Genomic DNA, 72,089 nt, shown 5'->3' with positions numbered 1-72,089 from the left:
GCTAAACGGAGCCGCTCTCATGTCCGGCCCTGATATAGACTGTAGTATTGGTCGAATGATATAGGCTACCTGCCCTACACCACATTGATGTGAAAGTTAGTAATTCAAGTGGAGGTAAAATGATGAAGAAAGGAATAAAGTCAATGGGAAGATAAAATATTAATGATTGTTTAAAACAACACACATCATAACCGTCTCACAGTATGTACCGCCCTACACTCAAAGGCTAAGTATATTTCTTGATTGAAGCAGAACTGGAATTGAAGGAAGAAATTTTTTTTTTTTCAAATATAAGCAATGTGAATGTAAAAATAGTTAATGTTTTAGATGAAAATGCCAAGTATATAGACTTTGGCTCAATTTTATTTATAAATAAAAAATATTATTATAGGAATCCAATGCTAACGCGAGGACTAACCAGAATCTACATAAATAAATTCTCTCGTTTTTTAGGTTACAATAAAATAGAATAAATCTGGACATATGCCAACAAAAACTTCATAATTTCAAAGGACGATTTCAAATCGTTTCATGTTTACAGTAGACACCCTTATTTCATCATGAGATTATTTTTTAATTAAAAAGGCAATTTCAAACCCCTCGTAAGGATTATGAACGCATGCATCGTATACTATTGAGAGCTCAATATAGCAAGCATTTGATATCTAAATACAAGTGCCCAGAGAAATATAGTAGCAAAGTGATCTCACTCACTCACTCACTCACTCACTCACTCACTCACTCACTCACTCACTCACTCACTCACTCACTCACTCACTCACTCACTCACTCACTCACTCACTCACTCACTCACTCACTCACTCACTCACTCACTCACTCACTCACTCACTCACTCACTCACTCACTCATCTCTATTGCGTGCAAATTGATAGTTCTCGCTCTACTGATATGAATATTCGAAACTATCAATGCTATTCTCTTTCAGGGGGAGCTAAAGTTTCTCTGCATATTTTATAATTTATGTTACATATTAGCAAAATAATAAATAAATAAATAATGTTGGTGAATAGCATAAAAAAGTGGCTAGTAGAGGAAAAGGATGGCGAAAAGTACATAGTTGTTTTGATTGAATAAAGAAAGGGACGAGAAGGAAAAAAAAAACGTGATTTATAAAGAAATTAATTTTGTGTCAGAAACCACACCATTATTTCAAAGCCATTAGTGCAGCGAATGTTTACTTTCGATAGTTTTATAACCAAGTTATGGCACAATGTTTTATCTATATGGTTATTCAATAGTTGGGAATGATTCGAAAATCCTCCGATTTTGTTAATTCAAGTATAGGGACAAAATTTTATTTTTACTTCAATTTTTATTATAGGCCTACCTGAGTTTTTGGAATGTACTTCACTCTCACCCCTTCCAGTAGTAAACTTTCAATCGTCTTCCGCACAAAACCAAGGCAGCATATGCTGTCAAAGTCGCCTTAAGTTCATAGTAAACAGTATTGAGTTAGTGAGTATAGTACGTTCCAGAAATATGTTCGCGTTTTCCAGTGATGAAAGAGCTTTCAATATTGAATCACATTTTCGCACAGGTACTATCGTTCGTTTGCCTACGTTGCATCCCGGTTTCCCCCCACCCGCTTCTGCTCACCCCTCTGTAAAGGCTAGTGACTGGGCTGTCTTAGCTCTTTTATGAAAACATTAATTTCTGTTAGGAATTTGAATTCTACGTAATATTATACAACTGTTTAAAATAACTTAAATAAAAGGGCCTAGTTAAGTAATTAACTGTCACGTCATTTCCTCCTTTCTATGACCCAGCGACGTAACTACTTGGATGGATAAAAGATAGGTTGTCTGAGTAATTTTATCTGTGCGGGTCGGGCAGAAGTGAAGATTGAATTTACAGCACGGTACGTAAGATACTCTTTTCTATGCTATGTATGAAATTATTTCAACATAAGTTACTAAGTACAAAGGACGAAACTGGTAATTGGAATTAGGTACAATAGTCTATAGTGCGATAATATGCACAAAAGAACTAAAGCCTGTATCGAAATGAACGGCTATCATTTCAAAAAAATGTGTTTAAATATCTATATTATGATTATTTTTCAATTTAACTTCGTTCTCTATATTGTACGCTAATGTGCTGTAGACAGTATAATATACACTGCATAATGAATATGTTCGCATGTAGGCCTATAGCTCAGTTCGTGAGTAAAAACACTTATTGTTAATAGTGTACTGTATTTTGATTAAACAAAAACCTAATGAAAATTATCAGACTCAAAATTGCGATATTTCCTAGTTTACGTAAATGGATGAACCACTTTTCTTCCCTCCTATATCTAATAAAGTGATTTGTTTGTATTTTACGCCAGTATCATCGAAATCCAGTCGTGGAAGGGGGTAGCAAACGGCGTTTCCTGTTCTCAACCGTTAGTCCAAAAGTATAGCCAGGTTAATATTAGAAATGTTAGTAAAAATGAAATGATGTTCCTATACAAAGCGATCATCCGGGAACACACCCAGAGTTCACGCAGTAATTAAACTGGCCGCCCTCGGTGGATCAATATTCAAAGGATAGTAACATAGATGAACGTATTATAACAGGATGTGAAACTTACTGAGTTGCCCGTTTCAAACGCTAGAGGCGCTAATATAGATATTGATCTTGCTGCCTCTTATTATTATAAAGATAAGTGATTATTCCATGCACCTAGCAGTGCACCAGATGGCGAAATGTTTAACTATGTGCATAGAATAACAATCCCCTCTCCATTCTCAAACCAGCCACCTGTATGGATGGATATGCCATCTAATTTAAAATAAAGCATTTAAATGTTTATTCCTCATCATCTTCCACTGAAAATTCGTATTGGAGCCTACAGGAAGATGGAAGATATGTCTATTTTACACTACCTTCTAATACAACTAATTAAAATACAAACAAAAAGGGACAGAAAAGAAAAAAAAATATTAGATAATTGAAATTGTATTTTTTTGGGTATTTATTGTACAGTGTACTGGAAAATTCTGCAAAAACTACTTAGATTTTAGCTTGCTATTTCTTTGAATTTACATTAATTACCAAGCATTACCTTCAAGATTAGTTTTATAATTGTGGTATTATTAGCTGAGTGAAATCATTAATTTAACTATTCGAAAACTTGTATTGCTGGCCTTCTTAATGTCTGTTATCCTGAAACATACAGCAGAATGAACTGTATAGAAGCCTCTACACATGTGAACATTGAATAGGCGTAGTTAATACGTCCCTTGTGTAGACAAATTTTAAAACAAATTTTTAACTTTAATTAATGAAGATTAAAGAAGCGGACCAGAACTGGAAGAAATTGTTGTTGTCAAAGATAACACAAACTTTCTCATGATAATACATTTCACTTGTTTCCCAATTCAGAACCTGCTTTTATGTTACGTGTGGTATTACGTAGCATGATGTTTATAGTTTATTTCCTTGCATTTTTATTCAAAGGAAAACGGAAAATAAATATTTCCTATACAGTTTGAACCGTAAGGAACGGAAAAAAGTTATTTCCTATACAGGTTGAACCGTAAAGGACGAAAAAATATATATATATTTCCTATACAGATGAACCGTAAGGAACGGAAAATAAAATATTTCCTATACAGGTTCAACCATAAGGAACGGAAAAAAAATTATTTCCTATACAGGTTGAACCGCAAGAAGCGGAAAAAATTATTTCCTATACAGGTTGAACCGTAAGGAGCGGAAAAAAATTATTTCCTATACAGGTTGAAACATAAGGAACGGACCAAAATTATTTCCTATACAGGTTGAACCATAAGGAACGGAAAATAAATTTCCTATACAGTTGAACCGTAAGGATCGGAAAATAAAATATTTCCTATACAGTTTGAACCGTAAGGAACGGAAAAAAGTTATTTCCTATGCAGGTTGAACCGTAAAGAACGAAAAAAAAATATATATATATATATATATATTTCCTATACAGATGAACCGTAAGGAACGGAAAATAAAATATTTCCTATACAGGTTGAACCATAAAAAAGGAAAAAAATTATTTCCTATACAGGTTGAACCGCAAGAAGCGGAAAAAATTATTTCCTATAAAGGTTGAACCGTAAGGAGCGGAAAAAAATTATTTCCTATACAGGTTGAAACATAAGGAACGGAACAAAATTATTTTATACAGATTGAACCATAAGGAACGGAAAATAAATTTCCTATACAGTTGAACCATAAGGAACGGAAAATAAAATATTTCCTATACAGGTTGAACCATAAGGAACGGAAAAATATTTCCTATACAGTTGAACCGTAGGGAACGGAAAATAAAATATTTCCTATACAGGTTGAACAATAAGGAACGGAAAATAAAATATTTCCTACACAGTTGAACCGTAAGGAACGAAAAAAAATATATATATTTCCTATACAGGGTGAACCATAAGGAACGGAAAAAAAAATTCCTATACAGTTGAACCATAAGGAACGGAAAATAAAATATTTCCTATACAGGTTGAACCATAGGGAACGGAAAAATATTTCCTATACAGTTGAACCGTAGGGAACGGAAAATAAAATATTTCCTATACAGTTGAACCGTAAGGAACGGAAAATAAAATATTTCCTATACAGTTGAACCGCAGGGAACGGAAAATAAAATATTTCCTATACAGTTGAACCGTAAGGAACGGAAAATAAAATATTTCCTATACAGGTTGAAACATAAGGAACGGAAAAAAATTTTCCTATACAGTTGAACCGTAAGGAACGGAAAATAAAATATTTCCTATACAGTTGAACCGTAAGGAACGGAAAATAAAATATTTCATATACAGGGTGAACCATAAGGAACGGAAAAAAATTAATTCCTATAAAGGTTGAACCGTAAGGAGCGGAAAAAAATTATTTCTTATACAGGTTGAACAATAAGGAACGGAAAATAAAATATTTCCTATACAGTTGAACAGTAAGGAAAGGAAAATAAAATATTCCCTAAACAGGGTGAACCGTAAGGAACGGAAAAAAAATTTCCTATACAGTTGAACCATAAGGAACGGAAAATAAAATATTTCCTATACAGGGTGAACCATAAGGAACGGAAAAATATTTCCTATACAGGTTGAACCATAAGGAACGGAAAAAAAATTTCCTATACAGTTGAACTATAAGGAACGGAAAATAAAGTATTTCCTATACAGGTTGAATCATAAGGAACGGAAAAAAAATTATTTCCTATAAAGGTTGAACCGTAAGGAGCGGAAAAAAATTTCCTATACGGTTGGACCATAAGGAACGGAAAAAAAATTATTTCCTATAAAGGTTGAACCGTAAGGAGGGGAAAAAAATTATTTCCTATACAGGTTGAACAATAAGTAACGGAAAAGAAATTCCTATACAGGGTGAACCATAAGGAACGGAAAAAAATTATTTCCTATAAAGGTTGAACCGTAAGGAGCGGAAAAAAATTATTTCTTATACAGGTTGAACAATAAGGAACGGAAAATAAAATATTTCCTATACAGTTGAACAGTAAGGAACGGAAAATAAAATATTCCCTAAACAGGGTGAACCGTAAGGAACGGAAAAAAAATTTCCTATACAGTTGAACCATAAGGAACGGAAAATAAAATATTTCCTATACAGGGTGAACCATAAGGAACGGAAAAATATTTCCTATACAGGTTGAACCATAAGGAACGGAAAAAAAATTTCCTATACAGTTGAACTATAAGGAACGGAAAATAAAGTATTTCCTATACAGGTTGAATCATAACGAACGGAAAAAAATTATTTCCTATACAGGTTGAAAAATAAGGAACAGAAAATAAAATATTTCCTATACAGTTGAACCGTAAGGAACGGAAAATAATATATTTCCTATACAGGTTGAACCATAAGGAACGGAAAAAACTTTTCCTATACAGTTGAACCGTAAGGAGCGGAAAATAAAATATTTTCTACACAGTTGAACCGCAAGGAACGGAAAATAAAATATTTCCTAAACAGTTGAACCGTAAGAAACGGAAAATAAAATATTTCCTATACAGGTTGAACCATAAGGAACGGAAAAAAAAATTCCTACATAGCTGAACCGTATGGAACGGAAAATAAAATATTTCCTATACAGTTGCACCGTAAGGAACGGAAAATAAAATATTTCCTATTCAGTTGAACCGTAAGGAACGGAAAATAAAATATTTTCTATACAGTTGAACCGTAAGAAACGGAAAATAAAATATTTCCTATACAGGTTGAACCATAAGGAACGGAAAAAAATTTCCTATGCAGTTGAACCGTAAGGAACGGAAAATAAAATATTTCCTATACAGGCTGAACCATAAGGAAAGGAAAAAAAATTTCCTATACAGTTGAACCGTAAGGAACGGAAAATAAAATATTTCCTATTCAGTTGAACCGTAAGGAACGGAAAATAAAATATTTCCTATACAGGTTGAACCATAAGGAAAGGAAAAAAAAATGCCTATACAGTTGAACCGTAAGGAACGGAAAATAAAATATTTGCTTTACAGTTGAACCGTAAGGAACGGAAAATAAAATATTTCCTATACTGTTGAACCGTAAGGAACGGAAAAAATTTATTTCCTATAAAGGTTGAACCGTAAGGAGCGGAAAAAAATTTCCTATACGGTTGGACCATAAGCAACGGAAAAAAAATTATTTCCTATAAAGGTTGAACCGTAAGGAGGGGAAAAAAATTATTTCCTATACAGGTTGAACAATAAGTAACGGAAAAGAAATTCCTATACAGGTTGAACCATAAGGAACGGAAAAAAAAATTCCTATACAGCTGAACCGTAAGGAACGGAAAATAAAATATTTCCTATACATTTGAACCGTAAGGAACGGAAAATAAAATATTTTCTATACCGTTGAACCGTAAGGAACGGTAAATAAAATATTTCCTATATAGGTTGAACCATAAGGAACGGAAAAAAATTTCCTATACAGCTTAACCGTATGGAACGGAAAATAAAATATTTCCTATAGAGTTGAACCGTAAGGAACGGAAAATAAAATATTTCCTATACAGTTGAACCGTAAGGAACGGAAAATAAAATATTTCCTATACAGGTTGAACCATAAGGAACGGAAAATAAAATATTTCCTATACAGTTGAACCGTAAGAAACGGAAAATAATATATTTCCTATACAGTTGATCCGTAAGGAACGGAAAATAAAATATTTCCTATACAGTTGAACCGTAAGAAACGGAAAATAAAATATTTCCTATACAGGTTGAACCATGAGGAACGGAAAATATTTTCCTATACAGTTGAACCGTAAGGAACGGAAAATAAAATATTTCCTATACAGTTGAACCGTAAGGAACGGAAAATAAAATATTTCCTATACAGGTTGAACCGTAAGAAACGAAAATAAAATATTTCCTATACAGGTTGAACCATGAGGAACGGAAAAAAATTTCCTATACAGTTGAACCGTAAGGAACGGAAAATAAAATATTTCCTAAACCATTGAACCGTAAGGAACGGAAAATAAAATATTTCCTATACAGGTTGAACCATAAGGAACGGAAAAAAAAATTTCCTATACAGTTGAACCGTAAGGAACGGAAAATAAAATATTTCCTGTACAGTTGAACCATAAGGAACGGAAAATAAAATATTTACTTATACAGTTGATCCGTAAGGAACGGAAAATAAAATATTTCCTATACAGGGTGAACCATAAGGAACGGAAAAAAATTTCCTATACAGTTGAACCGTAAGGAACGGAAAATAAAATATTTCCTATACAGGTTGAAGCGTAAGCAATGCCATTAATTTCAGGGGGTTATTCTGGTGAGATATTTTAAACAAAAGAGTTTAATATAATTTTGCTTGTTTTTGGTTCCTTTTCGATATAAAAAAAGTTTTATATTAAAAATTTCACAGTTTGTTTTGGGAAAGCCTTTTATTTAATTCCCAATATGCTCAGTTAATTTAAGGAACATTTGAAAATTGATTTTCAGAACTAAAAGTTACATTTGTTCAGATCAAGTTTCTGTAAATTTAATGGACTAAACTAAAATTCTTTCTACCATTTATCATAATACACTGCTCTCTTAAATTGATTGAGAATATTGGAATTCAATCTGGAACTTCAAAAAACAATTTTTATCTGGAAAACGAAGCAAACACGAGCAAAATTAATTTGAACTTTTTTGTTTCAAATATCCCAAAGAATAATCTCATGCAATTAGTAACATTACTTACTGTTCATTGTAAATAGTGTGCGTGCATATGGAAAGGTACCACTTGGCGGCTCATAGTTTCAGATATAGACACTGATTTGAGCGTGGTCCAATTGAGGTAGGACTTCAATATTTACACAATTTCTTGCTTAGGATGTGATAATACCAGGTATAAAAAATTAACCTGTTTTAATCCTTCCTTTTTTTAAAGATTATATCTGAAACTAGAAACCGACAAATTGTCCCTTTTCAGATGCACGAACACGCATTAATGGTTAGGCAGCAGAAGACTAGAACCGGAAGGAATGTGACCTTTCTGACTGTAGGTGTTGATTATGGTAAACAGAACTCACCTAAGCATTCCAGTAGCCAAATTATTATTCCTGCCCATAATGTCCATGGCTTGTCAGTATAATTTTTCATTAATGAACTTTTTCGTATGTATGTATGTATGTATGTATGTATGTATGTATGTATGTATGTATGTATGTATGTATGTATGTATGTATGTATGTATGTATGTATGTATGTATGTATGTATGTATGTATGTATGTATGTATGTATGTATGTATGTATGTATGTATGTATGTATGTATGTATGTATGTATGTATGTATGTATGTATATATGTATGTATGTATGTATGTATGTATGTATGTATGTATGTATGTATTTAATTCATTTATTTAACAGCATGTCCCATTACATTTGTTGTAATATTATATGCTTGAGTGTTTCTTAAAAACAATATTATTTAGAATGAACACAATGAGCTATATAATACACTATTTTTAAACAAGAAGAAACGTAAGTGCATTAATTATATTAAAACTTTATTCCTTATGGATTACTAAAATTTGTACTTTCATCAAACAATATTACTTAAGATTAATTCAATGTGTTACACATATTCGTAGAACACGAAGACACGTAAGTGCATTAATTATACTACGTCTATAACATCATTCCTTGTGGATTAGCAAAATTTATCCTTTCATGAAAACAATATTACTTAATATTAATGCAATATGTTACACAATCAAATTTTTAAACACAAAGACACGTAAGTGCATTAATTATACTACGTCTATAACATTATTCCTTATGGATTATCAAATTTATCCTTTCATCAAAACAGTATTGATAAGATTAATACAATATGTTACACAATCAAATTTTTAAATACGAAGACACGTAAGTGCATTAATTATACTACGTCTATAACATTATTCCTTATGGATTATCAAATTTATCCTTTCATCAAAACAATATTAATAAGATTAATACAATATGTTACACAATCAACATTTTTAAACACGTAAGTGCATTCATTATACTACGTGTAACACATGATTTCTTATGGATTATCAAATTTATCCTTTCATCAAAACAGTATTGATAAGATTAATACAATATGTTACACAATCAAATTTTTAAATACGAAGACACGTAAGTGCATTATTTATACTACGTGTAATACATGATTTCTTATGGATTATTAAATTTATTCTTTCATCAAAACAATATTAATAAGATTAATACAATATGTTACACAATCAAATTTTTAAATACGAAGATACATAAGTGCATTAATTATACTACGTGTAACACATGATTTCTTATGGATTATCACAATTTATCCTTTCATCAAAACAATATTGATAAGATTAATACAATATTTTACACAATCAAAATTTTTAAATATGAAGACACATAAGTGCATTAATTATACTACGTCTACAGTGTAACATTATTCCTTATGGATTATCAAATTTATCCTTTCATCAAAACAATATTAATAAGATTAATACAATATTTTACACAATCAACATTTTTCAACACGAAGACACGTAAGTGCATTAACATTATACTAGACTACGTGTAACACATGATTCCTTATGGATTATCAAATTTATCCTTTCATCAAAACAATATTAATAAGATTAATATAATATGCTACACAATCAACATTTTTTAACGGGAAGACACGTAAGTGCATTAATCATACTAATCTATAACATTATTCCTTATGGATTATCAAATTTATCCTTTCATCAAAACCATATTACTTAATATTAATACAATATGTTACACAATCACATTTTTAAAACACGAAGAGAGTGTAAGTGCATTAATTATACTACGTCTAACACATGATTTCTTATGGATTATCACAATTTATCCTTTCATCAAAACAATATTACTTAATATTAATACAATGTGTTATACAATCAAAATTTTAAACCCGAAGACACGTAAGTGCATTAATTATACTACGTCTAAAAACATTATTTCTTTCGGATTATCAAAATTTATCCTTTCATCAAAACAATATTGCTTAAGATTAATACAATGTGTTACATGATACAATTTTTATATACGATGACAGGTAGGTCTAAGTGCATTAGTTATACTCACTTTGGAACATTATTCCTTATTAATTATCAAATTTAATCCTATTAGCAAACAGTATTACTTACAATTAATACCAAGTTTTATATAATACAATTTTTTGTACGATTATAGGTAAGTTCATTAATTATACTTCCTAAAATATTATACTTTACAGCTTACTGAAATTTATTCTATTATTAACACAATATTATTTACAATAGTACATGATTATGAATTACAATTTGTTAACACTATGGCAGGGCAGTGCATTAATTATACAGTATCTGAAGCATTTTTTCTTGCTGAATATATAATTGCATCACATTATCAAAACAATATCATTTACAGAAAATAAATAAATAAAAACATAAGAAAATAAATAAAAATTACACTGGATTACATAATGCACTTTTAAAATATAATGTCAGGTAAGTGCATTAATTTTACTGTGTCTTAATAACTGTACTCTATAGATTATCGAAATTTATACTATTAATGAAGTTAATAAATTGTTTTTTATGTTTCTTCAATAAATCTATTTTAGGTGGTGGCCACGTTCCGCCTGCTATTCTTATTTGTATTTTTAAATTATATCTTTCTTTGTCTAATATAGTGCAGTCAAAGTGGTCAACAGTCTGTTCGTTTTTCGTTGCAGATACACATGGGATCGTCATTTATTTTGAATCTGTTGTAGTATGATCTTGTTCTTCCATGACCTGTGAGAACTGTGGTTAGGTTCGGTGTTAATGTAAACTTTACTCGCAATCTGTCGTAAAGAGAAGGAAAAAAATGACTTTGTTATTTTGCCATTTGATGTCGATTGCCATTCTGTTTCCCATTTCCCGTAGCTTAAATTTCTCAGTTGGCTGGATATTTCGCTTTTAGGGATTTTATTGTAGCACACTTCAAGAACTTTGTCACTCGTCGCCTTCTTAGCCAGTTGATCTGCCACCTCGTTGCCGTAGTGACCGACGTGTGCCTTTATCCATCTGAATTGGATTCTCCAGTTGTCGTGTTCTAAGATCCTCACCTGTTGACGTATGTTTTCAATTAATGTGTTATGGTTCTTGGGGTTTCTGACGGATTCCAGAGATATTCGGCTATCTGTGTATAAAATTGCGGTACGTTTTCCTCTTTCTATGTCTTGTATTGCTTGTATCTTTTTTAGGGCTTTGATTATGGCAAATTGCTCTGCCTGGTTATTAGAGCACTTGTTGTCCAGTCTAAATTTATATTCATATTGTCGTGTCAAATTACTTCCAATGAAGTCTGCTACGCCTGATCCGACTCCATCCTCGCACTTGCTGCGATCTGTGAATATTATTCAGCGTGATATCTTCATTTTCAATTTCGTCACTGATTCTTAATGTGTCTGCAGGTTGGGGCCAGTTCTTCGGTTCTACTTCGAGGTCTAAATTGTTTTTCAAGTCTCCTCTTCTTTTCATAATCTTATACAGAGGTCTCCAAAAAGCGTATAACCATTCGCGTTCCCGATGCTGCCCGCCGAACATAGTGTGCTGTAGAGAAGGGTGAGAGACTCGTACCTCAACAGATGGCAGCGGTCAGTGAGGGATTGCGGCAACGATCTCCTTATGTTTAGAAATAATAACATCAAAAGGATAAGAAATATCATACGTTTGTATATTATTTTGACATACTATGAAGCTTCTACTTTTGATTGGAGAATATTCAATAATGGAATAATTCATTTCGCATTACAACTAGAAGACATTCTCTATGCACGATTTTACAAATGCTCATTCTGTAAAGGGCTTCATTGATTTTCCATTATTCCAAGTTAGAACATAGTTAACAAGAAGTTTTCTTATTTAAGACTGAGGATACGTGTGTGAAGTGTTTGTATTCTCGTTTCAAATTTATCAAAATATTTGTATTTCACCTAAAATGAAACGAAAAACTATAAGTATGTCTTGCGAAACTGAGTGTAAACGTATCGTAATATACTGATTATTCTGTTTAACCAACAGTTATACAGACGTCCCAAAATAAATTATTTTCACATGTCCAGCACACCTGTAATTGTATGATATTCTTTGTGAAGAATCGAGTAGTGTCGTCGCACGTTGAATTTTAAGATTTTTCGAATAAATTAAACATTTCATATTCTCTCCACTAACACGAAAATTTATTTATCTTCCCTTTCATCCTTGAATGTACTACATCCATGATTAGAAAACATTGTGAAACGGTGGAACACGCCGACCAATACAACGATAATGGCAGTCCACCACTGCTCTTCGTTTGCGCATAAACATTGAGCAGGTGGGGATGGGTGAGGCGGAGCGCGTTCATTACGTACTGGTTTCGGTTCCGTTCAGGGGCTTACTCGCGAGTACGCTTTTGGAGACGTCTGATCTTATATAATTCAGCTGTTTCTTCTTCATTTATGGCTATAGGCTATAATAATGCAAAGAGCTTCACTAGATGTTGTGCGGTACTCTTTCGCTATTTTTATATTAATGAGTCTCTGGACTCTTGTATATTTGATCCTATTGTGTTGTTTCTTCATAGCGTCGATCCAAACTGGTGCTCCATATAACATGAGAGGTAGATTTATTGGGTTATTTTACGACACTGTATCAACATCTAGGTTATTTAGCGTCTGAATGAAATGGTGATAATGCCGGTGAAATGAGTCCGGGGTCCAGCACCGAAAGTTACCCAGCATTTGCTCGTATAGGGTTGAGGGAAAAACCCCGGAAAAAACCTCAACCAGGTAACTTGCCCCGACCGGGATTCGAACCGGGGCCACCTGGTTTCGTGGCCAGACGCGCTGACCGTTACTCCACAGGTGTGGACTGAGAGGTAGAATAGCTCCTTTATATATTGTCTTTAGTGCCTCGTGTGTCAACCCCCAGCTTATTTTCGCAGACTTTGATAAAGAGTGAATAAGTTTATGTATGTATGTATGTATGTATGTATGTATGTATGTATGTATGTATGTATGTATGTATGTATGTATGTATGTATGTATGTATGTATGTATGTATGTATGTATGTATGTATGTATGAGCGAAGTTGATAATGGCTATGATATTGTGTTATTAAATTATCTTTTGAGGACGAAAGAGGTGTACACAACAGAACAATGTTGATTATTATGATTAGGCATCTGCGGTACTTGGACTTTAAGTATACTGGTTGGTTTCTCTGTATATCTCCTTTAACAAACATCTCCCTCTTTACTTTCACATCTTTGGCACCTCTCTCCCTCGCCTCGCTCTATCTGAAGCGCGTGTTGCATATTTTTACAATTCAACGTACATTATGTGCATTTTATAGTGTAGACATGGTAAGAAAGCACGCTTTTATTGACAAAATTTTCAGAGGAGCAAAGAGTTACTCAGAAGTTTAATGCTAAAAATAGAATTAATGTTTACGACATTTGAAATTTTTTATTCACGCGTTTTTGCTTAGGAACCTATGAAAAAATTCTTAGTATTTACAAAAGGTATTCATACTCCCATTTTGCATACAAAATACCCCAAGGAATTTTATATTACGTGCAGAGTATCACTTTCAGACTGAATAATATTCTTGATGCAAAGGCGGAAATAATTCACTTCCAATACACGGCCGATGCTATTTTACAGTCAAGTGAACACGTATAACGAAACAAGAAAAGTTAAACTCTTATTGACATGTAGTATACGTACACACAAGTTACTTGTATTCAGAACGTTCAGTGAATTTAATTTCAAATTTCTGTTATCGACAGTATGACCGTGAGTGAAGCATAGGAGCAATATGTGAAAATGCTCAAAAGTCTTGTTTCTTTATTTTGCTCATTTTTATCAAGTTTGCGAACAGTTATTTACAGTGCAGTTTGCAGTAATGACGTTCGTTATGTAACAAGTGACATCCATAAACTGTCTACATTTGAATAAGAAATACTGAGAGCAGTGGCGTATACTGGTTAAAGGGTTTGGGCTACCACTGACCCTTTTATTACACAAAATATATTTTAAAATCCCTATAATAAAATTCCTTACATATTTATGTGAATTCCAGATGTCTTGATTGGGACGAAAATACGTTGATGACTTCGTCCTTGAAATTACAGTTGGGCCACTTGCAAAGTTTCTGTAGAAATGACTTTTCAATGGATATTAGTGCCAAGCCGGATAAACGTTCTTGTGTATGAGTTGATCTACAGTAGGATTTTATTCTCTTCAACGCAGAAAATGTTCTTTCTACCGATGCTGACGTAGCTGGTAATGTCACAATTAATGTTGCCAATTTAAGGACTTCAGGAATAACTTGGTTCAGCTGGTTTTCATATATGGCAGATAATATTTCATGGATAGGTTTGTTCGAAAAATCAAAGATTTCTGCTGAATATATTACACTTAATTCATTTTTTAAACGTACTTGATCAAAGTGACTGTTATAGGACTGAAATAGTTTGTTTAGTGCCTCATTCTGGAAGTTTTCTCTATAAGCAGAAAATTTTTGAGAATCTAGAAGATGTGTGAACTGAAGCTTTCCATAATCAGAAAATCTGTCAGTAATTTCCATGTGCATACGATCTAGTATGCTGTAGTACAGCTGCCTGTATTTCAATTCATCATCTCCTTTTCTTCGCTTTAATGGTGGTTCCATTGTATTGGCTGAAGAATTTTCATTTTCCATATTACTCCATATGGACGGAAACCCACTACGTCTGAACTCGGATATAGTATTTTTTTTTTAACTTTGATACCTCTTGCAAGTAGTATGCTATGTGTAGACTTTTTGTCTGAAGAATATTGTAGAGCACATCTGTATGTGCGAACACTCTAGCATAGACTTCAAGAAGAAATATATTCTGAAACTGTGAAAAAATTCAAATATCCTTGAGCCTGCACATTTACAGCATCATCTCAGTTTTCTTCAGAGTCATTACAAATGATATTTTTAAAGAAAGCAGTCCGTTTTTCTCTGTATTCCTTTACTGTATTTACAAGCCGAGATGTAAAATTCAATCTAGTTGGTGCTACTTTTGGGAGTTTCTTGTTCATAAATTCCTTGAGTTTTCTGATCTTTTAGGAGATGATGAGAAAAATGCAGATAAACCCGACAGTGTTTTGAAAAAATGCGGCATTCTGGAATGGATGAAGTAGTTTGTTGCAAAACTAAATTGAGAACATGGCTGTAACAATGGACAAATAGTGCTTGAGGATACTTTCCTTGAACTTTTGTTTTTAAGCCATTAATATTTCCCGCCATAACTGAAGCACCATCGTATGTCTGTGCAATTAACTTATTGCCGACATTGTAGCTATTCTGCTATAACACCTTCCACATGCTGAAACAAAGCAGCAGCAGTTTTGCCCGAACTGACATTTGTGAATCCTATAAACCGTTCTTGAACATTGGCAGTACTGTCGACGTATCTTAAAACAGTGGACAATTGACTCTGATTAGAGCAGTAACTTGTTTCATCAACAACAATGGCCACAAAAGGTTTTATGTTCTTTATCATAACCCCACTTATAGCAAATATTAAGTCATTCTGAATTGCGAGAGAAGTACCACGAAATACTGTTGAACTCTCAAGATGATTGGCCAGTAAAGGTCAAATTCACTTAAGGAACTTAAATATTCAATATAATTTCCTATATTGTCTGATTCCACACTCTCGTTATGACCCCGAAAAGCCAATTCTTGTTTTCCTAGAAAGCAGACTGCATTAATAAGATGCAGTAAAATCTCCCGATTTTTTTTTTCACAAGAGCATTGTGTTGGTTGATGTGTAGAGCTTTTTGCTTATCTAGCTGTAAATCAATTCTTGTCTTCCCAAAGTTTGCAAAGTTCATGCTACTACAAATATGAGCTTTTGATTTGTCATATTCTAGGACTGCCGTTCGAAGGGAGTTCATATTAGAAAACCCCTCTTTTGACCACACATTAGTTTCGCGGCTAAATAACAAACATGGCCAGCAAAATAGTTTAGACAGTTTAGAAGTACCACACAACCAATTCCACTTACCATATGATGTTGAAGTGAAATGGCGTGTGTACTCTCGCTGTTTTTCTTTTAGTCCATGGACAAATTTAACTCAGGAGTTGGTCTTTCCATTTTCACAATTTCAACTTTCTCGTTGTTATGTACGACGGTTAAAAGGCACTTTTAATAAACCTTCTATTACACAGTCATTTTCAACACAAACCTCTCCAGAAACTTGTTCTGCCATATTTTTCACAACATCACTTAATTGGGAAATTAAAAACTTAATAATTCACAATTAATATAACTCTTAGACACTCGAACAAATCACAGATTTAAAATAATGCACTGCAAGAACACAATCAAATTCATGAGCTAGCGTACTAAGCGTACTGTTGCTTCGCACCTGCGAAGAAACCGATCACGAGAGCGGCAACTCGCCCGGCCTACATTGCACGATGGAAACAGAAAGGAGAGGGGGGGGACGGGCAGTTCTGCGACAGGACAGCGTGCGCGGTACGGTCACAGGCTACCTCACGTAGCAAGCGGTTTCTCCAGCGATGCCGCCTTGACAACTTGTTTCTTTTCGAGAGCAGAGAGCGCATATAAATCTAACAATTACTTTAATTTTAATTACTATGGTAAAACTAATAATACAAAATTATTACATTATGTTATATTATAAACTTTTTCTTCTGTAATTTCCTTGGGCTACCACCGGTAGTCCCGGCAGTCCGCAAAATACGCCCCTGACTGAGAGAACTTTTCGTTTCATTTTACAAGTCATTCTTAATCCTTAAATAACACTAGCCTGCGAATTTCAACTTTGTGTTTGTTACCTAAACTAAGTAATGTGATTTTATATAATGTCGATGAGCAGAATCCGAATTTTCAATCCGTTTGCTTCTATCACGTCAGGTTTGTTTGCAAAATCACTTTAAATGTATTTTGTAATTACGTGAATTTCATCACAAACTTTTTCATTTCACTTTTTTATTTCAAATTCAAAAACAATATTTAAAAGACACAATTTGCTGAAATTATGTGTATGGTTGTTCATACATGTCACTAGAGTGTTTTTGCTTTGTTTTGTCTTGTTTACTTCACTATTGGATGTATAAATTAGCACAATGTAACACACAAAAATTACACCACTTGCTTCTTAGTTGTGAAAGTCCTCCTGTTCCTCTTTCTTTAATGTTTCTCTTCAGGTATTTCACGCTTTAACATCCAACAATAATCACCAAGCATACTAATGCTCCCGCGTCCCTGGTACCTTCTTTCGAAGGTCCTTGTGAAATCGTTCATCTTACTCTTAGCTGAAAAATCCTAGATTTTCGGCGAAATAATCTAGCTGAGAAAACTGAAAATTTTGATACTCATGTTACAACCAAATTTCTTGTATGCTTCAAGCATGTTAGCCACAATGTTTCGGTAATTAGGATCCTTGTTGCCAAGAAATTTTAAAACAACTTCACAAAACAACATCCATGCTGATTTCTCCTTTTCGTCCATACTGTTTTTAAATGCTGCACCAGACATGTTTTCTTATGTCAGGACCATTAAATATATATCTTCTTTCAATTTGCTTCGGATAGTAGTGGAAATTTTTCACATATGTACTTAAAACAGTCTCCTTCCTTATTTAAAGCTTTTATAAGCTGTTTCATTAAGCCAAGCTTGATGTAGAGAGATGGCAGCACAACTTTAGAAGAACTCACAAGGCTTTGGCGCACAACATTCTTACAACCGATTTCCAAATTTTGTCGAGGTGGCCAGTCTGTCATAGTCCAGTGATCAACTCATGCCCTACTATCCCATAGGCAAAGAATGCATGGAAATTTGGTAAAACCAGATTGTTGACCCAGCAACATAATAATAACTTTGAAATCATCACAAACTTGCCAGTTGTGTTCCTATAGTCTAGTCGCAATAACAGCAGTTGCAAATTTGTGTATGATTTTTTGAGGATTCTGAATAGACAACGGGCATTGAACCAAAAATGTTTCCGTTATGAAGGAGAAAATCCTTTAAACTTCGCTTGGAAGCATTAGTGAACAATCTCCATTCACTTAGGTCATAGTTTGGAAGTCCAAGTTTTAGCATAAATTCTTTCACATTACTGCAATATCCAAGATTATCATCTTCGGAGAAAAAGTATTTAAAACCTATTTCACGTTGTCAGTACCAATAGAATGATGTTTGTTTAAGATTTTCTGGTCGCACAGGGATTTGTACATTAGGCACAAGTAAAATGGCTGACCGAACAACTGAATACACTATTTGATTTTTATGTTTAGAATCGTACCCCTTCACATCACACGAACAGAAGTAGCAGTCATTACTATGGTTCGACTGCTCTCTCCAAACCATAGGTACTCCAAAAGATAGCGACGGTCTTCTTCAATTGATCAAATGACGAAGTTCTTCAGTGTATACTCTACATACTTTATGTGGTGCCCAAGCTTTACTTATGTCTCCAAGTTTGATTCCAAAATAGGCATGGTATGACTTTTTCACAAAATCTGTAATAATAATTGCTTAGGCAATGTGTATATCCTACAAAGTTATATAACAAAAATGGTCTGGATTATTTAGACATCCTCGATGCAACATATTAAATACTTTCTTACTGAACTAAAAACTCTCAACGTTCTACTCCACAATAAAGCTTCAAACTTATTTCGTTTCGTTTCCAGATGAAACGCAGACTAATGAAATGTGAGAGAAACTAGACGAGTTGAGTTCAGTCTCTCACCAAGGAGAGGCTGACATTTCTATCTTTCACAAATAAAAATAATGACAAGGCTGCACGTTATTTCGCCCTAACTTCCTTATGTCTTTGCACCCCCTATCTGCTAAGAAACATCCAGTGTCCTTGGTTTTTAATATAAACACCTTAAAAATATGTTCAATACATTTGGTTTTCATATCCTAACATACTAAACCTACATATGTTAAAGTATTACAGTTTAAATAATTACGCTATGAATTGTCGTAATATATTATAAGAAAATTAAAATAACAAAAAAAATGGTACGTGATAGGAACTTTTTGGCTTTGAATTTGATTTTAGCATGCTAAAAATGCCCTAAAAACATTAAAACTTTGGAGGCAGGAATTTCATCGCAGACTAGTGTAATTAATAACCACTATTATAACGTCATTAGAAAGTTTTCACATCACCAAGCAACTATGAACACTTAAACTGGGACACACAGACTAAACATGTATGTAAAATAGTATTTTCTATACTGCACTCACTGCGACGAATAAACAATTTTCTTCCTTTTAAATTAAAACAAATCTTAGTCCAGACACTTATCATGCTGCATTTCGACTACTGCGACGTTCTATTTAGTGATCTCAACCATGATCTGACCTAAAACTTACAGCGTGTCCATAATGCCTGTGTACGGTTTATATGTAATATCCGTCTCTATGATCATATCTCACCGTCTTTCAATGAATTGTCTTGGCTCCGGCTGTTTGACAGACGCAATTTGAATTGTCTTTCTCTTCTCTATCAGGTTTGTGCACACATGAACTCCTGAATACCTTGCATCACGATTTCATAATCTATCCACACATCACGACAAAACACTCTACTGTCAATCTCTCTCGACAGAACTTCCGCGTATTCTTCGTCTTTTACAATATACACTATCCGTTCTTGGAATTCATTAGATATAGTTGTTAGGGACTGCCCGACCTTGAACGCTTTTAAGTCCAAAGTGAAACATCTTATTTTAGAACGTACAGTGTCCCAGGACATACATATATTACAATTCACAATTGTAACTAGTTTATAAAGTAATCACGTAATTTAATTTCTCATCTAGTATAAGTAAGTATTTAAGTTTGATAATTCCCTGGCTTATGCATATTTTTCTGTTTAGATCTTGTCTTAGATATATCTTTAACTTCCTATCGTACTAACATTATAAATCATGTATTTCTTTTTTATCCTCTGGTTGAGTGGAAGAGAAGGCGTCACGGCCTTAATTTTGCCAGAAAAATGAAAGTATTATTATTATTATTATTATTATTATTATTATTATTATTATTATTATTATTGGACATGGTGAGTGATATATTGGTTTATGTAAAGAATCTGGAGAAAGACATGAACGAGCTGAAAAGCGAAAATTTTGTTCTCAAAGAGCAATTATCTGAATTATTATCTAAGGGTGGCTGCCCTTTAATCCCTAATCAAATTAAATCTACTAATTCTGTTCGATCTAATGACTCCATTAAGAAGTCATACAGTAAGGTTGTGTCAGAGAACAAAGCTGCTGACAATCCACATACTTGTAATTCTGATGCGTCAGCAACAAGGAAGTCTGTGTCCACAACTCCTCATGTTACAGGTAGACATAACAATCTTGAACTTAATCAGGCCACTGCTTCAACATCTGCCAACGACTCTGAAGGTTTTCAATTGGTATCTCGTAAGAAATATAAAAAAAGAGAACCCAAAGTTGGAACATTGGCTACGAGCAACATTGAAATGGCCCCTGAGAGAATAAAAACTAAATCTCTATTTGTTTCGAGATTTAGTTCAAAAGTCAGCACAAGCAATATAGAGGACTCTCTGAAGAATCAACTTCAACTAAGATCTCTCGCTGTAACTAAACTAAAAACTAAATATCAATCATATTCTTCCTTTCACATCACTGTTGATGTGAGGGATTTCGATTCCATTAACAATCCTGAAGTTTGGCCTGCAGGTTGCCTAATTGCACCTTTTTATGGTAAATTAAAGCCTGAGCAGCATTTTGCGCATTCTGCCAATTCGAATTCCGTTGATTCTCAGGGAAATGCCTCTTAGTCTTAGTCTTGCTCGCTCTCACTTTCAATGTTCAGTTCTATTAATCATCTTGAGATTTTCTACCAAAATGTTCGTGGACTTAACACTAAAGTTGATGAAATTTTTCAAAATATAGTGAGTAATAATGATCTCATTATCTGTCTCACTGAAACATGGTTATCTGAGTCAGTAATTAATTCTAATTTATTTCCTAATAATTATACTGTGTTTCGTGCAGACAGGCTGTTTGAAGACACTAACAAAAAAAGAGGTGGTGGTGTCCTAACAGCGATTAGCAACCAGTTACCTTTTACTAGAAGGCGTTTTGACTTAGAAATTATTAGTGAATGCGTATGGGTTGAAATTAGAATGGCTGATGGTTTTAATCTGTTAATTGGTAACCATTATTTCTCTCCTGATACAGATCACAGTCACTTAAAATCTTATCTTAATTTTCTTGAAAAAAATCTTGACACTCAAAATTTTAGAGTAGTAATCCTTGGTGATTTCAATACTCCGGGTATGAACTGGTCAACTGGTTTTAATCTTAATGATACTCATTATTACTCTAAAATTAAGGCTAAGGATTTATATTCCTCCTCCTGCCTTCTTGGATTAAATCAAATTAACTCTACCGTTACGAGTAAAAATCTTCTTGATTTGGTTTTTACTAATGTCAATAACAGTACAGTTAAACTTGCCGATCACTCTCTAGTTTTAGAGGATATTTATCATCCATCTATCTCTATTTATATTGAAGTAAATTTATCGTTACCAGAACACTGTCATATCAGTTCATATTTAAATTATTCTCAAGGTGATTATTTGAATCTTTATTCTATTCTATACAATTATGATTGGACTAGCATATATCAGACTACTGATGTAAACACTGCTGCAAATTCCTTGTCTCAAATTATAAACAATGCTATATCTTTTTGTGTCCCTGTCACCTTTGTTAAAAAATCGCACTATCCTAAATGGTTTTCAAACGAATTACGTCAGCTTATTAAGAAAAAAAATAAAGCTCATAAAAATTACAAAAAATATAAAACTGATCATCATTATCAAATTTTTTCTAAATTTAGAAAACAAGTCAAAGCCATGATTAAATCCGATAAATTCAAAGGGTTACAATCAATTGATGATAACCTAAAGCATGAACCAAATAAATTTTGGAAATATGTAGAAACGTTTCGAAAAACTAATAGCAATCCCACAGAATTAATAATAAATGGTGTTCACATCACAGATGAAAAAGAAATTGCAAATGCATTTGCTAGTCAATTTAAATCTGTTCAACAAAATTGTAACTCTAATTTCATTACTTATGATTTTAATATTGCTGACTGTTTGCCCCTGCCTAAAATTACATCTGATGATGTAACTAAAGCCATTAAAAAGCTAAAGCCTAATAAATCTAAAGGTACAGATAGCATTCCTAATTTTATAATCAAGGGTTGCTCTAATATTTTCATACCCATTTTAACTTTTTTATTCAATCTAAGTTTAAAAACAGGAATTTACCCGTCACTTTGGAAGGAAGCGTCCATTATTCCAGTTTTTAAAAATGGTAATAAAAACAGTGTTACTAATTATAGACCCATTTCTATCCTAAACAATTTTTCTAAAATTTTTGAAAAAATTATTCACAAACACATTTCATTTTATGTCAAAAATAAGATCAATTCGGCCCAACATGGATTTACTAGAGGGAAATCTACTGCTACAAATTTAGTTTCCTATCTCAATCTCATTATGCCTGTTGTCGAAACTCAAGGTCAAATTGACTCAATTTATTTTGATTTTAGCAAAGCATTTGATGTTGTTCCTCACAAAATTTTATTAAATAAATTAAGTAATTTTGGTCTCTCCACTAACTATGTTAATTGGTTTGAAAATTATTTAACAGATAGACAGTCTTGTGTTCGACTAGGTAATTCTCTCTCGGTTCCATTTAATAGTGTATGCGGAGTTCCTCAAGGGTCTACATTGGGACCTCCCCTATTTTTATTATTTATAAATGATATAAGTAAAAGAATAAGTTCTAGCTGCCTTTTATTTGCGGATGATCTCAAAATCTTTCGTAAAATTAATAGTTCGGCTGATTGTCAAATTCTTCAAAATGACATTAATTCAATTTTACAATGGTCTGTTGAAAATGGAATGAAAATTAATCAATCCAAAACTTTTGTTATTTCCTTCTCACGGAAAACTACTTCCCAAAAATTGAATTATTCTCTTAGTAATATCGTAATTACTAAGAAAGATTGTATTAGAGATCTTGGTGTCTTACTTGATTCAAAATTATATTTCCATGATCATGTGCAATATATTTATACCCATTCATTAAGAATGCTTGGTCTAATTAGATCTATAACTTATTCTTTTTCTACTCCTATGTGTTTATTAATTTTATACTATACATTGGTTAGATCCAAGCTTGAATATGCATCTGTTGTATGGAACTCCATTACTTCCACTGACTCGGATAAATTAGAGAATATTCAAAGAAAATTTATTTCCTTGTGTTCTTATAGATTTTTACCAAATTCCGATTATAACTATGAGATTAATTGCAAATATTTCAATTGCGGTAGTTTGTTTACCAGACGTCAGGATCTTGATTATTTATTTTTTTGTAAAGTCATTAAGGGTGATATTGATTGTGAATCTTTCATAAGCAATATCAGTCTTCGTATTCCTGCTAAAGGTTTAAGGTTTCATAAATTGTTTTATAATAGAAATCCTAAATCTCTCTCTCCGGTCTGCAGATGTATTAAATATGCTAATTTGTATGGAATGAACTTGGATCCATTTAATGTGTAGTATATCTTTTGAGTTTTTATGTCAGTTTTATTAATTTATGCCATTTGTTAAAATATATGTATCATACTATTCTTGTCAATTGCATATCTTTACAATATTACTTATAGACTGTTATATTGATTGTATTTCATCTCACTGCCATTTTCTATCATTCATTCTCATCATCATTTGTTGATTTGTTTTGTTTCTTGTGCTAAACAGTAATTGGCCTTGTGCTGTTGTTTTGCACGTTAATATCCTAAATAAATAAATTATTATTATTATTATTATTATTATTAGGGACCGGATTTTTATGTAATATCAAGGTGTGAAATATGTACATATTTATGTAAGAAAAAGAAGCTGAATATGTACCAAAATATGTAAAATTATGAAAATATTTAATATCAATACGTGTCAGGTATAGGATAGGTAAGACTCTCCAGTTGTGATTTCATAGAGCACCCGACTTTTTACTGCATACTTAACACATTGCAATTTTTCCATTTGTAGTGAAACCTTCGTCCATCTCAATTCATGATTTTATTTTTGTCGTTAGGATTGACGATACAGGGAACCTTTTTAGTTAGTTAAAAGCAGTAGATAAACTCACTTGCCCTTTATACTGTAAGTACTAAAACTAGAGAACTAAGTGAAATGAATGACACGACAGTACTGCAAGCACTGTTTCGCTTTACTGGATTGAGAGAAAATAAGAGGAGATGTGGGGCACATGCATTTTAGCTGCTCCCTGTAAGGAACAAAGTACCTACTAAAACCTCAAACTATAGGCATTTAATAACTGTTGTTTGCCTAGAACTAAGGACATTGTGTTTCGTGCCGAAATATATCTTTTCTTGGGTAGCTTTTTAAATCTGTGTATTTCAAATTGTAAACTTCCCTAACGGAAGTTTTTTTTTTTTTTAGAGAAGTAAAAATGAATAAACCCCCCTAAATATGTAGATTTATGTAATATCAACCCATAATATGTAATGTGGGGTAAATATGTAAAAATATGTAGTATCAAATTTTAATATATTAATGGTAATTACAAGATTCACAAAGATTTGTTTTTTATATACGGTTAGGTTGAAAGGAATATAATATGTAATTACATAAAAATCCGGCCCCTAATTATATTATCAATGTTACTGATATTTTTTGTGCTCTATATTTCGTACCATATTCTCTTTCTTGGTTGAAACTTAACCGATGTTCCCTTATTTTTCACCAAGTCTTTTTATTTGTAAGCAAGTTTTTTTCATCTGCGGTTCTTTCAATTTCAATGGGTGTTTGAAACATAACTGATTTCAAACAAATTATAGCCAGCAATAAATGAATGACTGCACTTTCCGCATGAAGCAGAGTGGGCTTGAAGCACTATGTCATTGTATGATGATTTCGAACACCAAGTTTACTTATTTTTTTTTTACCTATATTTGACTTTGTCAAAGGAAAGATAAGTATTGCCTCTGAATACGGATCCGGCATTTCATCTTATGTGACTTAATTCTGAATTGAGGAATCAAGACGAAGTGCAGTTCAAGTCACGTTCCTGAATACTACCTTGTATCTCAATGAAGAGTGTTTTATTAAACATTAGATCCGGAAATTTCTTTTTCCATCTTAATTTACTTCGCACAGACAGAAATAAGCAGGTAGAACATTAAATTAATGATGCATCGGCCTACTCTCACAAGACTTTTAGCATGCAGAACTACGGTACAAGTAAACTCTTCATTTTTTACACTTTGAGAGCCCGTCATTTATCAAGTCTTGGTTACAAGCAGTCCATTAGCTTATTGTTCTCGCCCTCATATTTTCTTTCTTGTCGTCATCTACATTGTCACTTACAGGTCTTTACGGTCCCATGAAATTTTCTCTTGTAGACATATAATTCTGGATATATTTTTAAGGTCGTTTCTAACGAAGATTTTGTTCAACGCCAGCGGAGCGAGCGGATGACAATTATTAAAATAAAAGAAATGTGAGATTTAGAAGATGTTGTTGTTTCAAATGGCTTTATTGGAATTTAATCCTTTACCTATTTGGCACCTTACTACATAATAAATTGCAGAGTAAGAAAACAAGTCAGGTAGAAATTAAAACAAATAAAACAAATCGTCGTTGTTCCTACAATAACTCCTATGTGCAAAATATAAAATCTTTCAGGGGAAAGGAAAAACACATTTATTCATCCTATGGCAGCCGTACATAGGAGACTGTGAATTCTTACATTTTCGAAACAAAGATATATAATTACAGGAGATTTTATTATTTGCTGTATCACTATTTAAGTTATTTAATAGAGAAAAAAATATGAAAATCGATAAATATGTCACATAGGAGTTATTGCAGGAACGACGAAATAACATAGGCCTATAGCTAGTTTCGTAGTATGACTTATTACCAGGCAGTACATTTTCGTTCCTAAACAAGTTAGGAAAGTTACCGGTTAGTATATCCTGGAGTTTCAGGGCTCAAACTCTAACCTTACTTTGTCAGGACGCTACGAATGGTACAACCTAGTTGGATAAATAATAATAATAATAATAATAATAATAATAATAATAATAATAATAATAATGATAATAATAATAATAATAATAATAATAATAATAATAATAATAATAATAATAATAATGGAGCATGACAACTGTAAATGGGATTGCTACTAAATTGAAATGGTCTGTCTAACTACTTTTTAACCACATAAACGCACTAACATTGCGAAACTAGCTCTGTACAAAACATTAGTGCTACATACGACAGGAACTATAATTAGATCGATGATGATAATACTGAACTAGTTGAATATAATAGTAAACATGATACACATTAACTGTATATACTCTATAAATAAAATATATACAATTAATTCATTTAACAACATCAGCTCCGTTACGGTAAACAAAAATATATATTCTGAGATTATGAAATTCATATCTTTTACCATAATTGTCAGTCAAAATTTGTTTAAGCTAAGAAAATGTTCTTCCTACGTCATAAGACGTTACAGTGACACAATTATAATAAGAAAACTTAATACACAAATTAACAATATTTACATTTTACACAATGTATAGAAAAAACAGGTCAAAAGAAATAGAATAGCCTATAACATAGAGTGATAAATTAAAATAATATTAACACAAAAATCTGAATGAAAATGCAACTTACTCATTACTACAATCAGATCACAATATAGGATAGTTGTAACTTGGTGTTTTACATATACAACATTGACGATGGAGCGCCTGTATTGTACCGTACTATGATTCGTAGCCTATGCGTACCTGCTTAGAATACTTCCTGCTTATGCATCCATGGCTAACGAGCCACGTTATGCATCGACGTGACGTAATAGATGTACCAGAAGAAACTACTCGATCCTCTGTAGGTCTACGTTTGGGAACAAAAATGCGCTGTCTGCTTATTACCTATTCTAAGTTTACAAATTTTAAAATTGTTTTAATTACATACAACAGAACTAGTTACAGACAAGAAATCAAGTGCAAATTGATAGAAATGGAATACATTTTCATATTGTTACGTTATTTTACATAGTCTGTGTTACAAATTGTTAACATTGCATACAATTTATAGCATTCCAATATAATTTACAAATGCTACCTTGACTTTCGGAGCATACATCTAAACCAGGGAATGTTAGAAGGTGATGTGAATTCATTGTAACACTGATATTGCAAATAGGGCATCCATCTTATTCGAGTGTGCAGTCAGGCAATCATGACCTGTTGTTAATGTGAAGTAAACCACCGCTTCTTTTCTTGGTTTTATTACTTAGTGATTTCCATCTATCTTGTATGTTGATTTAGAAGATGTATTTATGGCATTTTAGCACACTACTCACTAATAACAAAATATTAAATTTCCGTTACTGTATCTTAAGTAATGCAACTAATTCCATAATTTGGGAAATCTGGCCAACATCTACGGCTGACCATTAGGATCCAGAACACGAAGCGAAGGTTAACTTAAGAATAAAGTACAATTTGATTTGCGGAGAGAATATGAAACAATGATAAACATAAAAATAAAGTACAATTTGATTTCAGAGAAATATGAGATAAAAGTAGAATGAGGAATAATTGAAATGAAGTAAACCTGTATAGGAAATATTTTATTTTCCGTTTCTTGCGGTTCAACCTGTATAGGAAATATTTTATTTTCCGTTCCTTACGGTTCAACTGTATAGGAAATATTTTATTTTCCGTTCCTTACGGTTCAACTGTATAGGAAAATTTTTTTCCGTTCCTCATGGTTCAACCTGCATAGGAAATATTTTATTTTCCGTTTCTTACGGTTCAACTGTATAGGAAATATTTTATTTTCCGTTCCTTACGGTTCAACTGTATAGGAAATATATTATTTTCCGTTTCTTACGGTTCAACTGTATAGGAAATATTTTATTTTCCGTTCCTTATGGTTCAAACTGTATAGGAAATATTTTATTTTCCGTTCCTTACGGTTCAACTGTATAGGAAATATTTTATTTTCCGTTCCTTACGGTTCAACTCTATAGGAAATATTTTATTTTCCGTTCCATACGGTTAAGCTGTATAGGAAATTTTTTCCGTTCCTTATGGTTCAACCTATATAGGAAATATTTTATTTACCGTTCCTTACGGTTCAACTGTATAGAAAATATTTTATTTTCCGTTCCTTACGGTTCAAATGTATAGGAAATATTTTATTTTCCGTTCCTTACGGTTCAGCTGTATAGGAATTTTTTTTCCGCTCCTTATGGTTCAACCTGTATAGGAATTTCTTTTCCGTTACTTATTGTTCAACCTGTATAGGAAATAATTTTTTCCCCTCCTTACGGTTCAACCTTTATAGGAAATAATTGTTTTTCCGTTCCTTATAGTCCAACCGTATAGGAAATTTTTTTCCGCTCCTTACGGTTCAACCTTTATAGGAAATAATTTTTTTCCGTTCCTTACGGTTCAACTGTATAGGAAATATTTTATTTTCCGTTCCTTACGGTTCACCTGTAAAGCAAATATTTTATTTTCCGTTCCTTACGGTTCAACTGTATAGGCATTTTTTTTTCCTTTCCTTATGGTTCAACCTGTGTAGGAAATATTTTATTTTCCGTTCCTTACGGTTCAACTGAATAGGAAATATTTTATTTTCCGTTCCTTGCGGTTCAACTGTATAGGAAATTTTTTTTCCTTTCCTTATGGTTCAGCCTGTATAGGAAATATTTTATATTCCGTTCCTTACGGTTCAACTGCATAGGAAATTTTTTTCCGTTCCTTATGGTTCAACCTGTATAGGAAATATTTTATTTTCCGTTTCTTACGGTTCAACTGTATAGAAAATATTTTATTTTCCGTTCCTTACGGTTCAACTGAATAGGAAATATTTTATTTTCCGTTCCTTATGGTGCAACTGTATAGGAAATATTTTATTTTCCGTTCCTTATGGTGCAACTGTATAGGAAATATTTTATTTTCCGTTCCATACGGTTCAGCTATGTAGGAAATTTTTTTTCCGTTCCTTATGGTTCAACCTGTATAGGAAATATTTTATTTTCCTTTTCTTACGGTTCAACTGTTTAGGAAATATTTTATTTTCCGTTCCTTACGGTTCAACTGTATAGGAAATATTTTATTTTCCGTTCCTTACGGTTCAACTGTATAGGAAAATTTTTTTCCGTTCCTTATGGTTCAACCTGTATAGGAAATATTTTATTTTCCGTTCCTTACGGTTCAACTGTATAGGAAATATTTTATTTTCTGTTCCTTATTTTTCAACCTGTATAGGAAATAATTTTTTTCCGTTCCTTATGATTTAACCTGTATAGGAAATACTTTATTTTCCGTTCCTTATAGTTCAACTGTATAGGAAATTTTTTTTCCGTTCCTTATGGTTCAACCTGTATAGGAAATATTTTTCCGTTCCTTATGGTTCACCCTGTATAGGAAATATTTTATTTTCCGTTCCTTATGGTTCAACTGTATAGGAAATTTTTTTTCCGTTCCTTACAGTTCACCCTGTTTAGGGAATATTTTATTTTCCGTTCCTTACTGTTCAACTGTATAGGAAATATTTTATTTTCCGTTCCTTATTGTTCAACCTGTATTAGAAATAATTTTTTTCCGCTCCTTACGGTTCAACCTTTATAGGAAATAATTTTTTTCCGTTCCTTATGGTTCACCCTGTATATGAAATATTTTATTTTCCGTTCCTTATGGTTCAACTGTATAGGAAATATATTATTTTCCGTTTCTTACGGTTCAACTGTATAGGAAATATTTTATTTTCTGTTCCTTATGGTTCAACCTGTATAGGAAATATTTTATTTTCCGTTCCTTACGGTTCAACTGTATAGGAAATATTTTATTTTCCGTTCCTTTCGGTTCAACTCTATAGGAAATATTTTATTTTCCGTTCCATACGGTTAACCTGTATAGGAAATTTTTTTCCCTTCCTTATGGTTCAACCTATATAGGAAATATTTTATTTACCGTTTCTTACGGTTCAACTGCATAGAAAATATTTTATTTTCCGTTCCTTACGGTTCAAATGTATAGGAAATATTTTATTTTCCGTTCCTTACGGTTCAGCTGTATAGGAATTTTTTTTTCCGTTCCTTATGGTTCAACCTGTATAGGAATTTCTTTTCCGTTACTTATTGTTCAACCTGTATAGGAAATAATTTTTTTTCCCTCCTTACGGTTCAACCTTTATAGGAAATAATTTTTTTTTTCCGTTCCTTATAGTCCAAATGTATAGGAAATATTTTTCCGCTCCTTACGGTTCAACCTTTATAGGAAATAATTTTTTTTCCGTTCCTTACGGTTCAACTGTATAGGAAATATTTTATTTTCCGTTCCTTACGGTTCAACTGTAAAGCAAAGATTTTATTTTCCGTTCCTTACGGTTCAACTGTATAGGCATTTTTTTTTCCTTTCCTTATGGTTCAACCTGTGTAGGAAATATTTTATTTTCCGTTCCTTACGGTTCAACTGAATAGGAAATATTTTATTTTCCGTTCCTTACGGTTCAACTGTATAGGAAATTTTTTTTCCTTTCCTTATGGTTCAGCATGTATAGGAAATATTTTATATTCCGTTCCTTACGGTTCAACTGCATAGGAAATTTTTTTCCGTTCCTTATGGTTCAACCTGTATAGGAAATATTTTATTTTCCGTTTCTTACGGTTCAACTGTATACAAAATATTTTATTTTCCGTTCCTTACGGTTCAACTGAATAGGAAATATTTTATTTTCCGTTCCTTATGGTGCAACTGTATAGGAAATATTTTATTTTCCGTTCCTTATTGTGCAACTGTATCGGAAATATTTTATTTTCCGTTCCATACGGTTCAGCTATGTAGGAAATTTTTTTTCCGTTCCTTATGGTTCAACCTGTATAGGAAATATTTTATTTTTCCGTTCCTTACGGTTCAACTGTATAGGAAATATTTTATTTTCTGTTCCTTATTTTTCAACCTGTATAGGAAATAATTTTTTCCGTTCCTTATGATTCAACCTGTATAGGAAATACTTTATTTTCCGTTCCTTATAGTTCAACTGTATAGGAAATTTTTTTTCCGTTCCTTATGGTTCAACCTGTATAGGAAATATTTTTCCGTTCCTTATGGTTCACCCTGTATAGGAAATATTTTATTTTCCGTTCCTTATGGTTCAACTATATAGGAAATTTTTTTTCCGTTCCTTACAGTTCACCCTGTTTAGGGAATATTTTATTTTCCGTTCCTTACTGTTCAACTGTATAGGAATTATTTTATTTTCCGTTCCTTATTGTTCAACCTGTATAAGAAATAATTTTTTTCCGCTCCTTACGGTTCAACCTTTATAGGAAATATTTTTTTTCCGTTCCTTATGGTTCACCCTGTATATGAAATATTTTATTTTCCGTTCCTTACGGTTCAACTGTATAGGAAATATTTTATTTTCCGTTCCTTACGGTTCAACTGTATAGGAAATTTTTTTTCCGTTCCTTATGTTTCAACCTGTATAGGAAATATTTTATTTTCCGTTCCTTACGGTTCAACTGTATAGGAAATATTTTATTTTCCGTTCCCTACGGTTCAACTGTATAGGAAATATTTTATTTTCCGTTCCTTACGGTTCAACTGTATAGGAAATATTTTATTTTCCGTTCCCTACGGTTCAACGGTATAGGAAATATTTTTCCGTTCCTTATGGTTCAAACTGTATAGGAAATATTTTATTTTCCGTTCCTTATGGTTCAACTGTATAGGAATTTTTTTTCCGTTCCTTATGGTTCACCCTGTATAGGAAATATATATATATTTTTTTCGTTCCTTACGGTTCAACTGTGTAGGAAATATTTTATTTTCCGTTCCTTATTGTTCAACCTGTATAGGAAATAATTTTTTTCCGCTCCTTACAGTTCAACTTTTATAGGAAATAATTTTTTTTCGTTCCTTATGGGTCAACCAGTATAGGAAATATTTTATTTTCCGATCCTTACGGTTCAACTGTATAGGAAATTTATTTTCTGTTCCTTATGGTTCAATCTGTATAGGAAATAATTTTGTTCCGTTCCTTATGTTTCAACCTGTATAGGAAATAATTTTTTTCCGCTCCTTACGGTTCAACCTTTATAGGAAATAATTTTTTCCGCTTCTTGCGGTTCAACCTGTATAGGAAATAATTTTTTTCCGTTTTTATGGTTCAACCTGTATAGGAAATATTTTATTTTCCGTTCCTTACGGTTCATCTGTATAGGAAATATATATATATATTTTTTTTCGTTCTTTACGGTTCAACCTGCATAGGAAATAACTTTTTTCCGTTCCTTACGGTTCAAACTGTATAGGAAATATTTTATTTTCCGATCCTTACGGTTCAACTGTATAGGAAATTTATTTTCCGTTCCTTATGGTTCAACCTGTATAGGAAATAATTTTGGTCCGTTCCTTATGTTTCAACCTGTATAGGAAATAATTTTTTTCCGCTCCTTACGGTTCAACCTTTATAGGAAATAATTTTTTCCGCTTCTTGCGGTTCAACCTGTATAGGAAATATTTTTTTTTCCGTTCCTTATGGTTGAACCTGTATAGGAAATATTTTATTTTCCGTTCCTTACGGTTCATCTGTATAGGAAATATATATATATATTTTCGTCCTTTACGGTTCAACCTGTATAGGAAATAACTTTTTTCCGTTCCTTACGGTTCAAACTGTATAGGAATAATTTATTATCCGTTTTCCTTTGAATAAAAATGCAAGGAAATAAACTATAAACATCATGCTACGTAATACCACACGTAACATAAAAGCAGGTTCTGAATTGGGAAACAAGTGAAATGTATTATCATGAGAAAGTTTGTGTTATCTTTGACAACAACAATTTCTTCCAGTTCTGGTCCGCTTCTTTAATCTTCATTAATTAAAGTTAAAAATTTGTTTTAAAATTTGTCTACACAAGGGACGTATTAACTACGCCTATTCAATGTTCACATGTGTAGAGGCTTCTATACAGTTCATTCTGCTGTATGTTTCAGAATAACAGACATTAAGAAGGCCAGCAATACAAGTTTTCGAATAGTTAAATTAATGATTTCACTCAGCTAATAATACCACAATTATAAAACTAATCTTGAAGGTAATGCTTGGTAATTAATGTAAATTCAAAGAAATAGCAAGCTAAAATCTAAGTAGTTTTTGCAGAATTTTCCAGTACACTGTACAATAAATACCCAAAAAAATACAATTTCAATTATCTAATATTTTTTTTTCTTTTCTGTCCCTTTTTGTTTGTATTTTAATTAGTTGTATTAGAAGGTAGTGTAAAATAGACATATCTTCCATCTTCCTGTAGGCTCCAATACGAATTTTCAGTGGAAGATGATGAGGAATAAACATTTAAATGCTTTATTTTAAATTAGATGGCATATCCATCCATACAGGTGGCTGGTTTGAGAATGGAGAGGGGATTGTTATTCTATGCACATAGTTAAACATTTCGCCATCTGGTGCACTGCTAGGTGCATGGAGTAATCAGTTATCTTTATAATAATAAGTGGCAGCAAGATCAATATCTATATTAGCGCCTCTAGCGTTTGAAACGGGCAACTCAGTAAGTTTCACATCCTGTTATAATACGTTCATCTATGTTACTATCCTTTGAATATTGATCCACCGAGGGCGGCCAGTTTAATTACTGCGTGAACTCTGGGTGTGTTCCCTGATGATCGCTTTGTATAGGAACATCATTTCATTTTTACTAACATTTCTAATATTAACCTGGCTATACTTTTGGACTAACGGTTGAGAACAGGAAACGCCGTTTGCTACCCCCTTCCACGACTGGATTTCGATGATACTGGCGTAAAATACAAACAAATCACTTTATTAGATATAGGAGGGAAGAAAAGTGGTTCATCCATTTACGTAAACTAGGAAATATCGCAATTTTGAGTCTGATAATTTTCATTAGGTTTTTGTTTAATCAAAATACAGTACACTATTAACAATAAGTGTTTTTACTCACGAACTGAGCTATAGGCCTACATGCGAACATATTCATTATGCAGTGTATATTATACTGTCTACAGCACATTAGCGTACAATATAGAGAACGAAGTTAAATTGAAAAATAATCATAATATAGATATTTAAACACATTTTTTTGAAATGATAGCCGTTCATTTCGATACAGGCTTTAGTTCTTTTGTGCATATTATCGCACTATAGACTATTGTACCTAATTCCAATTACCAGTTTCGTCCTTTGTACTTAGTAACTTATGTTGAAATAATTTCATACATAGTATAGAAAAGAGTATCTTACGTACCGTGCTGTAAATTCAATCTTCACTTCTGCCCGACCCGCACAGATAAAATTACTCAGACAACCTATCTTTTATCCATCCAAGTAGTTACGTCGCTGGGTCATAGAAAGGAGGAAATGACGTGACAGTTAATTACTTAACTAGGCCCTTTTATTTAAGTTATTTTAAACAGTTGTATAATATTACGTAGAATTCAAATTCCTAACAGAAATTAATGTTTTCATAAAAGAGCTAAGACAGCCCAGTCACTAGCCTTTACAGAGGGGTGAGCAGAAGCGGGTGGGGGGAAACCGGGATGCAACGTAGGCAAACGAACGATAGTACCTGTGCGAAAATGTGATTCAATATTGAAAGCTCTTTCATCACTGGAAAACGCGAACATATTTCTGGAACGTACTATACTCACTAACTCAATACTGTTTACTATGAACTTAAGGCGACTTTGACAGCATATGCTGCCTTGGTTTTGTGCGGAAGACGATTGAAAGTTTACTACTGGAAGGGGTGAGAGTGAAGTACATTCCAAAAACTCAGGTAGGCCTATAATAAAAATTGAAGTAAAAATAAAATTTTGTCCCTATACTTGAATTAACAAAATCGGAGGATTTTCGAATCATTCCCAACTATTGAATAACCATATAGATAAAACATTGTGCCATAACTTGGTTATAAAACTATCGAAAGTAAACATTCGCTGCACTAATGGCTTTGAAATAATGGTGTGGTTTCTGACACAAAATTAATTTCTTTATAAATCACGTTTTTTTTTTCCTTCTCGTCCCTTTCTTTATTCAATCAAAACAACTATGTACTTTTCGCCATCCTTTTCCTCTACTAGCCACTTTTTTATGCTATTCACCAACATTATTTATTTATTTATTATTTTGCTAATATGTAACATAAATTATAAAATATGCAGAGAAACTTTAGCTCCCCCTGAAAGAGAATAGCATTGATAGTTTCGAATATTCATATCAGTAGAGCGAGAACTATCAATTTGCACGCAATAGAGATGAGTGAGTGAGTGAGTGAGTGAGTGAGTGAGTGAGTGAGTGAGTGAGTGAGTGAGTGAGTGAGTGAGTGAGTGAGTGAGTGAGTGAGTGAGTGAGTGAGATCACTTTGCTACTATATTTCTCTGTGCACTTGTATTTAGATATCAAATGCTTGCTATATTGAGCTCTCGATAGTATACGATGCATGCGTTCATAATCCTTACGAGGGGTTTGAAATTGCTTTTTAATTAAAAAATAATCTCATGATGAAATGAGGGTGTCTACTGTAAACATGAAACGATTTGAAATCGTCCTTTGAAATTATGAAGTTTTTGTTGGCATATGTCCAGATTTATTCTATTTTATTGAAACCTAAAAAACGAGAGAATTTATTTATGTAGATTCTGGTTAGTCCTCGCGTTAGCATTGGATTCCTATAATAATATTTTTTATTTATAAATAAAATTGAGCCAAAGTCTATATTGCATAATATATAAATATCTCTGCAACTATTTGGTTGTGGTTTAGCGTGTTTTGTATGCCCTGTGGTCTATTTATAGACCCTTGCATACTCAACTACATTTGATTTTTTACTGGCGCCACATTGATTCAATATTAATGATCATTATAAATATATCATGTAAGATGTTAACTAAATATGCAAACATTTTATCTTCTTTCAAAAATAAGAATTCATTAAGGTATCTTAGTTCGCATTAGTTAGGTATAAAATGATGTTTCGCTCTGTAAAGAATATAATTATTTTTCCGTGTTATATTGTCTCGATATTGCTATTGGTTTGTGATTTAGTAGTGTCAAGGTTACTACTATTGTTTGCGCAAGGAATACACAGATGTATGTAAATGAACTGAAACAGCTGCGGTGTATAGATAGACCGCTGAGCGCTTATGGTAGCACGTCAGAGAGAGGTGTGTCATTGCAACAGTTGATATCAGCCAGTGACTGTCGGCAGTAGGACTGTGCAATTGCAAGTAGATTAGCATCTGAAAATTGCCTTACTATTCGATCTCCAGAAATGTTATTTCATACACTAAATTGGAAATAAATGTGATAAAGTGTACGTCTGCAGTGTAGGCTATACATTTTTGAACAGTGGATTTATCTCTTTTTACTTCTAAGTACAGTGGCCTATATTATGTGCAATAATATTTTTCGGCCAATAATGAAAACCACGCATTCTATTTTCACCAACATAAGCCTATAACAGTAAAGAGGAAAAAAATTTAATATTGTAATGGTACGATATATTGCTTCATTTTCTTTCGCAATATAATGTCAGATAGTATCAGTTTTCACTGATTTCTTTTGTGGCTAGCATCACATTGAGTTTTTCTATCCTCTGTGTATAAAATCTCTCGTAAGGACACGGCAGTGATAGGCAGCAGACTTGTGCATCCTCGGGCTCACGACACATAATTTGATATTTTTTTTAGAAGTAGAGACCTTTTGCTCCACCTTCAGAACCTTGGTTTCCGGGTTACAGAAACTGTGAGAGAAAACAGAATGGACGCCTGTCTTCTTCAGGATACGAAATTACTGCAGAATTCAGTGCTAGAGTCGTACAATTATGCATTTGACACTAATGGCGAAATTCTGTTCGTGAAGTGGGATGACAACAGATGTTTATCTGAAGAATCAAACTTTTATGTAGGGATTTCTGCAAGCAGGTGGGACAGAAATGTCAGACAGAAGATAAGTGTGCAGCAACCACTGGTTATATTTAATTTAGTAGGTTATTTTACAACGATATATCAACATCTCAGGTTATTTAGCGTTTGAATGAGATGAAGGTTATAATGCCGGTGAAATGAGTCCGGGTTCCAGCACCGAAAGTTACCCAGCATTTGCTCATATTGGGTTGAGGAAAAACCCCGGAAAAACGTCAACCAGGTAACTTGCCCCGACCGGGAACGAACCCGGGCCACCTGGTTTTGCGCTAACCGTTACTCCACAGGTGTGGACCACAGGTCATAAAGAACTACAGTAAGTACATGGGTGGAGTGGACCATCATGATTGGTTAGCAGGGAAATATGCCACTTCAATCCGTGGAAAAAAGTGGTACTAGGATCTCTCTGTCAGAATGCTGGATATGGCAATAATAAATGGTTGGATTATCTACAGAAATGTGCAAGCACGAGACTCCCTGGACATATTTGAATTCCGACGATGCTTGGCTGTTCAATATCTCAAGATGTTCTTGAACTGCAAGAGAATGGGGCGCCCTATTTCATCACCTCGAGGAGTGAAATTTGATATGAGGATAGATAGTAGAGGTCATTTCATGGAAAAACGACCCTCTCAGGAACACTGCCGGATGGAATGGTATAAATGCAGACCAGTAACATTCCGCAAGAAGTGTGATGTAACTCTTTATCAAAGATGATTTGAGCCTTACCACACTCGGTAAAGACAGACATTCCGAAAATAAATGTTTCATTATTGCTGCAGCATTCTATTGTTGCATTAAATACTAAAACTGACATAAATAAAGTTATTTATATTGGTGTAAGCTTTTGTGTTTATAATACATTAAATACGTAAAAATATATTTACTTTATTTCAAATGAATACACAGATATCGTAAGTGCGCAGAGGTCTATTTATAGACCGGGTAACTTTCACCTACATGGTGCATGGCAGAAGAAACGAAACACATTCTTAGCATCTTATGGATAAAATTTATGGAATAGTACGTTCTTTTCGTTTTTTTGAACATATATATTAATTTGGGCTTTAATGGGTAAATGTTTGTTTTATAAAAATTGGCGATATTTTTTTAAGATTGTAGTGGTTGACATTTTTTTTTCAAAACAAGTTTAGTATACTGTGTTTTTAGACATTTAAGTTTTTCTAATCTTTACTTTATCACATATCCTGCAAAGTTAAAAATTCACAACATACGTACGTTTTTTCTTAGAAGCAAATTTTACAACTTATCTGCAGTATTACATTGGTTGCTGAGCTCTCGGCCATTTGCATAATAACTTTCTTTAGCTTGGAATTAATACAGTCTATCATTTTTCTCGTAAAAAGTAATCGGTTACAAAGAAAATTCTCAAAATAATTTTGAGAAAGCCTTTGAAGTAAAATTTTCAGACAATTTATTGCCCACAATAATTTCTACTACACGGAGACATTCCTAAGAAGGTCTATGAGATTACAAAAATACGTTGTCTTAATCAATAAAACATGAGTTCATAGAATTGTTTTGTAAACAAAACAGATATGATTAGACTCAATCATATGTGACTGCAGTGAATGAGATGCAGAAATGAAATTGAACAACCAGAAATTTATTTGGCTTTTTCATACATGGCGGCTGTGGCTGGGCGTAGTAGGGCGGCTCTGTGTCACAGGGTTGCTGTGGCTGGGCGTAGCAGGCCGGCTCTGTGTCACAGGGTTGCTGTGGCTGGGCGTAGCAGGCCGGCTCTGTGTCACAGGGTTGCTGTGGCTGGGCGCAGCAGGCCGGCTCTGTGTCACAGGGTTGCTGTGGCTGGGCGTAGCAGGCCGGCTCTGTGTCACAGGGTTGCTGTGGCTGGGCGTAGTAGGGCGGCTCTGTGTCACAGGGTTGCTGTGGCTGGGCGTAGCAGGCCGGCTCTGTGTCACAGGGTTGCTGTGGCTGGGCGTAGCAGGCCGGCTCTGTGTCACAGGGTTGCTGTGGCTGGGCGAAGTAGGGCGGCTGTGTGTCAAAGGGTTGCTGTGGCTGGGCGTAGCAGGCCGGCTCTGTGTCACAGGGTTGCTGTGGCTGGGCGTAGCAGGGCGGCTGTGTGCCACAGGGTTGCTGTGGCTGGGCGTAGCAGGGCGGCTGTGTGTCACAGGGTTGCTGTGGCTGGGCGTAGCAGGCCGGCTCTGTGTCACAGGGTTGCTGTGGCTGGGCGTAGTAGGGCGGCTCTGTGTCACAGGGTTGCTATGGCTGGGCGTAGCAGGCCGGCTCTGTGTCACAGGGTTGCTGTGGCTGGGCGTAGTAGGGCGGCTCTGTGTCACAGGGTTGCTGTGGCTGGGCGTAGCAGGCCGGCTCTGTGTCACAGGGTTGCTGTGGCTGGGCGTAGTAGGCCGGCTCTGTGTCACAGGGTTGCTGTGGCTGGGCGTAGCAGGCCGGCTCTGTGTCACAGGGTTGCTGTGGCTGGGCGTAGCAGGCCGGCTCTGTGTCACAGGATTGCTGTGGCTGGGCGTAGTAGGGCGGCTCTGTGTCACAGGGTTGCTGTGGCTGGGCGTAGCAGGCCGGCTCTGTGTCACAGGGTTGCTGTGGCTGGGCGTAGCAAGCCGGCTCTGTGTCACAGGGTTGCTGTGGCTGGACGTAGCAGGCCGGCTCTGTGTCACAGGGTTGCTGTGGCTGGGCATAGCAGGCCGGCTCTGTGTCACAGGGTTGCTGTGGCTGGGCGTAGTAGGGCGGCTCTGTGTCACAGGGTTGCTGTGGCTGGGCGTAGCAGGCCGGCTCTGTGTCACAGGGTTGCTGTGGCTGGGCGTAGCAGGCCGGCTCTGTGTCACAGGGTTGCTGTGGCTGGGCGTAGTAGGGCGGCTCTGTGTCACAGGGTTGCTGTGGCTGGGCGTAGCAGGCCGGCTCTGTGTCACAGGGGTGCTGTGGCTGGGCGTAGCAGGGCGGCTGTGTGTCACAGGGTTGCTGTGGCTGGGCGTAGCAGGCCGGCTCTGTGTCACAGGGTTGCTGTGGCTGGGCGTAGCAGGCCGGCTCTGTGTCACAGGGTTGCTGTGGCTGGGCGTAGTAGGGCGGCTCTGTGTCACAGAGTTGCTATGGCTGGGCGTAGCAGGCCGGCTCTGTGTCACAGGGTTGCTGTGGCTGGGCGTAGCAGGCCGGCTCTGTGTCACAGGGTTGCTGTGGCTGGGCGTAGCAGGCCGGCTCTGTGTCACAGGGTTGTTGTGGCTGGGCGTAGTAGGGCGGCTCTGTGTCACAGGGTTGCTGTGGCTGGGCGTAGCAGGCCGGCTCTGTGTCACAGGGTTGCTGTGGCTGGGCGTAGCAGGCCGGCTCTGTGTCACAGGGTTGCTGTGGCTGGGCGTAGCAGGCCGGCTCTGTGTCACAGGGTTGCTGTGGCTGGGCGTAGCAGGCCGGCTCTGTGTCACAGGGTTGCTGTGGCTGGGCGTAGTAGGGCGGCTCTGTGTCACAGGGTTGCTGTGGCTGGGCGTAGCAGGCCGGCTCTGTGTCACAGGGTTGCTGTGGCTGGGCGTAGCAGGCCGGCTCTGTGTCACAGGGTTGCTGTGGCTGGGCGCAGTAGGGCGGCTCTTTGTCACAGGGTTGCTGTGGCTGGGCGTAGCAGGCCGGCTCTGTGTCACAGGGTTGCTGTGGCTGGGCGTAGTAGGGCGGCTCTGTGTCACAGGGTTGCTGTGGCTGGGCGTAGTAGGGCGGCTGTGTGTCACAGGGTTGCTGTGGCTGGGCGTAGCAGGCCGGCTCTGTGTCACAGGGTTGCTGTGGCTGGGCGTAGTAGGGCGGCTCTGTGTCACAGGGTTGCTGTGGCTGGGCGTAGCAGGCCGGCTCTGTGGCACAGGGTTTCTGTGGCTGGGCGTAGCAGGCCGGCTCTGTGTCACAGGGTTGCTGTGGCTGGGCGTAGCAGGCCGGCTCTGTGTCACAGGGTTGCTGTGGCTGGGCGTAGTAGGGCGGCTCTGTGTCACAGGGTTGCTGTGGCTGGGCGTAGCAGGCCGGCTCTGTGTCACAGGGTTGCTGTGGCTGGGCGTAGCAGTCCGGCTCTGTGTCACAGGGTTGCTGTGGCTGGGCGTAGTAGGGCGGCTCTGTGTCACAGGGTTGCTGTGGCTGGGCGTAGCAGGCCGGCTCTGTGTCACAGGGTTGCTGTGGCTGGGCGTAGTAGGGCGGCTCTGTGTCACAGGGTTGCTGTGGCTGGGCGTAGCAGGGCGGCTGTGTGTCACAGGGTTGCTGTGGCTGGGCGTAGCAGGCCGGCTCTGTGTCACAGGGTTGCTGTGGCTGGGCGTAGTAGGGCGGCTCTGTGTCACAGGGTTGCTGTGGCTGGGCGTAGCAGGCCGGCTCTGTGGCACAGGGTTGCTGTGGCTGGGCGTAGCAGGCCGGCTCTGTGTCACAGGGTTGCTGTGGCTGGGCGTAGTAGGGCGGCTCTGTGTCACAGGGTTGCTGTGGCTGGGCGTAGTAGGGCGGCTCTGTGTCACAGGGTTGCTGTGGCTGGGCGTAGCAGGCCGGCTCTGTGTCACAGGGTTGCTGTGGCTGGGCGTAGCAGGCCGGCTCTGTGTCACAGGGTTGCTGTGGCTGGGCGTAGCAGGCCGGCTGTGTGTCACAGGGTTGCTGTGGCTGGGCGTAGCAGGCCGGCTCTGTGTCACAGGGTTGCTGTGGATGGGCGTAATAGGGCGGCTCTGTGTCACAGGGTTGCTATGGCTGGGCGTAGCAGGCCGGCTCTGTGTCACAGGGTTGCTGTGGCTGGGCGTAGCAGGCCGGCTCTGTGTCACAGGGTTGCTGTGGCTGGGCGTAGTAGGGCGGCTCTGTGTCACAGGTTTGCTGTGGCTGGGCGTAGCAGGCCGGCTCTGTGTCACAGGGTTGCTGTGGCTGGGCGTAGTAGGGCGGCTCTGTGTCACAGGGTTGCTGTGGCTGGGCGTAGTAGGGCGGCTCTGTGTCACAGGGTTGCTGTGGCTGGGCGTAGCAGGGCGGCTGTGTGTCACAGGGTTGCTGTGGCTGGGCGTAGCAGGCCGGCTCTGTGTCACAGGGTTGCTGTGGCTGGGCGTAGTAGGGCGGCTCTGTGTCACAGGGTTGCTATGGCTGGGCGTAGCAGGCCGGCTCTGTGTCACAGGGTTGCTGTGGCTGGGCGTAGCAGGCCGGCTCTGTGTCACAGGGTTGCTGTGGCTGGGCGTAGTAGGGCGGCTCTGTGTCACAGGGTTGCTGTGGCTGGGCGTAGCAGGCCGGCTCTGTGTCACAGGGTTGCTGTGGCTGGGCGTAGTAGGGCGGCTCTGTGTCACAGGGTTGCTGTGGCTGGGCGTAGCAGGCCGGCTCTGTGTCACAGGGTTGCTGTGGCTGGGCGTAGTAGGGCGGCTCTGTGTCACAGGGTTGCTGTGGCTGGGCGTAGCAGGGCGGCTGTGTGTCACAGGGTTGCTGTGGCTGGGCGTAGCAGGCCGGCTCTGTGTCACAGGGTTGCTGTGGCTGGGCGTAGTAGGGCGGCTCTGTGTCACAGGGTTGCTATGGCTGGGCGTAGCAGGCCGGCTCTGTGTCACAGGGTTGCTGTGGCTGGGCGTAGCAGGCCGGCTCTGTGTCACAGGGTTGCTGTGGCTGGGCGTAGTAGGGCGGCTCTGTGTCACAGGGTTGCTGTGGCTGGGCGTAGCAGGCCGGCTCTGTGTCACAGGGTTGCTGTGGCTGGGCGTAGTAGGGCGGCTCTGTGTCACAGGGTTGCTGTGGCTGGGCGTAGTAGGGCGGCTCTGTGTCACAGGGTTGCTGTGGCTGGGCGTAGTAGGGCGGCTCTGTGTCACAGGGTTGCTATGGCCGGGCGTAGCAGGCCGGCTCTGTGTCACAGGGTTGCTGTGGCTGGGCGTAGTAGGGCGGCTCTGTGTCACAGGGTTGCTGTGGCTGGGCGTAGTAGGGCGGCTCTGTGTCACAGGGTTGCTGTGGCTGGGCGTAGTAGGGCGGCTCTGTGTCACAGGGTTGCTCTGGCTGGGCGTAGCAGGGCGGCTCTGTGTCACAGGGTTGCTGTGGCTGGGCGTAGCAGGCCGGCTCTGTGTCACAGGGTTGCTGTGGCACGCGTAGCAGGGCGGCTTCTGAGAGACTGTGTGGCAGGAACAAATTCTGGATAACTTTCGATGCTGGACCCCGGACTCATTTTCACCTCCATTATCACCTTCATCTCATTCAGATGCTATATGATCTAAGATATTGATACAGCGTCGCAAAATAACCTACTAAAAATTAAATAATCTCTTATTCGCAATTTTTAATTTTTTATTTCAATTTGTTAAATTTTTTCTAAAAGTTATTTTGTTATAAATAATGATTAGTTTAGCATTTCTTCCAGATGCTCGTTGCAGTATAGGTGATGTTCGAATACAGTATTTGAATTTCAACAAATGACTAAAATCAGGTTTATTAGTGTTTTATTCGGTTGTTTAACGAAGCTAGATTATTTAGCGTCGGTGAGATTAGTGGTAGCGAAATTGTATCTGGCGAGAAGAGGTCGAGGATTCGCCATAGATTACCCAAAATTTGGAAAAAACTGAACTAAGCGATAATCGAACCCACGCCCGAGCGCAACTCCGGATTGGCAGGCAAGCGCCTTAGCAGGTTGAGCTATTCCGGGGCGAATTTTAATTGTCATATTTTTTATAAATTAATTTTTATTTTATTATGAACAAACGTTATTGAATCGCTCATTGTTGTAAGCCTATGTATTGTATTCTAATATTTAATTTTCAATAACTAACTGAAATTATTTCCAATTTATATTATAGTACTTCGACATTCATTGCTTGTAAATGTGTTTTCCTTACTCACTGGCTTTTAAGGAACCCGGAGGTTCATTGCCGCCCTCACATAAGCCCGCCATTGGTCCCTATCCTGAGCAAGATTAATCCATTGTCTATCATCGTAAAGCACCTCCCTCAAATCCATTTTAATATTATCCTCCCACCTACGTCTCGGCCTCCTCAAAGGTCTTTTTCTCTCCGGCCTCCCAACTAACACTGTATATGCATTTCTGGATTCGCCCATACGTGCTACATGCCCTGCCCATCTCAAACGTCTGGATTTAATATTTCTAATTATGTCTGCGTTGTGTAACTTTGTCCGTTCTCCTGTAACTTCATCCCTCTTAGCCCCAAATATTTTCCTAAGCACCTTATTCTCAATCACCCTTAATCTCAGTTCCTGTCTCAAAGTGAGAGTCCGAGTTTCACAACCATACAGATCGTAATGGTAAATATGAACTCGATGTTGGAGCTGCTGTTTGTGGTGTCGAGTGAGGCGGTCAGTAGGCTGCAGGATAGAAGAGGAGAGACGAGTTGCAAGGGCAGTGGGTGCTGAATATGATAGAAATTACGATTTGTAGTGTTTAGGTTTTGCGAGCTGCTGTTGAAACATCGGAAATATTTGATGCAGAATCTGTACTAAACACTAATTATGAATATTGTTCACAATCTAAATCGTGCTCAAGACGAACTGGAGAAACGCATAACTATGTACAGGGACGACCAGCACGGATGTGGATAAATAAATAAATGAATGAATAAATAAATAAGTAAATAATGAATCTATAAATAAATAGATAAATAAAGTAGGTAGGTAAGTAATAAAGTAAGTAAGTTAGTAAATGGTACATTTACAAAAAGTCATAATTCATCACAAGTTAAAAATGTATAACACCAATTTGTATGACACATTCAACACAAAGCACTTAATAAACGGAGTTGTCTCAACTCTGCTGGCTCTACCATCACACTGTTTATAGAGGTTCAACCTTATCCCCAGCCACGCAATTAACTTATACTGTACTATGTAGCAGAGTGAGCGGATAGGTTTCCGTCTTCCTACCACTATTTACAGCTGAATATATATTAAAAATGTTATAACAATAAGTAGCCAATGCCAAGGAAGAAACTGCTGACCCCTCACGTCCACTGGCCCGTATCACCCAACAGATATGGGAGCACGATAATGTTTGCAGTAAATTAAAGCATTATGTAATACTAACACAGAACAGAAACTTGCAAATGTTTTCGTCTACTTATGGCTGACTTAAATACAGGAACAAAAGTTTTCATAATAGCAGACTATTACACATTTCTCGAGTCTACACGAGTGTTTGCTTTCCAAAGATTTGAGACATGAACATTACCACGGAGACCTGCGAGGATATTACCATATTTCCACACTAAGCGTGCATCGTACCAACTCTGAAATCTATTCCTCGACTGCTATCGATAATGTATTGTTACATACTTTCTTGAACACTGATTGGCCTTTCTACCCCTTTAAGAGTTCATTATAATTTAGAATCTTCATATCTAATAAAACTATTTCATACGACTTTGTGATTCATTTCCTCCATATTCATGGTTGTTTCTGAACTATTCCGAATCTTATTGTTTTTGTTGCATTTCTACATTGACTGTCCATCACAGTTTTAGAAGCCCCTTAGTCAAATGCGACTCTATGGCTTAAAACCCGTATGATATATAAATTTGGCAAAATATTAATTGTTAGGATGAGTATAATATTCTTAATATGCAGTCATAACTTTGTGAAACGCAAACGATCTCATAACGCTTCTCTGTAAAATTCTGAAATACAGATCAGATGATATATTGTAAGGTGACGACATTTAATAAGGAACTTATTAGTGTTGAACCACACAATGAACCTTGTAGGCTATTGTCTGTTAGTTGCGTAGGACTAACACATATTCCGATCACAACATAATTGTTTTGAGGTATTAACTATTTAAGGTTAACAAGGACGTTCAATAAAATGAGAATGTTTAAAAACAAAGAGTGGCACTCCTGTGGGAAGGGGGTAAGGGGACTCGAATAAGAAGAATGGAGTTGGAAAAGAAAAGAAATAAAGAAGAAAAAACATGACGAAAGACGTGTATTTATCTATTATTTTGCGATTTGTGTGGTTTTTAAGTCATTCAATTTTATACTGGATCCATATGAATAGATTTTTACAGTATGCTTTTATTTAAAATATCTTTAATGTTCGAAGAATCGTAACTTGTATTTGGAGTGTATCTGAACATTCCCACCAGGTAATTAATTTCTGTTCTTCATCCACGTTTGAATTTTAGCTTCGATGTTGCTTTTTATCTCTGATTTCGGATAGCCCGCCCACACTACATTTGTAGGAGTGCCACTGGAAACAAACGAAAAATATGAACTCACCTTCTATTGTTTCACTGAAATTTTTTTCTCTTAATTGTGATCTGTAAAGAGAAGAAAAAACAGTCTGTTTAAATACAGGTAAGCGAGATTAATTAGATGAGATGCAGGCATTGAGCTTAATACAAATTGGGTCATTCCATTTAAGAATATCCCAGCGATGCCATGAATTTTTTGGGCTTTTAATATAATAATGTTATTATGAAAATAAATTAAACTGCCAACTATGGCCGCCATATCATTAATATTTTAGTCATACGGATGACTGAAAAATGGGTGGCAGTTACATGTTATCCATTATTTAAAATATTCTAGACACCCTATATGAAGTGTCATCGAAACGAAACAGACGCCATTGTAAACCTGAATAACCATATTTTAATACCTTAAAGACTAATCCGAATAATATTAAGGCGTGCTCATAAAAACGCCTCATTGAGAAAAAGAAATAGTTTTATATTCGAATGCAACAAATTGAATTCATGCGAATTTCATTCGTATTGAAGAAAATCTTATTCCTAATTCATCTCCCAAGTTTTATGACTTTATCTAAAAAACCTGTGAATAATTAAATTAATAAAATTATTAATTTTTGTTCCGACGCTTGAAAATCGCTTGCTATGTGTGGCGGTCGTAGACTTCATAACGATGAGTAATCTCAAACGTCCGTCTCCCTGACCTTGACCGCGCAACATTCTGTACGACGGGAGAGCCTACCTGCTGAGCTCCTTTGTTCCGGTGAGTTATTTTTATTAAAAACTGACATGATATTTAAGTTACTATTCTCAAAATTTTCACAGTGGAATCAATATACCCTAAAGAATTAAGGGCATATTTTTTCGTCTGTAAAAATGAATTGCATTTTGTGTTCTATATTTTTTTTTTCGTTTTAAGGGCATTTATAAACAAGGCTCTCATTTTTCGAATTGCATTGAAATCACTTTTCCATCTTCCTTTACATAGTAAGGAAACTTCAATGAATGAAACCGTGTTCTTTGTTAAACCAATATTTTAAATTCTGATTGCTGCCAAACTATGAAAGATATAAATATAGTATTGCTTGAAATTCATATTTAGAACATGCAGAATAACCTGCCACAATATTTTTAACTTTTGAGACATCATGGTTCAAAAACATACTTTTTTGCATGGAATGACCCAATTATGCTTGGTCGTGTTTTACCAGCGGCTGTTGAAGTATTAGAAATACCAAGTGTACAACTGCGTACTCAACAGTAATTAGAAATATTATTTACAATCTGAATCTTTCCGGAGCTGAAAGTGAGAAACACATACGTACAAAGATGAAAAGGCATCATCAGCACGTAGATAAATAGATAAATAAATAAATAAATAAAATAAATACATAAATAAATAAATACATAGATAAACAAATAAAATAGGCAGGCAGACAGACAGACAGACAGGCAGACAGGCAGACAGGCAGACAGGCAGACAGGCAGACAGACAGACAGACAGACAGACAGACAGACAGACAGACAGACAGACAGACAGACAGACAGACAGACAGACAGACAGACAGATAGATAGATAGATAGATAGATAGATAGATAGATAGATAGATAGATAGATAGATAGATAGATAGATAGATAGATAGATAGATAGATAGATAGATAGATAGATAGATAGATAGATAGATAGATAGATAGATAGATAGATAGATAGATAGATAGATAGATAGATAGATAGATAGATAGATAGATAGATAGATAGATAGATAGATAGATAGATAGATAGATAGATAGATAGATAGATAGATAGATAGATAGATAGATAGATAGATAGATAGATAGATAGATAGATAGATAGATAGATAGATAGATAGATAGATAGATAGATAGATAGATAGATAGATAGATAGATAGATAGATAGATAGATAGATAGATAGATAGATAGATAGATAGATAAATACAGACGTGGACAAATTATGTGACTAAATTAATTATATGTGCAACGAAGCTGTATTTATCGTTAGAAATAATGAACAAAAATGTATTTTGCACAGATGTAATGAACAGAAAATTGAGTCTTGAGGTTACTAATATTTTGTGAACATTCCCTTATTCTTTATTAACACGTTGATTTTGTCAGGGATGCTGGAAACCAAAGTTTGACACTTTCTTTGAAAATCAGCATCATTTAGCCAGATATCAGACAGTGCTTGAATGAGTCCACGTTTTGTTGTAAGCCTCTTTTTGTTGACTTTCTCCTTCAGTGTAGATCACAGATTTTCAATTTCGTTCATGTCCGGTCTTCTTGCAGGCCATGGGAGAATATCTTTTGCAGTAGTATATAATTAAAACACCAGTAGTACCAACTTAGCCAGAACAAATATACTTAACCTTTGGAAAAATATACCAGAAAGTGTAAACAATCACATTTAAAACAATGGAGACTCTGTGAATTATATTGATAGTTGATATGACGAATTGTAGGCTATTATGTTTCCAAGAAAAAGTTTCAGTCTAATAATTTGTCCACGTCGGTAAATAGATAAATAAATAGATAAATAGGTAAATAACTAAGTCGATTGCACAAATAAAACTTCTTGCAGCTGACCGGGATCAATATAAAAATGGATCAGAGGCAAGCCCTCCACGCTGCTTAGGCGGCAATAAGGAGGTAGTGAAAAAAGAAGAAGAGGAAGAAGTAAATAAATAAATGAATAAATAGATAAAAAAACATGTAAATAAATATATAACTAAATAAACAAATAAATGGTAAATTTACTATGAGTAGTAAATCATCACAAGTTTAGAAATATAATACCAATTTGTACAACACTAATCTACACAAAATAAAATGCACTTAATATCGTGTGTTATTTCTCTTGAAACAACTGTACTGCTCTACCATCACACTGTGTATGGCTGTTATATACTGAACTATGTAGCAGAGTGGGCGGAAGGGCTGCTGCTTCCTACACTATTGACAGCTGAATGTGATTAATAACCATCACGTCCACATGCCGCGGATCATCCAGCAGATAGGGAATGCATCAAGACTTTCTGAGCCAAAGGGAATAAGAAGGGATACTTGGAATCGTTCCTGTTCCATTGCAATATATAAATTTGTTCGTCAGCATATGCCTGACTTATGAACACGGACAAGACTTTGGAAAAGTTTCAGTAATACCAATCGATTACAAATTCCATCAGTCTGCATTCATGTTTTTCCTAATGATTTGAGACGCCCAAAACTAACTAACATACAGGTCTGCGAGAATATTACCATATTTCCAAACTATACGCAAATTGTACCAGCCCTGAAATCCATTCCTCGCCATCTACGGGTACTGTACTGTTACATACTTTCTTAAACATTGCCCAGTCCAATCCATTAACGTTTTATTATAGCTGGCAATCTCCAGAACTAATACACCTCTCTGATTTCATTTCCTCTATAATCATTTCTGTTTCTCAAGCTGATTGTGGTTGTTGCATATCTACATTGACGTCTGTCACATTTGTAGAAGCCCCGTAGCAAGTTGAGACAAATGCCGCCATGGCTTAAACTGCGTTTAGTACATGAAATTGGCAAAATATTAATTGTGAAGATGAGTACAATATTCTGAATGTGACTGTGAAAATTGTGCTGATAAACGGACTCATAACGATTAGCTGTAACTTTATGAAGTTCCGATCAGATCATATAAGGCCTCAACACTTAATAATAAATGACTGTTTGAAAACAAAGAGTGGTATTCCCACGGAAAGAGCGGATAGGGGCTCATGCGCACCCAAATAAAAGAAGAAGCAGGAAAAGGAAACAAAAAAAAAAAAAAGAAAAAGAAAGAAGACGAAAGATTTATATTGCTTTGATGTGTATGTATCTATTATTGTGGGAAGTGTGTGATTTCTAAATCATTTAACCTTATATTGCATCCACGTGAATAGATTTTTACAATATACTTTTATTTAAAGAATGTCAAAATGTTTACGATGTTCGAAGGTTCGTAACTTATATTTGGAGTGTATCTAAAAGCCCCAACCATTCCCACCAGCGAATTACTTCCTATACTTCTTAGTCCCTCCGCTCTTTGAGTAAGGAAACAGTTTCACAGCTTCAATGTTGCTTTATGTATCTGATTACAGATAGCCGCCCAAACTATATTTCTGGGTGTGCCATTGGAAAGAAGTAACGATAAACATGAACTTACCTTTGTTATATCTGACAGTGAATTTTGACGTGATGTTTGTGATCTGTAAGAGAAGAAATAACATTTTGAGGTAAATAACATTAATTAGATGAGATGAAGGCATGGAACAAAACAGAAATTATGCTTGGCCGTCTTTTAGGTTTTTTTCCAGATGCTGTTGAAACATTAAAAATATCTGGTGTAGAACTGTGTACTTAACAGCGATTAGAAACATTGTTGACAATCTGAATCGTTCTGGAGTTGGGATTGAGAAACGCATAGGCACAAAAATGAAAAAGGCCAAATCATCACGTAAATACATAGTCTAAATAAATGAAGAGCTGAGAGCCGTGGTGGACCAAGTGCCATTTTCATGAAACTCAGAAAAACTGAGGTAAAGTTAAATACATAAGATAATTCATTGAATACATATTAATAAGTAATTATTAATTTAATATATAAAAAAGATATTGATGAAATTGTATATATGACATAAAAACAAAGAACATACATTTCGCCCTAATTATAATATCATGAAATTACACGTATTTCAAAGCCTTGGAGTTGGCCCACTAGGGCAGTACATTTATCTTGTCTAAACAATAATGTGCTAGTGGGCCATCTCCAAAAGCTGGTTGAGTGTCTACTTTTGCTTTTCTAAATTTTGGAAAAACTCCGTCTAGCTCATTTAGAGAATAACAAAATTTAATTTTCATTGGTTCAGCTGATTCGCACCTGAGCCATTTATTTTTGTTACCATCTGTAGTGTCTTTGCACACCAAGAAATTGCATTTTGCAATATCTTTGATATGAATTAAGGTCGACTGTTTCAGTTCCTTTACTAGAAAGTCTTTTCTTTCTTTTACAGTGTTGCATTAATACACATAATGGTCTACGATAAAGAGATGATTGGCTTTGCGTTTAGCTGATTCAATAGTGCTGAAATCCCCGTCATTAGGGAGGAAAGAATGTCCAAATTCTAGAAATTTATGGTCTATTTCTGAAACTCTGAATGATGGGTTATTTTAATATACTTGTGGCTTGCTTCAGCATTTACTAGTTTTAAGGTATGACAATAGATATGATCCCAATTCACATCCCCCCCTCCGAGCAATGTTTTCTCTTCACAAATAGCCTAACGTTATGCACTCCAACGTTTTATATGCAAATTGAAGTACATCGTTTTGCATCCTCGGATATTAGTGTCATCGTACAAATAAAAATTAATTTTACCATAGGGAGACGTAGACTACATTTATAGAGATAACAATTTAAACTTGTTTCCTGGTTGAAAAATTCGCCATCTTTTGAAATATAATATTTTAAATTGAATGAAAATTAATTTATTAAATATTATTTTTTTCATTTCATTATAAATTAATACATACTCAAACGGAGTTAGGTAAAATCGTACAGTACACCGCTAGATTAATGAAATTTTAGTAGCTCAGGAAGAAGGTTTTCATATTAAAACAGGCAATTATTGAAATAAGTACCTTGTTTATGAATACACTGCAAATATAATTTTTGAAGTTACGATACGTACTTTTAACTTAATATAATATACCTTTGACTACCTTCTACATCAGCAGATTATCTGTGCCTCTTTATATTCATCATATGAACCATTGCTGCAATATCTGCAGTTGCTGAACGTATTGACGAGAATGTGTCATGCACATGTGTCTCCATCATTTTCATCATCCAAGCGTTCGACACAACATAACCCACATCTGCAGTCTTTGTCAGTGAACATTTTCACGGACACAGGATTTCCACTTGCATTTACGTACTCTTGGCCACTATTATTTTCCTTTTTCGTACATACTTTTTCCACTCGTCACAGTTTTCACACGCTTCCTCGATTTCACCTTAGTCGAGTTATTTTCTTCCAATTGGTCTGCCATGTTCTACATCAAGTCACGTGACAAGAAGCAGCAACTTTCATTGGACCTTAGGATATGGCCCACTCTTTTTCTCAAAAGAACTGGCATTTGCTTGAGAGAGTATTTTTGTTGCTTTAATTATTTCATAACGTGAGGGATTTGGACCAAATGACGCTATCTGTTGAGTACGTGAGTCAGCAGGCAATCAAAAGATGAGATAAGCTTCAAAACTCTGAAAATGGATTTGGCCCACTATGGCTCTCAAACCTTCAAATCTATACTAATAATAAATCTGTAACCGAAATTTTTCTGGTAATTTTAGCTTTTATAAACATATTTGGTGTTTAACATGTATAATTAACTACCATGAGACCAAAAATTGCATTTTTCACATTTTTGTTTGTATGTTTGTCTGTCTGTCTAGTTGTTTGTTACCTTTTCACGCGATAATGGCTGAACAGATTTATATGAAGATTGGAATATAAATTAAGTTCGTTCTAACTTAGAGTTTAGGCTGTAAGACATTAAAAATACTTTATTTAAAAGAAGGTTATAAGGTGGCCTGAATTATATAAAGCGAAATAAGTATATCCAATTTTACTGAATGAAAAATGTTACACAACAAAAGTCTCTTTAAAAGCTATGTCCGATAAGTTTTATTGTATGCAAAATTTTGATAAGACTGATATTTAAAGAGATATAAGTTTTAAAATAAAAACACGTTTTATCAGTGGCGCCTTAGACAAATAGGCTGTAATGAAATGAAAACAAATGACTCCGTCTATTTAAGTCGAACTTGCATACAAAAAGCGAGGAATATTATTCATTTAACACTATTCTTATGTGGATATATTTTTATTCTATGATAAATGTTTTTTCAATATTAATATATAGAGTATGTTTGTGTGTTTTTATGAAATAATCTCAGTAGCTACTTAACCGATTGGGATAATTCCTTTGCTCTAGATGGAGATAATACTACATGAGGACTGAGTTAAGATTAACATAGATACTTATGCACAGAAAACTTGATATTCTGTCGAAACATTGCATAGCTTGATTATATAAACTTTATTAGGTTCACGTAAAATACTCTTAATTTTATACACTTCAGTTTCTTTTTGTCCAGAGAACATAATGGTACTTTTCAACAGTTTTGTCGCAAAGATGAATAATTTTACTGAACCAAAAATATGCACATATGAAGTAAAAATTAGTATTTTACCGCTGAGCTCACTGCAGCTGAGTTACTTTAAAAAGTGTCACGAAATTGCATTCCTGCGCTAATAATTTACCCATATTCGTTTCGTGTGTTTCTTAAAATAATATTTATGTACCACATTCATTTAAATCTTTAAATTTACATAAACAATGATGCACAACCAAACAAGTTGGTTCAGACGGCAGAGTTTGAGACTCGCATTCGGGAGATCATGGGTTCAAACTCTGTTTCCGACCAATGTGACTGGGGTTTTTCATGGTTTCTCTTAGTTATAAAGGCAAATGCCAGATTGGAAATTTACTTGCCATGATTCATCCCCGCCTCAATTATCAATATAGGCCTAATAAACACATTAATCAAAATCTGTGATCAGTTACATGAACACAAGCCATCTAAAACACACAATAGAAATAGGAACTCAACAAGAGTAAAAACGGCCTGCTGATATACCCACACATTCTAAACACGCGACATGACCACAGACGGCTGATGTCAAAGCGTGTATAAATAAACTTAAATTATAAAAGATACACATTTCGGGCAACATAAAAAATTAACTTCATACACAATCCACGCTATATTGACATTAATTGGGAGTGATTTATTAAAGGATGCATTGAAGACTAATTTAGAAAAATGTTAAACGAATTATGCTTCATCAAAAGCGGATATTCTCTGAACCAAACTATCCTGTTTTAATTATGTTAAAATAATAATAATAATTAAGCAACATCTGAAAGGAATATTATCCTTGCATCAAATGAGTGCTGTCTGGACCAGATGATCGTGAGGAGCAGAAAACACTTCAAAACGTAGGCCACACTGAAGAAATACAACTTACAGATGCATTATACAACTCACAGTAACGAATATGGCAGACACGAAGAGAAGAGCGTGCAGCATTAATTCAACAATTGAAGGGAAATGAGCTAGATGTTGTTTAAGATGACAGTACTGACGAATCGGCTATGCGACTCGGTTATAAAATTTCACTTTTAATAGTAAGAAATTAGAAACCTTTTAAAGATTGAAAATTTGAAGAATGTTTAATTAGAACTGAAGAACTTTTCTCAAGTGTAGGAGTTTGAATCTATCAGCTTGTCTCCTTCCACCGTGATGCATCCCATCCGAGGTCTAGCCGAGGACGTTCAAGTGGAACTAGTAATTATTATTGTCAGTCTTTCATTTGTTATTCTTTCGCAGTAGATGAAAATACTTATGTAAACGATAATCCCCAACTGGTGATTTTTGTAAGAGGCGTTATTGAAAACCTTCAGATTAAGGAGAGCTCTTAACTTACATATTGTTCTCATAAAGGATGCTACTACTGGTTCCGATATTTTCATCTAGAGGCCGTAGAAATTATTTTGGATTTCCTTGGAATAAACTTATATCCTTGGCAACCAATGGTGCTCCTTCCATGGTTGGAAGTAAAACGGGTGTAATAAGGAGTCTAAGGGACGAAGTGAAAAGCGTTAATTTTATCCCATGAAGTTATTTCGATTCACTGCATTATACAACAACAGAATTCATGTGTGAAACAAATAAAAAATTGTGTTATAGAAGTAGCCCAGTTGGAAAAATCACCAACACAATTAAATCGAAAGGTCTCGCTCATCGTCAATTTAAGTCTTTCTTGACGAATGTAATAGCTAGTATGGCGATCTGTCATATTATAGTAAAGTGCGGTGAGTAATGTGGCAAATTATTGGATAGGTTCTTTGAACTGAGGGAGGAAACATCATCGTTCACGAAGAAAAAAGAAAAGCCTGAATCATAAGTGAAAAATGAAAAAATGGATTTGTGAATTTGCCTTCTTAATGGAATTATCTGAATGCTTTAAATTGTTTTCTACAAGGTAACAACAAGCTTATTACAAAGTTATATCACAGAGTGAAGGAGTTTAATACGAAAACACCTCGAATTATGGAATGTTAGTTTAACCAAAAGGATAAGTCACAGCACATTTTTCAAAATTAACAACGATATAGGCATACTGGTTTCTTAAGACTTTGGATTTCGAAGAATATATTCACACATCACGCGATCTGCGCCAGGAATTATTTTATATATTTAAAGACTAGGAAAATTTTCAATTTGATTTTCGATTATTATTTGTAATTGAAACTTATTGATTTACTTTACGATACTGAATTCAAGGGCAAATATCAAAATAAAAGAAGTTATCAGACTTTTATATGAACTTTCTATGCATTAGAATTCCCCGATTGTACAGACATCCATTTTCGGATTCACATATCTGTGCGAACAGTAATTTTTTCATATGATGAAGATAAACAAGCCATGTCATGGAAGCCAAGTATCGGATCACAACTTAAAATGTGCTGTCACATTATGCACTATACGAACAACAGTTCCAAAAGTTGAGAAATTGCTGAGGGAAAAGAGAATTAAACAAATCCCGAAAAATCAGTGCTAATGCCAGTGTTGGGTGAAGTTAATTCTGCATTACTATTCCTCGGGTTTTTATGTGTCTGTTCAACACGTTCTAGCAGAAGCAGTTTACACATTTACAGTAACTGTCAGGCATCGCCCGAATAATTAACATGAAATGTGTATTACATTTCTGAAAGTAATTATAAATTTATTAACTTCTAACTTTGTTGAAAACAGGCTACAATGTTTTTCAAATTGCTTAAGATAGTTTATTTAGTTATTTCTATTTAGCCCGTGTCTTTTATCATCAGAAAACAATCATAAACCTATGCAGTAAATTCATATTGTGGTGCCGCCGCTGAACGTCTTACCTGCCCTGTTACGACTTTCCCTTGCCGAGAGGGCGAGCGGGCAAAGCTTGATGACGACACAGTGCTCTGAGTTGGGGACCACTGATCTATCACCATGTAATTTCCGCTTTCGTATGTCCCTCTCCTAAGTTCCACGTTCCAGCCTTATTAGAAAGTATATCGTATGTCATGTCACAATATACTATGTTGCGTTGTGCACACTCAACGATCAGCTGATACGCTAACTGGCGGCTCAACCTTGTCGTCGTCATCTGTTAATGCAGTCCAGTCGCAACATCAATGGCTCCACAGGCGCGCTCAGCCCCTACCTCTTCGAATAACAACGTCGAGGTAGTCGGAGATAATAATTCAAGTCGCAATTTACCAATGCAAGAGGTTGGTAAACATTTCAAACCCCCTTTGATGCCTCAAAACAGTTTGTTGAGGATTATGAATATTTTTATATCAAATTGTTTAAAATATTTACAACAAGAAGATGTGAACTCCGTGGAAATGTCAATGGGCTTCAAGCTTAAATATCCAGACTTCGCCCAAGTGTCCCTGTGATGTATCTGGGAGCCTACCAACAGCGCAGATGCTGAGGGATTTTTCAGTAAACACAATTGAATGCAGGAAGTGATAAGAGAACACGAATAACAGAACAACAGGTGTGTTCTATGATATCTTTGTTACCGATTCATGAACATGATTAACAGAGTCATAAATAAAATTAGTATATCTATGTAAGTATGATTTTAATTCCACACTGATATTATCAAAAGACGTTGCCAATCCTTCTATATTGACATGGAGTCCATGCTATCCTTAAAAACGCAAAATGTTAAATGTTAAAATCAAAATGCTAAATTTATAATTTCAAATTGATAAGAATCGCCACCCCTAACAATGTAGCCTTTGTAGGTTTATTCTCTTAAGATCTAATCACCAGTAGCAATAATTCAGATTGATGGTGACGATAAAAAACAAAAGATACGAGAACAAATCAAAGAGACGTATAAACAATTGAATACTCTTCCAAATTTAAGTACCATCATAAAGGGGTGTCATTTGAAATTTCCATGGGCCTCGGGGGGTGGGGGTGAGTGAGAGAAAACTAAACTACAATTAACATTAATTTTAAACTTCACCCTCAATATCTAAATTGACTTGCTTCTCGGTTAAATTAAATTTAACTGAAATAAATAATTATTTAGAGTAGCAAGTTTTTAAATGAACTCCTTGCATATAATGTTACCGTGATCTATGTATAACGAAGTATTACTTACTTTAACAGACGCGAATTACTTTCATCACCCTGTCTTCCGAAATGGCCTGTGAAACAAAAGAAAACAGTAATTACGGTCAAAAAAGTGTCACTGGATTATATATTCCACTGCATTTATCAATACACATTAAGATATAGCAGGCTAGTCTATGCGGTATGACTGAGCACAGTTACGTTCAGTAACTAGACAGCATCACATTTGCTTAAAGTATCTTCTGGGAAATATCTGGCTCAAAGAATATTAATAATTTCAAATCTCCAAAACGTTCAAGACAGAAAAATTTTGATAAATACAAGCTAGATATTTTGATAATTTGTCACTACACACGTATACAGGACAAATGGGGATGGGAACTCATGCTGCGCTCCTGGCGCCCATGAGAGTAAAGATCGAGAGTTTATTTCTGGACGTGAAGGAGATGAATTGAAATGAAAGAGAGGGGAATGGGAGTACAAACTTTAAAAGGTACGCGAGAACGAGTCCTTGCAAAGGAGTTTGGGGCTGAGAAAAACTGAATATGTGAGCTCCAAGCCTGTTGATCACTTGTCTCACTTCGAGTTTCGCTGCCTAGCTGAAGGAGTTATAGAAAATTTTGAAGGAGAAAAACTCCGAAAGTGGAAGTAAGCTAGCAGCTACCACATAACGGGGGAGGGCGAGGACAAGCTGTCTGTGTCCTCCCGCAGTGAGAGTAGAGTCGAGTAACCTCGCTCATGCGAGAGGGAAATGAATGACAGGACATCTACAGTATGTCCAAAATTTAAGTTTGAAAAAATACCGGCATCTTTATGGGGTAAGCAATGTAGGCCCGTAGCTCATTTCTTTTAGGGCTCATCCCGACATTTGTCTTAGCACCTTAGAAAACTATGGAAATACCTTAGAAAGAGTTAGTTGTCTCAATTTAAGAGTCTAGCCAATTTGCTCTTAGGTGATGTGATTCAATTTGATTATGACGCGATGGGCAGGATAAGTTGTCTCGATTTAGGAGACTAGTCAAGTGGCTCTTTTTTAACTGTATTAAAGAGGCGTCCATTTCCAAATGCCAGAAATGTTCGAAATTGAGATATTGGTATACCTGCATTTAGGTGATCATTCTCTATCTAAATATACACGTCTTATAGTTCCAAAACGTCTTTAAACCTGCTAAAAAAAACCATTTGAAAATTACTAACAGATTCAAAATGCCCCTTGTCCACAACAGAAAATCAATCATGGCTGACTATAGCAGCTGTCATCAGTACAGAAACAAGTGGATCTTGTCCAATGGCGGAGCCTATGAAGAATGTGATATTTACTTCCAAACGTTCCCTTGTCCATTTCTCATTAAGATTTGTCATCTTTGATTTAATGCTTACTTGTACAGGGAATTAAACATCTTCCTACAATAATTAAATATGTTTCTGTTGGTAGTACCTCAATAGGCACAGAGCATAAGAAACACATTAATTTGAACGACCAGTACAGCTGTGAAACATATTCAAAGTTGTATTGTTTTTTTTTAAGTAAGTAGTGCATTGTAGGCTTTTTATTTTTCTCCTTACCGTACTTCAGGGGCGGTTCGTCCATAAGGGCGTAAGGACACATGCCCTACCCTAACATTTTTGAGAAAATAGAGGTTTATATTTTACCATGATTTATTAAACAAATAATAGTCTGCTAATATCCGGTTCAAATCTATCACGTAGACTATGTATTTGTACAAGTTTCACTGTTGCACGGATTTCGCCCGTGTTTGCTAATAACTGTGAGGCATGCTGCTTGTCATCGGCCGCCGTGATGATTTCAGCGCTAGCAATTTAACTTCCATTGGCTCATCAGCAGGGTACCCAGGAGGAGCTGTTGTACCTAGGGACAAGTTGGAGACTTGGTTTATTTTCAAGGTTATGTGGTGGAATTTTTGTTTTCGCAGTTGACCACTTAAATTTCATCATTCTGCTCTTCCGTGAATGATTTACTTTTTGTTGAAGCAGCCTGAGAGATTTTATTTAAAAAATCTGTTTTTGAACCTAAAACGCAAGTAATTTTCAAATTAATGAAATATTTTTAATTAATACTTTACATACACGATTAAAAACTTAAATACATATTTTTAAACGCTTGTCGCAACTTGTCTAATGAAATCTGGGTTTGTTTAAATAAACTTGGACTTCAAAACATCTCTTCCGATTCACTTCAAGTGAAAAAATTGAGACAAGAGCTCAGGGAGCGAGCATTTCAATCTTGGTGCTCTTTAAATCAGAAAGGAAAAGGCGTTATCCTCTATAAGGAGTTCACTCCCGCCAATAAATGGATCCGACAACCTGATCGCCTCACTAGCAGTGAATGGAGACAAGCTCTTAAAATGACAGCTAATGTTTGCCCGCTGCGTGCTATACCAGGAAGGTCCCGAGACGGAAACCACTGTCGTCGTTGCGTCAGTGAGATTGAAACTCTTGGCCACGTTTCGGGTTCCTGTGCTTTCAGCGAGACACTGCGGAACTCTAGACATCACAGAATCAGGTCCATGATTGCCGAAGCCTTGAGGAAGAAAGGTCTCACTGTGCACGAAGAAGTCCATGGCATCTCTCAAGAGGGATCCTGTCGGCGAATTGACATGCTTGCCATTCCACCAGGCTCTACATCCGCCTACATTATCGACCCGACAGTCAGGTTCGAGGCACAGGAACAACAGCCCGCTGACGTCCACGCAGAAAAATGCAGAATTTATGAGCCCACAGTTCCATTCTATTTGGAGAAATATCACCTCACCTCCATTGAAGTAGTTGGGCCAATGGTTGGCGCTAGGAGCACAATATCTCGCCTCTTTGTCAGTTTCTGCAAGAAGTTCCAGCTGAACAACGACTTCATTCGTGATGTTTCCCTTACTGCTATCAGAGGATCACTTGCCATTTTAAAATAGTACATGTTCTTTGTTTCCTAAGAAGGAAGAACGTTTGTTTGAACGTCTAATCTATTTGTTTACTATGTTTAGGCCTGTTATGTGTATGCTATTATCTATACTTAATTTCCCTTTCTTGTTCGTTCCCCACATTTCTCTTTTGTGGTCTGTTTTGTTTTCACTCTGTGTGTTTGTTATGCTTTGTCCAACGAGGCAGTCCCGTTATTGGGAAAGCTGACAGACTGTCTTTCTTATTATTAGCTACAAATCTATTGAATTGTTTTCGATATGTCAGTCTTGAAAACTTGCTGAGACATATTTTACTGATTCCTGTGGTACCTAGGGATGGTGTACCTGGGGACAACTGTCTTCAGGTGGACCTCATTTTATTTTAAATAATTTCGTAAAAGAGTTACTCTTATGAGTAATCAAAAACAGTATTTAGTAATGACTTTTATGGGGTTCCATCTTCAATGGAAATGACACGCAGCAAATTAAAAATCTAGCGACAAACCCCAACAAACCTAAATTATGCTCTTCCCAGGAAAAAATAACTCGTAATCCTAAAAACGAAAGAAGAATGAAAAAGAAAGTTGAGTGAGAAGAGAAATATGTTGGATAAAATTCAGATATGGAAGAAGTTGAAGCCAATGCCATTTCAACTGTAAGTGACACTGAGTTGATTGCTCAAGTGGATTTAGAAGAAATAAGAGAAGAAAATTTTGTTCTAATTCCTGTGGCAGGAAAGAAAGACTGGTTATACATTTTTTGTCGGTAGAATTTGTAAGAAAATTTGCGAAACAGAATTTGAAGTCCAGTATCTAAAGAAGACGGAATGGAAATATAGAAATTGGAAATTTATCCTTCGAAGAGATGGAAAATTTAAAATATCTTGGAGAAACAGTAACAAACATAAATGATACTCAGGAGGAAATTAAACGCAGGATAAATATGTTATTATTCGGTTGAGGAGCTTTTCTCATTTACTCTGGTGTCAAAAAATCTGAAAGTTAGAATTTAGAAAACAGTTATATTACCGGTGTTCAGTAAGGTTTTGAAACTTGGACTCCCACTTTGAGAGAAGAACAGAGATTAAGGGTGTTTGAGAATAAGGTTCTTAGGAGAATAGTTGAGGCTAAGATGGATGAAGTTGCAGGAGAGTGGAGAAAGTTACACAACGTAGAACTGCACGCATTGTATCCTTCACCTGAAATAATTAGGATTCAGATGTTTGAGATGGCAGGGCATATAGCACGTATGAGCGAATCCAGAAATACATATAGAGTGTTAGTTGGTAGGACGGAGGGAAAAAACTGTGGGAAGGCCAAGACGTAGATGGGAGGATAATGTTAAAATTGATATGAGAGAGGTGGGATATGATGGTACAGACTGGATTAATCTTGCACAGGATAGGGACCGATGACGAGCTCATGTGAGGGCGGCAATGAAACTCCGGGTTCCTTAAAAGCCATAAGTAAGTATCTAAAGAAGTTTACTAAATATGACAATTCATTTATTTTTACATGATAAGCAATCAGAAATTTTTTACCTTCCTTCAGAGGATATTGTGATCAAACTTGCCCATCTTCTCAAAGGAAAGGTTCCAGCCTAAGGAGCACTACGGAATGTGTTTTAAAATTTCATTTGATAATAAGCAATTTATTTAATTGGAAAGCCTAATATTGTTTTCTGTCAAGAAAATTGAGAACTATTTTAAAACCTTAAACTTAGCAACATTATCGCTATTGTTTAAAGGAAAACCTATCATTAATAATAATTAGAAACAATAAATTATCTGTATTTTTTATAATTATAAACTTAATAAAATATTAGTTACATTAATATTATGTTGAACCATAGCCCAAGGTATGTCATCTTATGTCCCAAGGTACATCAACCTGTGACCCAAGGTATATCACTCTGATGTGCCTAGGGACAGTATGTGGCACTTTAGGAAAATTTAAAAATATATATACAAAAAATTATTTAATTGAAACCTTAATTTTTTGTAAATTGTTTCGACTTAAGATATTGTTGTTAACAAAAAAAGTTAAGAAAACTTATACAAAAATTTTAAAAATATTAAATTAAAAAAACTGTCCCTAGGTGCAACAGCAAAGAAAGTAATTCCCTCTTCAGAACTACGCTCAATAGGATGCCTTAGCAACTGTTTGTTGATAATGAATTGGGAAGGCAAGGAGCGAGTCGCACTGCTCGTCGTGTTTGTGCATCAGGAGTGCAGTGAAGTCGTTTTAAATCCTACTGTTTGTCACGGAATGCAGAAAATGAAGCAAGTCAATTATTTGATTAATAAACCGTTCTCAACTCATCTCTTGAATGATAAACTTGTAATTAAAGATTTGGGTAGGTCGAATCCTGACATTAAAGTAGAACAAAGTTACTTGGAAGGCAAGATGGTGAAGAGATCATTCAACTCGGAAATCTATTCGAAACATGACTGGCTGTGTGGTTGTGAGCTAAAAAATGCGCTATTTTGCTTCCCGTGTTTGTTGTTTGGAGGTGACATTTCATGGACTAAAACAGGTGTTAGATATCTGAAACATTTATCTGAAAAAGACTTAAAAACACGTTGCGTCTTCAAACCACGAGAGCAATGTCATGGATTTGGCCGTACTGGGGATTCAGAATATTGCAAGTCGACAGCAGACAGCAAACTGCACTTCACAACAAGAAAGTAGGAGGAAGCAGGCCTGTGTTGGTCTGCTTGTTAGTCGTGGTGCCTTGCTCTGCGCGGACTGATGAGTCGGACACTTCAACTGATCCAGGGACTTGTCGAGTTTAGTGCAGAATTGAACGAGTTATTGGGAATCCATTTAGACAAAGCAACAGCAATTAAAGGAACCTCAGAAACAATCCAAAATCATTTGCTGGACTGTATGCTTCAGGTTTGTAACGCATATATATTTCCGAAGAAATTAAAGCTGCCAACTTTGTGGCGTTTATAGCAGATGAGTCATCTGATGTTTCACATATTTTTCAGATGGTCCTGGTATATCGTTACATTGTAAATGATAATGTGGTAGAAAGATTTTGGCGTTTTCTGAACGCGTCCAATCATGATGCAGAATCCCTCTCCGCCTGAAAGAAATTAATGCTCAATTAAGAGACATTCCACATAAGTTAATTTCACAAAGTTACGATGGAGCTGCGGTTTTGAGTGGAGAAGAACGGCGAGTAAGACAGCATTACCCTCAAGCGTTTTAAGTGCTTTGTCATGCTCACCAACTTAATTTGGCCATGTCTCACGCGACTACAATAAACCGTGGAGTGCGCACATGTTTTTCTATTCTGAAAGGAATAAGTAGATTCTTTTCAAAATCACCACAGAGAACTAAGGTTCTGGATGAGGTGGTTGGTAGGCGTCTTCAAAGGGCAGCTCCTACGAGATGGAATTTTCACTCGCGGGCTCTTCTTATTGTTTACGAATGTGATAAAGAGTTAATAGAATGCATGGATGAAATTCAATCGCGGAGTGACATTAAGCAGCTTTGCACTATTTCACAAGCCAGTGGGTTGAAATTAATTTTGTAGGATGAAGAATTTAAATTCTGGCTACATTTCTTTTATATAATTATGCCACACGTTACATTCTGTTCAACAAACTATACCGAAAGTAACGGATCCTGTTCAAGTGAGAGAACACAAACGTTTTTGAAAATAACATCAAGATGACAAGGAACAATACAGAGAGATCTGCAGGGTGAAAGAAAGAAATGGAGTGTCCTGAAAACGAAACCACGAAGAAATGACCGGAAAAGGTTGCGTGAAGCAAGGGAGGTTTGAGATGTTATAATCACAAAACCAAGTGAAAGATTCAGTTTCACTGGCCATCTCAGCGCTTATAACTTATTCGTGTCGGAAATGTTTCCCGAGTACTGTACATTATTTCCAACGAAACACCTCATATCAACTGTAGAAGCTTTCCCCTTCTGGATCAAAAGAAACTAGAAATTGAGCTTGAGGTGGTGTACAGAAGGGAAGAGTTCAGACCCGTGTCCGATACAATTCCAATGTTGAAATTTATAGTAAATACAAAGCCCATCAGCATATTTGAAGAAACAGCTACAGATAATAATAACAATTCTGATGTCAACATCTGAAGCAGAAAGGTGTTTTTCAACTCTAAAAGGAATAAAGATTTTTTGCGCAACACGATGTATCAGGACAGATTATCTTCCCTAGCCATGCTGCCAATAGAACGAAATCTGGTCATGGACGTACCTTATTGCAATAATAAAGTAATTGACACATTTGTCGCAATAAAAGGTAGAAGATTGGATTTCACCTATAAAATGTGACAAGACAAAGTGTAAAGTGTAAATAAGTGTTTATATGTGTATAGTGAGACTAATACTCGGTTTCACCAAGCTTCTTTAAATCAGCACAAACGACTTGTCAACAAATGGATCGTTTAATTTTAACGGGATCTTTAAAAGTTGACTGTTTCACCAAGCCTCGTATCTTTAAAAATAACAGGCGTTTACTAACGAGGGGATTTTGTACATGTATATTGCATGTTTTGTTTTTCATACGACCATGGCTTCGAAATCGTGAATTTCATTGGTTACATATGATCATGGCTGACTTTGTTTGGCATGAGGAAACAATCATAAGCAAACGGGTAAGAGGCAGTAATTTTAAGAACATCTTCCTAAATACAATATGTTGTCAAACAAAAAGACAGCTGCTTCCAAATGTAAATAGTAGGAATGTAGAGCAGTTAAATTGTAACTTCTAAAGGAAATCTAAGAAAATTTAGCGGACTATAAGGCCGACAGCTTCAAACTGATGCCACAATTAATTATATACAAAGCATTCTAAGCAGTTATAGGCTATTAGGCCTAAATTTAGGACGGGAAATCGCTCTTCCATAAATTGCATACCAATTTTCCACTGTATTTCATACAGATTTATGTAATACCCTGCAACAATTTTGCCATGCTTGTGTGACAGGATTCAGGAGAGGTGTCATTAAATTGAATTTTAAGGGGTATCCATTGTCTCCTAAAAGAAAATCTCTTTGCACTCTTTTCATTTAAAAGGCATCCTCCTTTGGAATGTTGTGCTATCCGTGTAGACCGTAACATTATCTTAAACCGAGAAGAATATGTTGGAGAGGCGTTAAGTGGATGATTCCTATCTGTCGTATTCTAACCTATTACAACTAAACTAGCGCTGATGTAGTTCTGCTGGTTTCAGAAGTGAAAATCGTTGAATTTATAAGTGATTTTTTTTTGTGGTAATGCAGTTGATCGTATATGCAAGGCATAACAAAAACCTAAACTAATCAAACGTAACCTGTCACAGATTCGTATGAGTACGAAGGAAACTACCTCAGCGCTAGTTTAGCCACAATTTTTCTATGCGGAGCTTTACATAGGCCTATGCAATTGTTTGAATATTGAATGAAAAACAGGATCTTCTATTGCAGAATCTTTTGGCTATATTACTGCCAGAATATACGATTGGGACATGTACACAATCTATGTTGTCTGTGACAACAGAAAATTTAGCTATAAGCTATAGAAATAATGACTATTGTATTGTTGATGTACGTCTGATATTTTATTCACATATCTAGACAATACAGCTTTTGATACCCCGTTCATATCATCAATTATTATTTCAAAACTTCCCGCAACGTTATCTTAAAGCGAGAAGAATCTGTTGAAGAGGCATTAAGTGGGCGATTCCTATCTGTCGTATTCTAACCTATATTCAGTTTCTTCTAGCATCATTCTTACTACTTATTTCCTTAATGTGTAGCTTTCGTGGAATTCTTTATCACTTAAATCTTCAAAATGATTATTCCGAGTGTTATTACAACATATAAGTTCGTCATTATGTTTAAGTTCTAAATAAAGAACTTCATCACCGAATAATTACGTCCGCCATGTTGTTGACTTCTTAACGAATCGTCACTGTTTTAATGCGACGAATAGGTCCTAATAAATTAACGATGAATTTAAAGATGCGTTAGCAATAATGATACTTGGTGAAACACAAAAACTGACTAACGTGTCATTAAATTATTTAACGAGACGTTATAATGATAACGAAGGTTGGTGAAACCGGCCATAAGTGTTCTTTTACAATGTAAATAGTGTACCGGCACATAAACTGTCTTCAACATCACACACAGCAGCAACAACACGGCACATACTGACGACGACGACGACGACAAGCAGCATTACGTACTACGAGCCGCCACTGCCATACTATATTTTTATTCATATGTTCTCAGTTTAATCATTGTATTAATTATTATGTTTTGATTCATCATAGCGTTTATCAAGACTATGGATGACCGACAGCAGCCGTCTACAAATTTTGAGAGTGAGGTTAGGCGAGTATCTGGTCCAGTAACATCTTCACTTAAGGGACAAATTAAGGTAGACTGCTACATGGATGAAGAATGTAAATAAAGAGACAAGGTATTGTACAAAATGTCTACCAAAGTTTCTAATGTGTAAACACTTAAAGAGGAATGATTTCCACTGCTCCGAGTTAACCATAGGCCTACGAAAGTTTCATCAGTTAATTTGCCCCATAACAATCGACCACACTAAAATGAAACTTCAATGACACAACGTTGTTTTAAAGTATACTATAACAGAAACTCCAAAGAAAGACAGTTGTCGTGGTGATCGAAAACAAACCACGCAAGTTTGGACTAAATATTTAATGCCAATGACACGTGATGGCATTAGTTAAAGTTCGCAGGTCTGACTATAGCTCCCTCTGAAGCATACTTGAATAATTGTAAAGGAAAAATTGTTCCGGAGCCGGGTATCGATCCCGGGATCTTTGGCTTAGCTGACCAACGCTGTACCAACTGACATACCCAGGAACTACACCCAACACCGTCTCAACTTTTCCCATTACATCCACACACCTCAAGTGGGCTGACAAGGCGTCAGAAACCCAACTTTGAGTGCACACAAATTGTGTGACTTGAATTGTGGTCAAATCACACAGAGTTTGTGTGCACTCAAAGTTGGGTTTCTTGCGTCTTGTCAGCACACTTGAGGTGTGTGTATATACAAATATTTTTGAGTATTTCAGGCCTTGAGAAAAAAATTATTTTAAGGATATGCCGTGACCATTTTGCAACTGGCGAATGTGCTCAAGATAAACGTGGTGGAGACCACCGCTCTCACATGCATGAGGCAAAGAAAATCGCAATTAAAAATATATCGAAACACTTGTGCCTTTGGAATCCCATTACTGTAGAAACAAATAACATTATCTAGACAGTACTTTAACTATAAACAATTTTCATGACCTTTATAACAGTAGTTGTTCAGTCGAGTTAAAAGTTAATTACGAATATTTTAGAGATATTTCCGTGTTGGAGTGCAACCTAAGTTTCGACACTCCGACCACTGATTGTTGTTCTAAGTGTATCCAGTACGAGGAAAGAATGCAGATGAATAAGAATAATGTTGATCTTCAACTTGAATTTGTCAGTCACAAATTAGGGGAAATTAATGTTTAAACGCGTAAAAAGTGGCGAAGAAAATGCTCTAACACTAACATTTGATTGGCAAAAGAATCCTGCACTACCAAAACTGCTGGCTCAAGCAGCCTATTACTGAAGGCTGGTGCATTTATACGATTGAGGAGCGCTTGCGGGCGGTCATCAACTAACAGGCAGCCACGGGACGAGATCTTCGGACTGAGGGACATAGCTATAAAGACTCTTCACAAATAGCTTCTGCAATTTACCATAGTTTAACCATACTGAACCACATGACTACTGTGCAATGCGCCTCTTCGCCGATGGTTGTGGAGGCCAAAACAGGAACACAACGATGATCGGAATGTTAATAAAATGGCTTGTTTCGGAGGCTCCTCAATATAAAGGAAACAGAACACTTCCTTCCCACTGCCGGCCACCCGATCGGTAGGATAGAAGAAGAGCCGAAGACGCCAAAGGAATACTACAGTATGGTACACTGTTCAACATTGGACTGGAACACAAGTGTTGCAAAGATTCTAAAGAAACCAAATCTACGGCATTTTCGATTCTTAACTTATGGAACAATTTATTCTTAAACGTGGTGCCACACCAACAGAAAAGGTTGTGGTTCAAGGAGTACTTCATTACAATGTGGAGATAAGTGCAGCAAGAAAAGTTTGCCCCTGAAACATGGATGCCGGCGCCTTCAAGAATGAATACTGGAGTGCGAAGAGGAATGACGTCCTGCACTTACTGATTCTGCACTTTGGAGAGGCCTGGGCAACAGTTGGAATTTTACAAACAACTTAAGACTGACAGTGATGTTCAGGTTGAGTTGCTATCTGAAGATGAAATGAGACGGTTTCTGGAAGATCTTGATACTGTCAATGGCTATTTGTTATTTTGCTATTAATAGATAACTAAGATTTATCAAAATTCTGAATTGTGTTCCATTCATATTTTATTGAGTTCCTTTTCTCTTTGCCTTAGTGCAGATGACGGAAGTATAAATTCCTGTTATTTAGGCTTCTAAGACAGGAGGACAGGGAGGCCGGCGCTACTCCAGGTTTTGGTAGTGACGTCTCAACTCCATGAATCTCATTGGATAGTGCAACCGCTTTGAAATGATCTTGTCCTAACTTGGGCTAAACGTAATCACTCCTCATTGGTACCCCTCTTGCCCATCCATGGAATCATCATAGAGCCAATTGGCTAGTCTACACCCATAGATTCATAAAGTCATTCTAAGAGACAATTGGCTAGTCTCTGAAATTGAGACAACTCATCCTGCCTAAGGGATTTCCGTGGTTTTCCTAAGGGATGAGTCCTAAGAGAAATGGGCCACAGAGCTTTATGCCCTTCCCTGTAAAGTTTCCGAATTTCCGATAAAACTGCATAAATGTCCTCGCTCAGATTCTACATGATGCCCGTCACATGGCGAGGTTACTCGTATCTGGTCGCATTGCGAGAACCTTTCAAAGTGCAGATTTAGAGCTCGCGGCGTCGTTTATTTCGCGAAAACATAATAAAACACACGCGTATTTATTTAAACTGATATTAACTCTTTGCTAGATATGTAATTGTTTTCGTAATTTGACTAACAACACAAGCAGTATAACGCAGATAATGTAAGAAAGTAAATATTTTTTTCTGGGAAAACTATCAAGTTTTGACCCTGTGTTGTATGGACATTTTTTGACCCTGTAGACCGCCCCCGACGACTGAGAAAAGGACGGCGCTTATACCCCTTGCACCCTGTATGGAGCGTTTGAATGTTAGGCATAAGAAAAATTATTTCTTCCAGTATTTATTTTTATGTTTGAAAACAAAATGAGACATTTATAAATTCTCCCAGCACACGAGTCTTCATTTAAAAAAATCAAATAGCTCTGCTGAAATGACAAATGTTTGAAGAGAATGTATCAATGAATGATTATGAACTAAGGAAGGTGTATAAAAAGGAGACAATGACCCATAACAATTTTTGTATGGATGGAGCATAAGAAGAGCTTTAAAGTAAGGTATATAATCCGAAACTGATAGCATATCTGTTCTAAAAAGTAACTATTTTCAAAAATATTTTTCAATGGCTGCTTTTCAAATGAAAATTCAGTCATATGAAGTGGTGAGAATAATATAGCCCTAAGCCACACAGACAAAATTTACAGGAGAGCGTATTAAAGGTTCACAGTCCAATACTATTAAGTGTGGAATCGTAATTTCGTCGGCGTATATTTACGTCAATTATTAGGTAATATTTACAATATTTTATTAGTAGCTTCCCCATATGTGTAAGAATTACATCCCCGTCCGAATGTTGATATTTTCAATATGAATTTCTCTAGATAGAGAATTATTTGTTACCATATTTTGCAAAATATTGTTGCTAGATATTTTCAAGCTACTTTCAAACGTTATTTTCAACTTCTCTTTTTTTCTTTCTCTTTTTTCTATTTTGTTTCAATTTTTAAGAAGAGTATGTTTGTTTCATTTTCCTTGTTTATATTTTATAAATTACTTTGTCAGTTTTGAACACTATAATTGGGCTTTGCCTGATATGTCCAATATTAAATAAATAAATTATAAATTGGAAAAAAATGTTAACTATAAATCAACTCGCACAAAAAATTGTTAAAAGTGTGGCTTTGGACCTACTGATTAGATTTTTTGTATTCGACAGATACTGGAGAAGAAACAAGCTGAATGAAGTTACAGGTGAATGGAGAAAGTTATATAATGCAGAACTGCGCGCATTGTATTCTTTACCTGGTATAATTAGAAATGTTAAACCCAGATGTTAGAGATGGCTAGGGCATGTAGCACGTATGGGCGAATCCAGAAATGTATATCGTTGTTGTTCCTGCAATAACTCCTATGTGCAAAATATAAAATTTTAAGTAGGAAGAAAAAACACATATTTATTCATTCTATGGCAGCCGTACGTAGGAGATTATGAATTCTTACATTTTCGAAAGAAATAAATGTAATTACATATAGGAAATTATATTATTTGCTTTATCACAATTTAAGCTATTTAATAGGAGAAAAAATCTGAAAATCGATAAATATGTCAGATCGGAGTTATTGCAGGAACAACGACGATAATATATAGCCTAGTGTTAGTTGGCAGACCGGAGGGAAGAAGACCTTTGGGGAGGCCGAAACGTAGATGGGAGGATAATGTTAAAATGGATTTGAGGGAGGTGGGATATGATGATATGGACTGGATTAATCTTGCTCAGGATAGGCGCCGATGGCGGGCTTATGTGGGGGCGGCAATGAACCTGCGGGTTCCTTGAAAGCCATAAGTAATTAAGTAAGTGGCTTTGAACTATCTCAGTCTCACCCCTTCATATAAGTGTTATGGACTCCTTGTAAGGAATATACACTATGATCTATAGTATGAAATCTGAAGAATAACTTACGAAATCCCACTCTTCGCAAGATTTCACCAGATTCAGGGCCTGAAAAAAGAAACAAACCAGTAATAATTGTAGCGGAAATATATCAGTGACAAATATCTCACTAGCTATACTTTTATTCATCTTCTTATTTCAAATTTAAAAATTTATTTATTTAATACACAAGGTTTCCACTACATCAGGCATCGCA

Source organism: Periplaneta americana, unplaced genomic scaffold, assembly GCF_040183065.1.
Source record: "Periplaneta americana isolate PAMFEO1 unplaced genomic scaffold, P.americana_PAMFEO1_priV1 scaffold_20, whole genome shotgun sequence".
NCBI lineage: Eukaryota > Metazoa > Arthropoda > Insecta > Blattodea > Blattidae > Periplaneta > Periplaneta americana.
This window is presented reverse-complemented; position numbering follows the sequence as displayed.